Genomic DNA, 53,972 nt, shown 5'->3' on the forward strand with positions numbered 1-53,972 from the left:
GCACGGGGAGCCAAGGAGCTGCCTCCCCCTGTACCTCCCACCCATGCAGCCCCAGCTCCCTCCCACTCCCCACCAGTTCACCAGTTCAGCCATCTCAGACAAAAAATACCTTGTTATCCCTTCTCAGCTGTCTCCCTCGTGGACTAAACAAAGCCTGCTCTAGCCACAGTTTCTGATAAGGGTTGTGGGTTTTTTTAGAAAGCTTGAATTATTTTTGTTGGGTTTCTTCTGGAGTCCTTCCTCCCCCCTGCTGCACCCCCTCGTTCATGTTATGCAGCAAAACGGGACACATCTTTGCGTCTAAATCACTGCAGCGCCTGGACCGCTGCTCGCTGCTCTTTGTAAACAGCCTTTCAGTTTAAATACATCCACCTTGCCGCAAAATTATTAAACTGTATTTCCTCTCCTGCTTTAAAGGAATGTCGCAGGCACTGTGTCAAAAGTCCACTGAAGATAAAGGCAGATCAATGCATGCTGCAGCTCCATCTTAGAAATAAATTAGATTGGGTAAAAATTATTTGTTCTCAGAAATCTGTTTAGCAATGTATTTTTCCTGTAGACATTTACGTATTGCTCAATAAGGCTTTCCAGTAACATGTTTGGTACCAATGAGAGAGAAAGAAGGAATACATGGGATAAAAGTCGTGCAGGTGAACCAATGGAGCCAGGAGCTGAGGAGGAGGAAGATGAGGTGGACAACCTTCCATGGTTCCCTAGGTGGTTTCAATTGCATTCTGGAGTTCTTGTTTCACTCAGATGCAAGCAATGCTTTTATGCACCTTGGGTATATTTTTCTAGAGAGCTGACACGTGTTTTAACCTCTGACTCCAACAGGCAGGTGGGTGTACGCACATCCCCAAAATGCCATCCCGCAGCGCTCCACCTTTGGGCTCATTTTTACTTTCTGCACATTCAAACTTTCTCACACTACATTGGCGTTGCTAAATATTTACACGAGGCAGCAACGCTCCTGGCTGCGGTTAGCAGGGAGTTACGCATTTGCAGCATCTGTCAAGGTGGGTTTGTTCCTGCACTGCTGGCTGAGCGAGCGCCCACGCCACCTCCCACGCCCCTGGAGAAACAACCCTTTCCTCGCAGCCATCACCAAACAGTTTTTATAAGAAATTACCCCAAGAAAACAAAGGTGTTGAATTCTTATTGGGCTTCCCCTCCTTGGGGAAGCAAAATCAGCTCTTGGCTTTCACATCTCCATTGCAACCCTGCATGACCCTACTGCCGTGCAAACAACTCTGGTTGGCGTGGTGGTGACAAAGAGGGGTCTCGCTGGAGCGCAGGAGTTGTAGACATGAAATGCATTTGTCAACACTGCAGCAGTAACAGGAGGTTGTTACATCAAGATAAAAGTGTCCAAAATAGGTGGATCAAGCTGGCAGCGAGCAGCAAGGGAGGCTGCTGCAGCCGGCAGGAATGGTCACAGCCGTGCGGGATGCTGCCCCCGGCTCTCTGCGAATGGCACCGCTTCACAGGGCTTTTTTATATCCTTAGAAAACTCGAGTGAATGAGTGTTCACCTCCAACCAACTGCCAGGTAATAACAATCTGTTTACTACCAACCATCTGACACAGAGGTGCTTGGCAGCACCGTACAAGAATACCAGGGCTTTTCCTTCCGCCAGTCCCCAAGCTAAAACGAGACGATCTGCCTCAATCCACTTTGGCTACAGACGTGCTTGCGGGGCACTCGCAGCAGACAAGCCCGCGAGCAATTTGGCTCTGAAGACCCTCAACAGTGTTTCTGGCCACCTGATTTTCTGCAACTGGGATAAGATGACCGGCTGGTGGTCAAGGCAGGGAAAAGGCTGGAGAGGACTGAAGCAACTTCTGGGTGGCGATGCATCGTGTCTCAGTGAGCAGAACAAGGTGACCTCCATCCTCATAGCCCGAATGATCTTCTGACAGTAGTTGGCTGGGTTTATTTAAGGGATGATCTTTTATGATGCTGAAAGAGCCTTCCACCGAACCCTTAGGAAACATCTCCTGGTGACTGGATTCATGGCTCCATGAATCATTAGACATTCAATCAATCATCGATTTCTGGTTTTTTGTAAAATAGCTATTGATGTTGTACATTATTAGTTTCTTGGCACCTGATACTAGGCTTTCATCAAAGCAAAATGCTGATGCAATTAGCAAAGGATACCAATTTATGCAGCAATTCACATTATCCCTCAAAGCTTCATTAGCCTCAGAAGCTAAGGCACTGGAGGGAAAATTTGGGGAAGTGTTCTGCTACCTTTGGCAGCTCAGCCCATCTGTGCGGCGGCGGTGCTCCCGCGTTGGGCTGCCCTTCGCGGCCGGGGACAGGAGATCTGTGCGCAGCACAGGGAGAGGACGATGATGCCTCCAGCCACCCCAGTTCCGCCTGAGGACCTGCTCACATGTTTTGCACGGGTCAAAGCCATCACATGGGACTTACCATATTGCAACAGCCACAGTCAGAGCAGCCAGGGGCACTATTTGCAAGGAAAACCAAAAAATTAAATTCAGGTTCCCTGTCCTAGAGATACCCTGGAGATCCTGCCGGCGGGTGATGCTCTGCTGCTGTGGCAGCGTGCCCTGACAAACTCATGCTTCTTATTGTTCCCTACAAACACTCCTGAGGTCAACAAGGAGTAATTGCCCCATTATTCCATAGAAAAGACAGACATCAGCAGGAAGCAGCTGCTGGTGGGATGGAAACCTCACGTAGTGGCCCTTTCGCCAGGAAGGTAATTTCATCTTCACAAGCTCTGAACACAACCACCCCTTTATACCTGTTTCACTGCATTTACCAGCAAATATTTGGTCTCTGGGGTTTTGGTGTAGGTTTTTTTTTTCTTTTTCTTTCAGCTGAATAATCTTTATTATGTTGATCGCCGTTGTCATCTGCCTCTCCACAATTCTGAATACAAGCCTTGCCCTTGACTGCACAACACAATGAAAGCCTTCAGGTCACAGCTTTTAGAACACTCGATATTGTTTTTTCTTTCTGAAAAGAATAAATAATGTTAACCTCTCTGACAGCGTAGAAGGAAAATGAAAAGGAAAAAGCTATCAGAGGTATGTCAAACTGAGTGACGTTGGGCTTGGATGAGTCTAAATCCACCGACTAGTTCGTGTGGCCTGACACAAAAATTAACTCACCTCCCAGTTAGCTGAATAATTAAAGTGCATCATCAGATTTCCAGTTCCATCCCATTGCTGGGGCAGCCATGGCCAGATGAAACAGTGTTTTCCTTTCCCTGCACATCGTGGCTGGAGCTGGCTTGTACAAACCATGGGCGCTGCCCCAGTGCTGTACCTGGAAGCGAAGGCTCAGGGTGGGGGGACCCCAGCCAGGGGACCCTCGGGCTGCAGCTCACAGCAGCGGGCTCTGTCTCTGGATGTCTTCACATCAGGAGCAGTGAATATGTTTTAGTCACGGACAAATCATTTGGCTCAACAAAAAGGAACTGATGAATGCTGCTGCCAGCAGAACACATTACACTAATTAGTGATCTGTAGCAAGCCTAAGTATCTATGGATTTATGGAAAATTACAAAAAGTGACAGAATTTAACCAACTCATTCATGTCTGGTATAAATGTAGCACCAGAGCGGCATTTGGCTGAATGCACTCTTGTACAAATCCAGTCCCAAAGACCATCGGCAGCGTCCCTACCTCGCGAGGCTCCTGAGCCCAGCAGCAAAACATCTTTGCACCTTTTTACTGTTTTTTACCAGAACGCTTTCTGTAAGCACCCTTGTCCTTCTGAGTCAGAACCTCTGGCATTTTGTACCAACTGTACATCTGGGGGTAAGGTGGACTGGAAACATGGGGAACAGGTCGCAGCCCCCTTCTCCGGCTGCGCCCTGCTGGAGCCACCTGGCCAAAAGCAGCCGACGCTGCGCTGCTGAAGAGCCCCTTAGCGAAGCCATGGGGATGGCGAGCATGCTCCTTGGAGAGGCTGCTGTCTCCTTTCCTGGAGCTCATGTCATGGTTTGCAGGAGCAGGAGGAACTTCTCATGCCTTCCTGGGATGGCACACTCGATTCTCAGCCAGCAAAAGCTGTAACAGCCCTGAGCAAAGTAAATTCTACAGCTGAGAATAACTTTCTTTTCTTACCCCCTCTTTGCCGTGTGGCCTTCCCTTTCACCAGGTCCTAGACAAGCAAAAAGAGACTGATATATATGTTCAGGTAGCTGATACATCCATTAAAGCAATAAACATGTTCTGAGGGAAATCCTGCCTCTTATTATTCTTAATTATTTACTTACACATCCTTTCATCTAGATTTAAACTTTCTTGCAATTTTGAAAGATGAAAGAGGTCAAAAAATTAAAATGCAATTGATTTTGCTATTTTACTAGTCTACAACGACATAAATGACTGTCTTTTTAATTTTTTTAGCAGCTTGGAAAACAGCAGGAACTAGCAGAGGGTTTTTTAAGTGAACCAGCCCATTAAAACTGACTGCATTACCCAGTTGCCTTCTGGCTTTTTGCTTGAAAAATGAAGGCAGATCCAACCACCAAAAGAGCAGTGCTGCTGCCGTACAGGGGGTGAGAAGGGTCTGGCGGAAGAGGCATTCGCATGGGGCTCGGAATAACCGCACTGCAGCCCGCGTGGCAGGCGGGTGAGGAGCTCAGGTACACCTTGTCCGGGCCTGGTGATGCAGATCAGCACCCTGTGGGGCTCGTGGGAGGAACGGGGCATCTGCCCCAGTGCTGTACCGGGGGGTGTACCTCTCTCAGGAATGGAGTTGCAGGCTCCCAAGTCACATTAACATATTTCAAAATTTTGACATGCACAGACCTTTAAATTAATTCAATCTTAAATTTAATTAGAGAGACTGCTTTAGAAGAACAGGTAGAAAGAGCCCCGTGTGCCCCAGCACCGACTACGTGCCACGAAGCCTTAATGCCTGTGGCACAGTCCCTTCAGCTGCCTGGGATCTGAAGTCCCAGCAAGAAAACCAATCCCACGCTTGGCACCTCGCGGCGCTGGAGCTGCCGTTCCCTTTTCTGAACCCCACAGCTAGAACAGGGGACATTGCTCAGCTCTGCCAGGAATTCTAGAAGCTTTTCCATTTCTGGTTTTCCTAAGTAGGTGTTTCAGCAGCCTCTGCTGGCACCCAAATTTGACACCAAATACACTCTCCTGATGCAGCTGTGGATTTTCCTTTATCTCTGTGAGATAAAGGAAAGACACTTCCGCAAACCAGTGCCTCAGCTGGCTTCCCAGGAATGACTACACCTGATGAGATTATCGCGGTGCTGTCTTCAATTCTCCCTTGTCCTCCCATCCTGCCCATCCCATCCACGACAGCATCATGTACCTCCAGACAGGGAAAGGCTGAGCTTCTCCCGCTGCCATCTGGGGAGTAACTTCACAAAGAGCCGCATCACTCATTAGCACGCAGATGGCCAACCATCCATCGCTGACCTCCATATGGCCATCTTCACAGACAACCATCCCTTTTGGCCAACCACAACTTTACCTCCTTGAAGCCAAGTAGTATTTTTGCAGGACAAAGAGGACACCAGGCACTGCAAGATGCAATCATGCTGTAAATTCCACCCTTTCAGCTGTATTTTCATGACAGATGGCAGATTGCGACACAACTATAGCATCTTCTGCTTAACTGCAGAACAACTTGCCCTTCTGGCTGCATAAACTCCATCATCGTGCAAGCCCTTGGTGGCAGCTGCTGCGAAACCATGGAATATTAAGAGGCTGTCATTCATATTTCTCTGAATCTCTGCAGAATTGATCAAAATTGTATTTCTGGATAAGATTTGAAGGAATAAAAGTCAGTCATCTAATTAAGAAGCATGGCCAGGCAGTCACGTAGATAAAAAAGAAGCAAAAGAAGTTTCAAGGTGGAAAACTAAATCTGCCTAGAAATACGTGAGAGGGGTGTAAGGGCTCCGGAGAGAGAGAGAGAGGCACTTTAATTAATGCTGTCTGATGGGGACCTCTACCCAGATACAGCCTGAGGGCTGTATTACGGGCACAAGGAAAGAAACAAAAAGCCTGCTGCCAGGAAAGGATTAGGTGAGGAGGTGGAGGAGAAAGCTCTCTCCTGTTTAACCTTAGTATCAGTAAGCTGAGACAGCTTTTCTCATTTCTTCATGTGTTGTCTTGGTTTTGTTCGATGCATACCTGTGTTGTCTATTCAGACATAACGAACAGAGCGTTAAGTTCTGCCGACGGGTTGACGGTCTTCAGACCTTTTGTGCCTCCCAGGTGAACGTTACACGACCACGAGAAAAGAGGCTGCTAGTGCTGGGGCTCGGCTTCCTCACCTCTAAATGCTTTTTGATTAGAACAAACAAATGAGGAGCCCTGGCAAGAATCTCAACAGCCAGCTGTATGCCCGTGAAACTGCAGTGGTTCTCATGCCTGGGAATATTGCACAACTTCTTCTGAATTGTGCAGGAAATACAATTTCGTTTGAAGATTCAAGCCCTGTACTTTTCCCCTTGGCTTTTGTTGTTCACAAGGATACCGATTTTAATCAGAACGTCCTGTGAATCCCATTCTAAATCTTTCTGGCAGTAACTGTTTACTCAAGATGAGAATATTGGTTGCCTCAGCCCAACGAGTTTAGCTAAAGGAGGAGAGGCCGTGTGACTGCAAGGAGGTTGAACGGCTGGCACTTCTCTCTTTCCTTAGCCCAGAAAGCAAATTTGCAAAGTTAACTTCTGTTCAAACTAACTAAGGCTTTAAGGTCAGACAATGTGTACCATGTCCATAGCGCATTCAGATTAGTTTCCACTGGTTTTATCCGTAGGTTTATGCTCATAAAGTGCACAAAAATACATTTTGTTGAAAATAAAAAGAAGCTCAGACTTGCTTATTGCAAACAGCTTCCTATAGGCCCATGCAGACAGTGAGAATTACCTGCTGCAAGTCTAATGCTGTATATCAGCAACTGACATGTGTCCAGCCCCAAAAATGATGGCAACAGTGCTGGTTTTATAAAACCATAAAAACCTTTCTACAAAATGCATGGCTTCAAAGCTGCCAAGAGAGCTTGCCCTGCTTTCTAGGGCTGTGGATCATTGCACCAGTAAGAATAGCCTGGTCGGGGGGCTGGGGGCAGGTCGGTATTGCCAAGGTAAGCCTTTGGGACCGCCCTGCCCATGTGGGTCATGCTCACCGGGCCACAGCCCTTTCCTGGAACCTTGGCAAAGCAGTGTGAGGGTTGGTGGGAGATGTCCTGCAGCTAACTCTGAATTTACTGCGCCTGGTGCTAGGGATGCCTCATTAGCTCGCTCCTGCCAGCTCCTCGCAACGTGCCAAGATGCATTCCCTTGCTTCTCACCATTCACACCTCCGCCATTCAGAGGCAGGAACTATTTCACCTGTCCCTCTTGGCAGCGCACATCAAGGCGACACATCCTTAAACCACCGGTCTCCCCAGATGCAGCTCAGCCATGGAAATCCCTGCTTTTCTTCAAACTCTCCAGGTGGCTACCTCCACTCTGCTCCATTCCAGCCTGATTTTCCTCTTCATCTACCACTACAAAAGAAAAACAGCTAAATCATCTGCTTGCCTCCCTGTTAAATCTTAAAACAATTACATTATTGGAGTTAAAGGAACCATAACCCAACTGCAGATGTTGTGTAAAACCAGCGTGACTTTTAGGGATTCTTGGGATTATATTTTTTCAGTATGTTGGATCTTTTCCCCACAGCCCAAAACAGCTCTATATGCAAGGGGATTTGTTGCTAAAATTCAGGTGTAAATATGCTGTAAATATTTAGCAAAGTGTAGTAAACTGTCTAGTTAATATGCTGGCAGAGAACTGCTGGCTCTAATTGCTGTCTAAACAGAGTTATCAGCTGAGTGGCCCCAGCCGAGCTGGCAGCAGCGTGTTGGGCTGTCTGAAGGGGGATTTTTACTAACGAGTGTTGGCCAGCAAAGTCCTACACCCCCATGTCCCTGGGAGCACCAGCAACATTCCTCCAGAGAGTCCACACAACGGAAAGGTGGTGCCCCAGCAACACCTACTTTTCAGTTTTTACCACGGGTCGCAAGTCATACTGCGGTCTCTGAACAAATCACACTGGGGAGAAAGAGGAGCTTTGGCTGGTTTAGCTTGGAAGTGGGTAGAAAATTGCTCACAAGAAAAATTAGCAATGGGATCTGCTGCCTAAAGGGAATTGGATTGTCAAAGTCACCCTTGACAGGAGCCGAGAGCAAACAGGGGTCACAGGAGAAACAAACTGCTGTCACCACTGCTTCCCAAAATATACCAGCAGTATTTGTCACGGAGAGATTTCCATGATGCTGAAACAGCTTGTGTGACAACCCATGGGGAATCGCAGTTCATTAGAGCAAAAATTAAGACACTTGACTTAAATGCTCCAGTACAGAAAACCTAATGACTGCACCAGGAATTTGTTACATGTAGAAACAGCCATTAAGAACCAGGAACAGCCCAGGTTACAACAGGGTTTCAAAAGGTTGAAGAAACCAAGCCTGAAGAGCTTTCATTTCTCTCTGGAAAGATTTGCTTTATCTCCAGGGGCTCCTGCCGTAGCAGCATGCCTTGGATGCTGCCCTCGGCCATGCTGGTGCAGGTGCCCAGGGGACCCTGCAGGCGTTGCTGGTGCTCTGGCATCGCTCCTGCAAGCTGCGTGGTGCCAGTGACATACCAATGGACGTAATCTAACTGCCCGTTCCCTGTGTGAAAGCCAACATTTATCTTCACCCCCAGTGACTCCACTCCTAGAGATAAATATGCTCAGGAGCTGTCAGATGGAGGCAGCTGTAGCACAGCTCTGATGTGCAAGTGTTGTCCTGCTTGAGTAAACAGCAGTAATGTCACTCTGGAAAGAAAAAGTCCTGGGGAGGTATATCACGTGTCCAGGTAGGACCCTGCCAGGTACCTCACAGCTGTCACAAGCTGTAGCAGAGCCAGGATCGGTCTTACAGTGACTGTGCCTTCACGTTAGGCACAGCAATCCTGCCTGCAGTACATGCATCGCTGCACACCAAACAGCAAAGGAGCAAGGACTTTTCAAGACCAGCCTAAATTAAGAGCAAGCCGAGGTTCTGGGGAACCGGTTTCCAAGGAATATGAGACCACCAGACCTCAATAAAGAGGCAACCACAAGCAAACCCTATTTCATCAGCCCTGTTCTTCCCAGGTGAGGGAAATCCTTACCCAGACTCACACGCCGCCCGAACAGTGTCCTCTTGGGCTGATCAAGCACTATGAAATAACAAGAGAAAACCAAAAGCAATGCCTACTTTCAGCAGATACCAGGAGGTTGTGCAAATATTTACACAGAAGATTAACTCTTCCAGAGGCACCTGGCCCTTCTAAACCAATTCCCTCCAAACGGTTTGAACTGAGTTTTATCTGCAGGCTCTGGGTATTTTTATTTGCAGTAAGATACACAAAAGGTCACAAGAGGTGCCTCTCAGCCTACACAGCCAGGAAACATCCCCGTAATCTTTTCCTCATAGACAGAAAGCCTCACCTCTTGAATCATTAATCCCCTAAAAGACAGGCAGTGGGGTGCAGACACCATATATTGCAGTTAAAAGTCTCAGATAACTTTAGGATGAAAGCCCACATTTCCTCCCTTCCTCGCAGATGAAATCTCTGACACTTAGCAATGCTTTCAAGAGACTTCAAACCAACTAGACAAAGTGAAAAAAACATCCACTCCAGGCAACCCCCGGCCCCTCGATGCAGCACTCCCCACTGCTGGCGAGGACACCACCTCTCCCAGACCAGGAGCTCCCTTTACCTCCATTACACAAAGCCAGTTTGCTGGATTTTTAGCTTTAAGCTCTACCTGGAACACAGCACATCCATCATGTCACCCTCGGTCATGCTCAGGCACCCTTTGCTGCCTGATGCTCAAACCCAGCTGACACTGCTGGAGCCGGGATGCCGCGCCGCTCGCCGTGGATGCGGCCATCCATCATGGTGCACGTGGGTCTGTCACCACATCCCATTTCCTTCTCCACACTACATGCGAAACCAGTAGGCCGAGCAGAATAATTTATCTTCTTTTTTTTGACATCTATCCTTTTTTATTATTACTCTTTTTATCCTTAAGAACACTTGAAAAATGCAGAGGGAGCAATGGCATGGCCCAAAGCCGTGTTTTCGGGTCACTGCTGGTGAGTGGGTGCCTTTTGGGCGATGTTTTTGTATTTTGTCTTTTTTCTTTTAAGAACTTCCCACTCTAGCATCTAAGGCAACGCATTTGCAATCATAGCGGCAACATTTACGGTGAAAGGATATAAATAACCCTATATTACTGCATGAGCACGCAATTCATATGAGACCATGAAACAGTCAGCTCCCAACGAGAACTTTTAACACAATTCCACATGATAAAACATTTCCAAAAATGCTAAGTTTTTAAGCCCCTCGTTCCCTTAATTCATCTATGCCAAACATGCAACATGATTACATTGCTGTATATACATTAAAACATAATAATTGTATCATGTTCGCTCTGTTTTCCCCCATTCATCTTTTTAATTAAATTAGCTCCTCAGGATTTTGTACTTCAGGCAGCAAATTGAGTTTGTTTGAGAAATTAAAGGCAGCACGATGCTTCCTGAGATAGGCAGAAGCCATAACAGTGATTTCTAACCCTTTTTTCTGAAAAGGTAGGATTCACCCACACAGCAGGGGGATAAATCACCCTCGGGCTGCTCTCAGACGCGCATCTCCTTCTTCATCTGATTTGCTTTGTTCACTGAGTCATACACGCACCAGAGATTTCCACAGACGCTGGTGGATTGGTCCCAGTGCCTGTAGCTAACAGTGGATGCCCACAGGAAAGCCAGGACAGACGATGCCTGCTTTCACAGATTGCTGTTATGGAAATTACTATGGCTAAAGGGCAATATTTTTTTTTTTCCCCCATTGTGAAACAAAGTACAGTGTAATTTTCTCTCCCCCAAAGAAATCAACACTGCTAGACTTGTGCTGCTTATTATGGGAGCACTGATGTGCATCATCCCTCTGCCAACATCTTCTCCCCATTCCCAGGGATGTGGGACTAAGAGACCTGCTTCACCCATGTACCACCCAAAACCACTGCGAGTAGGTCAGGCTTGGAGCATCCAGCCCCTGCCCTGTCCTCACCACAACACCCCGTGTCAGAAGGGGTCACCCCCATCCCAGGGGGTTGCATGCTGGGATGCTACAAAACCAAATAACACAAGTAAGGCATCAACGTCAGTAATTTTACCACAGTTCACAGTGCCTCAAATAGTACTTTCTAAAGTCAGGTGTGGTAGGAGGTGGTGGAGGAGGTGTGGAAGGCAGCGGGTAGGTTAACACGACCAAGAGCAGGACATGCCAGCAGAGCTGAACCTGCTCCCACACATTTCCTGAGCAACACCATGCCTGCTTCCTTCCTTCGCCTCCTTCGCTCTCTGCCATTTATATCAATCGCTGTCGTTTTGTTTTCTTTAGATCTTTCATTCTCACACCTCTTCATCTGTGCTTCACCTTTCGGCTCCTATTGTGAAGCCTGAAACGTGTCATGTTATACCACAAGGGGAAAGTCCCAAATCCAGGTGGGCTGGGTGGAAACATGGCTGGAACGTGAAACTCAGAAATAAAACAGTCTGATTCACGGGTCACCTCTGCAGGGCTCTGCAGAAAGAGCTGTGCACTCTGCGCCTCCCAGAGCCCCCCTGATCTACCAGGCTGGTGGCAAAGGCAGAGCCAGCTCCGCCAGGATTTGGGAGCCATCCTCTGACCCCTGAGCTGTCCTTACTTTTCTTGCTCACGGCTGCTGGCAAGTTCCAAATGTTTAGCTCACAGGATTAGTTTCCAGCTTGCTCAGTGCTCTTTCCAAAGCTAAAGGCAACAAGATGAACGGGGATATAAACTTGGATTGTTTAACCTACATATTCCAGGCATTAAACCTGTGGAGACCGTTTATATCACCATAATTACTTTCATACAGGTTGGTAACACCAGATTCATTAGCTTAGGTTACAATGACCTATACAACGTGCCTAAAACCCATTTATCCTCCTAAAGAGATTTAAAACTCACCTGCTTTCATGAGATGTCAGTGATTCTTGATTTATGATTTGGTCATGCTTTAAAAATAAAAGCAATTACCTCCCTTACCAGGGTAAAGCCCACTGCCTCAAGGCTGCCACAGTACATCTATAATTGAACAGCAACAGCTCTAATGTTCGGCTCTGATGACAAAAGCGTTGGCTATTGAAATACTGCCTACGATGGTGTCTGCGTGCCAGGGAGCACTCCATCAGCTGACAAGTTTCAGCAGGAATGATTGCACCTCAGAGATCTCAGGATCCAACGTGCCGGGTGTTTCCTGGCTGTGGCAATACCTTCCATTCATGTATCCTAGCACTTTCAAGAAAGAAAGTGGAAAAAAACCCAACAACAACAAAAAAAAAAAACAAACAACAAACCGCAACATTCTCCTGTTAATTTCCTTGCAAGAGCCAAGATCCTTTGTTTCAAGGCTTTTCCTTTGAAGCCTGCATGAATTTTCTTTCAAAGGAATTTTCTTTTGACCATCCCTAGAAATATGATGACTCTGTCATGCACAATACACTTGGGTGTTGCATCATTTTGGGAACCCAGCTGGCTTGCACAACACAGCCATAAAAAGGCTAAACCAGGCAACGTTTTCTCCCAGGAAGGATCCCAGAACCAGTCTCTTTAGGAAAAGTGACCAAACTCATATATATGTCCCAAAGATGCTGTAAATATGATCAGTGCACAGATGCGTGTTGATGGCCCGGTGTGGACTCTGGTTCTAGTACATGAAATGTGACCCATTTTAGTTGTATCTGTGCAATGCCGTGCCCAGCCCAGATAATTTACAACAAAACCAGTGTGTTTTGACATCACTGAGATCTGAAATTTCCTCAGAAGCATCCGCTTGATGCAAAGAATAGATACAAAAATTACGACTTTTCTAATGCAACTATTAACACACAGGAAAAGCCCTCACGTACACCAGGGCATGCACTTGTAAGAACACGGAAGTTACTCCTTCTCGTCTCAGGATAGTAGGGACTCAAACTGGCAAAACCTAGAGATTCTCTAATATTCATGTGTATCTTAACAGTAAGAATGCATTGTAACAGTCACATAGTTGAATTTTAAATACTTTAGAAGTAACTACACTCCTGTTCATGCTCATTAAATTAGAAAAAGTGACTATTCCCTTTCTCCCCGTCCCTGTTGTTGGCCTCTCCTAGTGAAAAATGGGGTTTAAGGTTACTGTACGTATTTGATGCTACATTGATGGCTGTGGCTTGACTAACAGAGCTGTGCATAAACATTACCAAGGCAGTCAGCATAACAGGGGCTGAGGCAAGCGGGTCTGCTCAGCCTCCTACAGAGCCTGAAAGCAGTTTTCAGATTAATCCTTGTCCCCAACATAACTGTCAGCGACCCAGAGCTCCCCACTCTCCTACACCACCAGTTTCACCCAATCCAAAACTCGCTAACCGAGCTCTCATTTGAACGCCCTTGAAACTTTCACAGCCCTTTTCCTTACCTCCGGCCACACCGACAGTCCCACACATTAACACTTCTCGAAACGCAGAGATGGTCCCTCGGCAGGTGGCCACCAAGACCTCCCCACCATGGCTTCCTGCCATGGCCAGCCAACGACACAACCACAAAAACGCCTGACATTTTATCTCTCTTCCCCAGCTTGCGACGCTAGAAGCATGCATTAGATATGGCTGTCATCAGGGGCTCTGTGAACAGGGCAAATGGATCCAGAATTAAAAAAAAGTTATAAAAACGAATGACTCTAATTCACTTTTTGTCTCGCCAAAGCTACATATCTTAAAATCAGTTGCTCACATGAAATAAGACCATATGCCAGCCAGAGTAATAAAGGCAGAGTAGGAGAGTGGGAGCCCCAGGACACCAGCCAGGGATTTGCTTGGCAAAAAGCATCCGACAGCGTTTACTTCTTGGTCTCAACCTGCATTCCAGGGGCTGGAGCAGAGGGATGTGTATCAAACCCACTCTTTAATCATGACTTCTGCAGCTTATACCCCCTTTCAAACTATACACGCTTGATTAGTGTGGGACATTAAGTGACATTTTAGAGCATTACCTATTAGCCCTTTTTTAGGGCTACAGCCGATTTCCTACATTTCTCAGCTGCTTTTCTTCATGCCTTACACCTTTTGTTAGACACGTTATCTTTGAAAATAGGCCCAAATCGTGGTGGTTAGTTTTGGGGGTTTTACTACATCGGTTTCCACTGCTACAACTAAACCTCCTCTCTTCCCACCCCTAAAACAGCATTGCATTAGATCAGCCTTTATAGTCAGCAAGGAGCTGGTCCTTGAGAGCAAGAGCTAGCATCAGTGCTAACACCCACACAGGTGTGCTGGCCACAAACACCCACGATTTATTCTGCAGTTCTCCCAGCCTCACAGTTCAGATTATTTTCAATGCAAGCCATTAGCAAAAGAAATTCACCTCTAATACTACAGCCCATTAAATGACACATAATTCAATAACGTGTTACAACAGAATTGTCTTTAAAACACAAAGATCCCTGTAGGAACAAAAAAATAACAGTCTTTGACACCACAATTATTTGAGACTTGCTAAAATATCTTTGAGGTTAGGTGAAGAATAAAATGACTATTTAGACTGCAGATTTCCTGGGAGATAAAAGTTGAAAAAAATAAAATGAAACCAAATCTTCCACGTAGATGCTTAGTTTAATATGTCTGCAACGTGCAAGACAATATTCCTATTAAAAAAGCGAAGGGGAGGGATAAAAATACATTTTATAACCACAGCCAAATACCAAAGCAACAATTAAAGACTGGTATGAAGACTGGGACACAAAACAGCTAAGTGGCTGCTAAGAGGGATCTTGGTTGTATAATGCACCTAAGGGGAAAGTTCCAGCCCACCTAAGTTGCACCTAAACTGGGTGTTAAGTGCAAAACACCACCTGGGGATGGAGACAGGCTGGCTGACAGCAAGTTCCCTTGCCCCGAAGGCAGGCAAAATTCAAGGCTGCTGCCCAGTACGCCCCTGATTCTGCATTCCCATTGCACTCACCTTTCCTCTCAGCTCACAAGCTGCCTTTGAGCCATTTGAGATTGTCCCCTGCCCAAAACCTGGGCACCAACACCCACCTTGTCCCTTTTCCCTGGAAAAGGGTCCCCACCACCTTCCTCCTCAGTGTTCCCCTGCTGTGGGAACAAGGGCAGCCTGGGAAGGGAGAGGGGGTAGGACTGGTCCCCAAAAAGCAAAAAGGGTCAAACTGGACAGAAAGAGAGTCACAACAATCCAGTTACTAAATATTTTCTTTTCATTATGCACTTTTGCTGACAAATAAAAGATTTAGGAAATAGATAAAGGAAGAAATGGGCAGAGATAGAAATAGTCCCAGATTTCCTGAGCGAAAAACATTTTTGGTCACAATTCCTTAACAGAAAGCAAAAGTCTGTAATCAGGGGACTGATATAAACCTATGAGGAGATAAGCCTCAGCAGCAAAAGCAGAAATCATGGCAAAATGGGCAGGACAGGAGGATTTCCACAGAGGGGCACAAATGAAAATGGTGAGCCAGGTCTGCTGAGCGTCCTCTGTGCATTCACAGGAGTCTTGCATTGACGTGTAAAAGTTGCAGGAAGGAGGTGGAAAAAATACTACAGATGTAAATTAAATTGTGATTTTGTTCAGTTGACTGCAAGATACATCACATGAGTAGGATTATGACAGAAGACTGGAGGTTGCTCATCTAGGAAAGGAAAGAAGTGCATCTACATTTAAAGCCAAGAAGGTAATGACTTTTAATTTTTCATCATCGGAAAAGAAATGCATCTCGTCAAAGCAAGGCACAGGACAGATTGCCAAACCAGGGAACTCGGAGGGATGAGGCTTTGTTTCAAAATACCACAGCTTTCCAAAGCCCGAGGATGTGATGGGCAATGCAAAAAGGGAGCAGGATAGGAAAAATACAGGTGAGCTGCCCAGTTCTTGGCATTGGTGAGGGGTTTATGGGATAAAGAGCAGGGACAGCCAGCAGCAGGGAGGGCACCTGGTGCTCCTAGAATGAATTTAGGGGAGTAACCAAAATCTATCAGAAGATGGACACTGGACTCCAGTAAAGCCAGCCTAAGGACTGACTGATCTTAGAGGAGCGAGCACACTCTCCCCAAAGCGGAGGGAGACACAGGAAGGTGTGAGGAGAAACGAGCAAAACTACAAGCTCGACATAAACCCAGAACGAGTAAGGAATCGTACAAAAAACAGAAGTGAAATCAGAGTTTACTAGTATTTAAAGAAGGACAGGCATATACAGGCAACGCACAGAATGACCAAGACAGTCATACCAAATTAGCAGCTGATGTACTTACTATTACTTTGTCTAATACCATAGGAAGGAGATTGTTTGCTTCTTCATGAAGGTCTTGATCTGCCTTTGTTCATTTTGCCCCCAACTAATTTACGTTGCTCAGTCTAGCAAAGAGGACACATTATAAGCATCACAACTATATTTCACAAAATTTGGGGGGAAAAAGGTCAATCATTTCTCAGGTACACCAGCAACAGAACCAAAACAACCCCAAACATATTAGGCTGAAGCTGCAGTGAGGAAGTTTTGCGTTAGACACTCCTAAATCTCTCCAATGATAGGAATACATGCAACTCCTTTAACTCTTAACAAGGTTGTTGACTCTCAAGATTTTTTTGTTTGTTTGTTTTAAAAAACAGGTCATACATCTGTCTGTGTGTTGGTGGTGCTTTTTGAAGCAGACAGAAACTATATAACCTCATAAAATACCATAACACAGAAGGCAGGATACAAAGACATCAGAAAAACATGGGAATTCCTCCAAAAATGCCCACCTGGGGATAGCTTTCTATTTATCCACTGCTTTTCCTGAACATTAATCTTCACACAAAGATTCACCTCTGTTTGCAAGACAGTGTAAATGCAGTTGAACAAAGACAGTACAATAAATAGCAGCGCCTTAAAATAGAGTTTTTCCCAGTTATCTCATCAAGTAAGATAAAAGCTGCTGGACACCTTAGAGATTCTTGCTTTCAGCTTCTGGTGTTCTCAGTGCCCTTGGGACAGAGTCAGTACTCAGCATCTTCCTAATGAAAAAGTCATAGAACCAGAGGGGAAAGTAGCAGAAGATGCAGAGGGGCATGTAAGCCCCCTTGCCAGGCGTGTACAAGCCGCGTGGTCTCTTGGCCAGCAGAGCGTGCAGGATAGCGCTCAGCACCGGGGAGAGGTTGGCGTCACAGTACGTGGGCATCCGCGGGAGGTAGCTCTTCAGCCCCAGGAGGTAGTCCTCTCCGTAGGCTTGCCTTGTGTCCGCTGGCAGGTTCTCCAGCAGCTCCTTTTCTTGCTTATCCCACAGGTCAGACGTGCCTTGTATACCTGCAGTAGCAACACCACAGGATAGCAAGTGGGTTTGGGGCTGAATTAAAAAAAAAAAATTAATCTATAATTAATAGTCAATAAGTCATTCTCCACCACCACCCTGATTCACAGTTCTTCCAGCCTGGGCCAGTGAAGAACAGACGAAACAGCTGGTTATCTGCGAGTGCTTTTACCTGGAAGAGATGGGAAAGCACAACAAGCATGGGGTCCATGCACTATTTGTTTACCGGCTCTGCCTAAAAATGTCCCCTCACAGCCAAGTCAGCATTTTGTCCTTCCCCCTGCTCCCTGCCATTCTGTCCTTAACCATTTTGTAGGTGTTTCTAACCAGTATTTGTTAACTGATGCTAGGTGTGAGTGACTGAGGAAAGCAAGCTCAGACGGGTTGGCCAAGTGCTATGCCTCTCATCCACAAGTGACATTGGTATTTCAATAACTAGTTTTGTGAGGGATAAGGCTTGTATTAGGCCAGATTAAACAAACAAACAAAACAAACAAAAAAAAACCAAAAAACCAAAACACACAAACACAAAAAGAACTGTTTTCCCCCCATCTGCATCATGTAGGAACGAAAGCAGAGCCTTTTCCAATGCATGTATTGCCCATCATGAATTAAGCATTGCAAATAAAGAATAATCTTTAAATAAATATTCAAACCTCCAATACCAGGACTTGTCTTGACACATGAAGTTTTCATCCAGAGTTTGCCAACAGCTAAGCGGGACCCTGAAGGTAAAGCCTCAGACAGCTACTGCAGACCACACAGGCACTGTCAGAGCTCCCAGGGGGCAGGCATTCAAGGGGATGGGGTTTAATGAAACAGACCACTTTGCTTTTCATCAGCATAGAAATTGTCTCCATGAAGTCACCAGGACTTGCTGAGTAGGCAGCAGTGGGATGTGACCTTGTCCCCAGGTAGGTGCCAGGCATGCCCAGGGAGCGGGGACCTGCGTGACAGCCACCCTGCTGCTGGGTGGGAGCAGGGGCAGCCGGAGGGGAGCCCGTGACCCAGGTGGGCTCTGCAGAAAGTGCTCAGAGCGCTGGCAGGGGGAGGAAGACTGGGAATGGAAAGCAGCAGGAGCACAGTGGAGGGAAGGGGAGGAAAGATCAGAGACGAGATGGAGTCACGCTGACAGCGGGTACGCAGGACGGCGGGTACTGCTGCAGATACTTCGATGCAAGACTGAGCAGCTCAAAGACAGCTCTGATACTGAGAAAGGTAGGAGTGACGAGTCCTGAAGCTCTCGGGCAGGACAAGCAAGCCGTGATACTCCAATCAATCACACCGTGATGCTCTGTTTGTTAATTTGCACAAAGCTGGAGCAAAGGGAGGCACCGACTGCCTGAACCCTGCCCTGCCTCAAAGCAACAAGAGCTCTGCCCAGGAGACAGGCTGCGCTCAGAGGCAGCGGCAGGCAGCGTGCAGAACCGGAGGGAACATCTCTCACAAAAACCGTGGATCTTAACTTCCATAACCAGTACGAAGAAAGGGAGGGAAAAAGTCCTACTGCAGGGAATCACTCAGGGCTCTGTGTGAGGATGCTGAACTACAGGAAAAGAGGCGAGGCAGAAAGAACTACCCAAATGTGGAACACCAACCTGTTCGGAAGCCTGACGGATGAATTGCAGCAACTTTAATTCCCCATTTGGAAAGCTCTTGCCTCATTACTCCAGAAAACATGGACAGAGCTGCTTTTGATGCACCGTATGCAGCATATCTCGGTAGTGGAATGCCTCCTGCAGGAGCAATGTAAACATGATAAAGCTCGACGGTGGCTCTTTCCAGCCTTTATTGCTGTGATTTAGAAGGAAGATTATAGCACAACCAAAATTATGCAGCTCTCACTGAGGTTAAAGACAAGTTAGTGAGAGAATCATTTCTTTCTAGAGGTTAAAAAGAAAAAAACTGAGAGTTGTAAATCAACAGTTACTTATAGCAGTTATGCTCAGTAACACCTGATAAGACACCTTGTATGGAAGAAAAAAATAAACTGTATTGTATTTAAGGGTAAAAACTGCTGAAGATTATGATTGTTGGTTTCAGAAACACAGATAATGTTTTAGTTCATATAAATAGTGAAGCAATAGTTTAGTGCCGCTGTTCTTGTTGTCACTGTAACACAAATTCCAAGCTCCTACTATAAAGTACATTTACAACAGGGTAAGCAATCTCAATTCTAGCTTTATAAAGCCAACTTATCTTCCAGTTCTTTCCAGCTCACTTCAGAAAGACCAGAGACAACAGCACAAAAGTGGGGGAGATCTCTGTAGACAAACCAAAGCTGGAATCACATCCCGTGGGGGACGGGACTCCTCGAGACCCATCATAGAAGTTATGCCTATAGTTATAACCCATCTTTTCCAACCCCAGCAGCATTTGTTCAGATGGAAAGATAGAAAATTGCCAGCATTTTAGGTGAATATAAAATAAACCTATACATTCACTAAACAAAAGCTTCCAGAAAGGAATATCTTCCAAATGCAGATATTTCTTCTGTTCCAAAAACTGACAGACTGTCACTTCTTCAGCTTCAGAAAAATCCAAAGATGCTTTGATGATTGAGCATCTTCCCCGTCTTCAGCCCCTTCTCTTTCTCTACAGGTTGGTGTTATCACCGCACAGAATATCGCTGCCAGATTTAGGGGTCATCCCAGCCACCACGGGCTGTGTTTGCAGGGAGGAGGGAACAGGACGGGTGACCCTTCTCCTTGAGGCATGTCACACCTTCTCCCGCCTGCATCCTCCGGCACAGCCTCCCTTTCAAACATTACACAGTTATCTCAATGTATTTGAATCTTAGTACTTCGAGATACAGGGGAATTTTCAGGTAAGCCACTGGTGCCGTTTACTGGGTTTCGTACTGCAGTGGCCAAGGTACCATGGGGGCTTCTTACACGGAGTCATTCCTTAGAAGAAGTCAGGCCAATTATATGTTAATTATTCTTCTGCATGCATCTGAATAAGTCTAGTTTCAATTGGTTAGAGCCAATTGAATCACATATTTTATCCCTCTGAGGTCAGGCTAACCTGAGCCCAGCTGAATTGGCTCTACACAGACAGGAATAGACTCAGCACAATGAGACCTCACTAACTTTTCTGCTAATGTTTTACCAAAGGACCCTCAGACCCTGCGTTAAGAGGACGCTCTTTACCCAAACCAGCCCGCGTGCAAGAACATCTGCGTGAACAGCTATGGCTTAAGCAGGGTCATTATCAACTCCTGTAAGGGCAAATTATTCAGCACAGGGAAGCTCTCCATATATCTCTGCACAGCAGCTCAGGGATTCATGCCAAAAATGAAGACATCTGCCCCAAAACACCAAAAGTGCAAACTTCACTCGGGTGCTCAGGGAGGACAGAGGTCTGTCCTCTGGCTCTGGGATTGCAAGGTTTCGTGGGCAGAGCAGAACCAGGAAGGTCCTTCTGATAATTCCAAACCGGTTACTCAAAGTATCAGCAATGAACCATAAACACAGACGTGCTGATACAAAACATACATGAGATTATAAAAAGAAAACAGAAGACAACAGTGTCAGAGCTGGGCTGTGGCCACACCCTCAACGTAAGCTGTGAACACAAGGTAGGGCCTTCACAAGCCACCCTGGCAATACAGCAGGATTTGGGTGGACACCAGCTGCGCAGAAGTTAGGGTCCAAGCCCGCAGGGCAAAGGAAAATTTGGGAAGCAGAAAACACGGTAAATCCTGAGGAGGTCTTAAGCCAAAATATTTTCCAGCATCAGGACATCCTGCTCCTAGCAGGTCTCATTTTCAACAAAGCATTCTTGCTCCTCAGCTGTCAGCTACCAGATACTGTATTGCTTCAGTTCCTACATCTTAGCATCTCACCCGTCCTAGATTTGAAGGTCATGTTGTAAAGGTATATATGGAGAGAGCAAGTATAATTTATGGAACAAAACTGAAAAGCATGTGATATGCCATTAATAATTTTTAAAAAACTGTTTTATTCATGAAAAAATACCACTTTCCTAATAAGTTATGCTAAAGTATTTTTAACATGATAACCAAAACCTTTTTACAGAAATACAAGCACACACTCTCTTTAGGTCCCAGGTTATTAGCAGACTGTGCACTCTGGAAAGAACTGTAGGATGCAGCAAAAAAAAAACCCTAGCTTCTGCCCTTGAAGAATTAAATGTTTCTCTTCAGCAGGTGTTATATCATCACGCTCTCTCACTCTAACTATAGTACTTGAGCCCTAGAAGGGCAGAAAGGTGGAGCTGCCCAAGTGAAATACCTTAACATTTATTACAGAGTGTTGCAAATGTCATGAACTTACCCAAAAGTTATTTACGCTCAAATTTTAACCTCAAGTATTAAATAAAGGTTGAAAGTTTAGGTGTAACCAGCCTAAATTGAAGACAGCCCATCTCTGCAAAAGGCAGACAGCTTTTGGGCATCTCCACAGCGTGGTTCAAAGCCCCACCGATGGAGGTCACCACAGACAGCTGCTGGAACGTGTTCTAGAAACATCTGCAACTTACCACCTTTCTGGACGCTCACAAAGCTATCCCTCATAGCATCTATAACACAAGATCCAAATTTTACTGTCTTCTATATAACAGCGTTATTTTTAGCTATATTAAACTCTTCTTCTTTAAGGGCTGTTTACTGGAAATACTCACCCAAACAAAAGAAAAACCTGCACTTACTACCTACGTACTAATTCCCTAGGTGTATGGACAAGCAAGACTGACCGACACATTCCTCAGCATTTTTGCCAGGGAAGTTAGTTGTTTTTTCTGTTCACCAGAAATGTATTTGGTGCTTTAGCGCAGCTCACCTGCCATGCTGGACATGTTAACCAGCCTCCCCTGGGATTTCCGAAGTAAAGGTAGGAAGGTCTTGGACACCTCTACAGCCCCAAAGAAATTCACCTCCATGCACTGCCTGTAGGTGTTCATGGGGAGCAGCTCGCCATCAGCAGGGAAACCCAGGATGCCTGCATTGTTCACGACTCCCCAGAGTCCTGGGAAGAGGAGAAAGAACAGAGCTGTTATACAGCTGGAAATGGACTCCATAAAAGATTAAATCGATAAGCTACATGGTGCCTCCAGATCAAAGCAGAGACGATCTATAGCTACGGATACACACTACCCACTCATGAAGAGTCATGACCATGTTTCGTACGTTGCAGAAAGCAACGATCATCAATATAAACGCCCTGGCTGCCCACAGGCTGTGTGTGGTGTGGGAGTGACCTACACACCTAAGCCATGATGCAGCCAACAGTTAAGAGATGCACCTTCTGAAAAGTTACATTAGTACTCCTATTATAAAGGAGGTGGGCTGGGAACTGTACCTGTATTTTGCACCTTTTTTGAGACTTTTAGATAGGCTTCCTGGACTTGAGTGGCATTGGTTATATCCAGCTGCAGGAGAGAAAGTCTCCGAGAACAGGTCCGTCTCAGTTCCTCAGCTCCAGGTCCATCCTTATTCAAAACCCCAGCAAACACAACGAAACCCAGGTTATCCAGGTATTTAGCCAGTGCATGTCCAATCCCAGTATCGCTTCCTGAAAGCATCAAAGAGACACTTGAGAAGTGGGTCTGTCCTAAACCATCATTTAAAAAAACCAAAAAATATGCATACATTGGAAATACATGCAAATGTAACCAAAAAGATGACAAATAAAGTCACTCAGATACATGTTACAGTAGGAAGAAAGGTTCAGATCTGAAGGTTTGAGGAGCTGGACCTTTGCATGTCCCACAAAGACCACCAGACCATGCCCTCTTCACTCAGAGCTGATAGCATTGGCTCAGGCTCTACCACAGACCGATTCTAAGACTTATTTCATCCATACAGAGGAAATAAAGCCCTAGATTGGATTTATATGGATATACAGACTGAAACCTGGTAACAAAAGTAATTAGAAAGGAAACAAAGCAAGAAAAAACACAAATATTTTAATTTGATATCTCAGATGGACAAAGCAATTTACAGGGCATTGGAATTCAAATTGTTGGGTTCTATTTCTTAAATCAAAGAAGTAGCATTATTTTATTCAAACATCTACCATCCAGATCCTTCTGATAAACACATATTTTGTTTTGGTCACAGGCTGCAACCAAGCCAAAGCTAAGCAACTGCTTACCTGCAAAGGAGCACAAAGCTATCAAACCCAAAGAAAGCTTCAGAATGGCATTTTTAGGCCAAACCAAACAGAAACAGCTATTTAATTCCTGCAAATTTGCATCAGAATTTCTCTCACCTTCTTCCAAGCTTATTCCCAAAGTTTATCCATATAAAGCAATGACCTGCCAAATGCAGGAAGCGCTATTAGAGCAAACACACAATGATCTTTGCCATCGTGACTGTGCAATTCCTCCCACCAGGTAACAACGATGAATATTTAACAAACAATTCCACTGATTCACAGGTCTCTCCCTCTGACACAGTATTTTGCCGCTGCTTTCTTAAGATATTTTTAAAAGGTTTTTTTCTCCCAGTGTCTTTTTTTATTCCAGTTTCCATTCATCCCATCTACAGATAAACTTCTTAGCAAGGGAACAAACATCTCACCCATCTGCCCACGAAGGCTCCCAGTGAAACAGGGATGGGGAAGGAGGTTATAGGGACTGCGCTGCAGGAGTTTTGTAAAGAACATCAGGAGGGAAACGAGGCGTTTAAGAAATGAATGCAGTTTTTAACACCGTAAAGCAGACACACATCGGCATGTCCCAGCATACCGCACCCTCTGCGGTACCTGCGGCAAAGCCAGCCCCGGGATGCTGATGTGCACCCAGATCCACGGCGCTAGCCCAGGGCTTGGCTGTTTCCTGCAGCAGCCACGTACCGCGTAAAGGCTCGGCTTCCAAAGCCACGTGCATGGCTGGAAACCTGAATGTGAGACAAAGGGCTGGGACTCCTGCCAGCTTTTTTACTATTTCCTCGTTTGTGAAGGAGCTGCAACACACCCTACTTAACCCTACCATAAATTTATAAGGGTTAATCGGTGATTTCACCCAGGCAGATAGTCACATGCCCACTCCTGCACTCAAAATCCGTATCAATAGAATCTGACTGCCAAAAAGACTCGTCTTAATCACGCTAGATCTTCATTTCTGGATTCTGTCTTTTAATTGGGACTTTAGTCCTGAAAAATTAATTCCAGGTGACTTGAAAGAAACATGTACTAAATGCCTGGATCAATCAGTGCCAGATGTTGAATGTATGAAAATAATTACTCATGCTCTACTTAACTCCTTCCTTTAAAAAAAAAGATTTTTAGCATTTTTGAAATCTGCAGTTTGTTGAAGATGCACTGGAGCCCCACATATATCATAGTTATCTCCTTGCAGCCCTGACCCGAAGGAGAGCAAACCTGCATTCTTGGAATTGCCTGAGCAGACACAGACGTGAAGAGGCTTGCAAATACCCCAAAGGCATGATGGGTTTCTGGGTTTGGGGGTGCGGTGCCTTTCCTTCTTTTTCTTTTAGTGAAAAAAACTATTTCTGGATCAAATCCTTCCCCTTTCAACCTTCCCAGCAGGTACACGGCCACAGAGCTGCATATTACTGAAGTTTTACAACATAACTTTAATTTGGGAAGGGGAGAGCGCTCAGCAACTGCAGATGGGTGTAGCAAACCCAAGACGGAAATAAAAGGCAGCGTTTATCTCTGCTCGCCACTGGGTTTGTCCCCAGCTTTTATCAAAACAAGTCTAATTTGAGTTTCAGACCTGTTAGTGAAGTCCAGAGAAACTCAACCCTTCAACTCATAAAATTGGAACAGCAGTTAGGTCACTGTAGGGAAAAAATGGAGAATTCTCCCCCCACCTTGCTTTTACGTCAAAAATAACAATTTGTGAATTATTAGAAGATTTATCATAAGAAAGGTGGTCACCACTGACTGTAGCTGAATTGTCACTGAGAACTTCTCGTCAACTCACACCCAGCACCTGAAATGTCAAGTCACATGTCAAGAATGAAAAGACCAAATTAACTGGAGAAATTCATCCCAACACACACAGAATAACCAAGACAAGAATTTTATAATTCCTGCTACTTCCGCTCTTCGCAGCAATTTAATTTTTAGGGAAGTTGACCATTGGGTCTACCAAACTACACTAAAGTGTTCGCATGCCCAGAAGCTTCTGTTTGAGGCCACTGAAGCACTCGCTGTCAGCAAGAGGATCCATAGAAATGTTTCACCAATGACTCTAAGACCTCTCACATGCCCACGGCTATTCACGTGAGAAAGCATTTTGACAAGCAGGCACAGTTTTTCCTTATCGTGGTACTCTGTGAACTGCTGGCTTAAATAAATAATGCACAGCAGCACCCATACAAGGGACATCCAAAGAGGACCAGAGCAGTACGTGATGAGAAGCAGATGGATTACTCCATCATCTGACCAGAGGCAGCCGTCTCACAAGCGGTACGTGGCAGCTGCCCCCAACACAACAGCATTCCTCAGCCCTGCCGGGCTGGAAGGGGAGGGGGGAAAGAAAGGGAAAAAAATGTAAATAAATAAATCACCATTTCCCACGAAGTGCCTACCTCAGGCTATGTCTACATTGGAGAAAATGACACTCTTTTCGTTTTCTGCATGCAGACACACACCCTACAGTTGGTATGGGGAAGAGTACTACAGTCGGAGCGATTTAACCAAGAAATGTGTTGAGCAAACCTTCCATCTCGGTTGACGGAGGGTTTGATCGGTTGCATACCAGTCTGGATTCAAAGAAAGACCAAAAGGAGCCTCCTCAGACATGTCAGCTGTCAAAGGTGTCTGAACTCGCATTTCTGCAGGACAGCTACAGCACAGGTACAAAAAAAAAAAAAGCACGTTCACTTGCTGGAATATACCCAAATGTTCTTTGCTTCCCTATATTGCACTCCAGTGCAAATTCTCTAGAGCCTGTAAGCTCTGGGAGGGTGCTTTCTCCTGAAGAACTGCAGTCTTACAAAAAGCAAGGAGATGCCTAAGTGCAAGTGCAACCCCTGTGTCTGGAGGGGTGGGAAAGCAGGGCTCCCAGTCCCCCCCTGCCCGATATCCATCTTCATCTAATACACCTGTGGGGAGGAACCCAGGGGGAGATAAAGCAGGAGAGGAGAACTTGCTGCTTATCCCGTCCTCTTCTCGCTTTTGTGTTTGATTCCTGTATAAAAGCCTGCTAGGCAAATCTATTTCCAGGTGTCCCTATAAAACAAAATTAAATTCTGCAAGAAATAGTCACATAAATAAAAGCAACTTAATTCAGCTTTCCAGAGGGGAAAAATAGAAAATAAAACTAAAAAAAGCACAAGTTAACAGTGCAAGAAGCAGTTGGCAGCACTCAGGTTTAAAGGTTTGATTAACACAAATAAACAACATTTAAAGTTTTAGAAGAAACAGGAGAAAAGCCATAAAACTACAAAAATGCCATCCCTGCAAAACTGAAGTGGGTTTTGAGTAGATCAGAGCATTAACAGAAATTGAATTAATTAGCCCTGAACTTTCCCTGCTAGTGAAGGAAATTACTCACTCCCGACTGATTTCATACATCGTTTCAAAGAGATGGCACCAAAACAGTGTCCTGAAACACATGTATGATATACACAAAAGATAACCGTACAGCCATAACCAGCGCAATAAATTCAAGTAAACAAGAGTGATGTATGAATGTAGTGTTCGGAGGGCTTCCAGAAATTAATGTCTCTCCTAAAAAATTAGACCACCGTAAGTATTCTTATGCTTTTTCCACCAGCTAATTTCACAAGTATGTCTAAAAAGCTACTTGTAAAGATTAAATGAGACAGTAAAAAATAATAGCATCTATTAAGATGCTTTTCTACTTAATTTCAGAACACTTATTTACCTGGAAGAAACATCTCTGGCAAAGCAAATAAAATGAGAAAGAAAGAAAAAAAAAAAAAAAAAAAAAAGAAAAGGAAACCTTATGAGCATGCATTTCATAGATATCTAACCCAAGGACAAAAAGTTTTCCAGCTCGCTTGTGAGAAAAGCCAGTTTTTGCTTCTCGGAGCGCACCGCAGCACCTTACCTGTGATGAGCACGGTTTTGTCGCCCACGGGCAGCAGCTCCCTGCTGCCCAGGTACATGGAGGAGATGAGGCACGCGGCGCACGCCACCAGCCCCCTGCCAGCCCCCAGCGTGGCCATGCACAGCAGCCCCAGCAAGACGGGCAGGAGGCTCCACGCCAGCACATTTGCTTTCTCTGCCAGGCTCCTCTTGGCCCTGCAGAGGATGGTCACCCCAAAAAGCGCGGTGATGCCCATGCAGAGCCATCCAAGGGGGCTGCCGGCAAGAGCATCCATGGCAGGGGCAAGGAGCAGACACGCACACCCCACCACCGACTGGGTAAGAGCAGGTATGGCTAATGCAGCATGTGTTATATAGGAGCAGGGGGTGGGGCAGAGAACAGGGACTCTGTTTAAAGCTTTGACATAATCTCACTTACCCTTGGCATCAGCAAGAAGCAGAAGCCTTCCTTTTCTTACCTTTTATTCCTTCTGCCTGACAGCTCCACCTTCTGAAAAATATGCTGGCTGGATAATGATTGACAGCACTGGGAATGGACATGATGTAGCAAGCACTGGCTTCAGGAAAAAATTAACTGCTCTGTGTTTTCTATGTTTAAAGCACATTTTCCTGGAGAGTGAAAAAAGGAGAGTTTCCTTTATCGGAAACAGTTGGAATTTCCTGCCTAAAAACTTAGGGTATCATTTCAGCGGAACTGATTTCTGATGGGCAGTGACAAAAGTGAAGCAGGACAGTTATTTACTTGCTGTAGTGCAAACTGTGTGGTTAGCGGCAGGGTTTATCACACACAGGGGCCACCCTCCTCTTTCAACAAAAAGCCCCAGCCGACCCCCCTGCCTCAGTGCACACCTTTGGCTATTTACCCACTCCCCATTCAGCAAATACCGGCGGCTCATTGATAGTCTGGGGGGCTGGGAAGGGCTGATTGCTCATTTGCCATTAAGGGCACTTTGTTAAGTGAACACATGTAACACCTGAGATTAAGTCTTGAGTTTACCTCCAGTGACAACATTCACCCTAGTTTTGGGAGGGATTACTGGTTTGATACCCACAGAAAGTTGGGGGGGGATGAAACCACTTAAATATATTTGAGAGATTTAACATCTAGTGTAGTGTACTCTGAAAGTTACTTAAAACAAGAAGAAAATTGTAAAAACCATCTGGCTCAAAGGATTGAAACAGAAGTTAGGCATGTTCAACCCTGTTTAAAAATCCCTGCTAGTTGGTTTAAGAGATGAACCTAAGTTATCACACAACCAGCTAAGAAAACGTAGTGATGACCTATTTTATTTTAGACAGATGCCAGAAGACTGAAGTGCAGGGTGCAAACCTAACGTGAGACACCAGCATATTTCCGTTCCATTATTCCTTTGGGATTTTATGAGATGATAAATCTGTTTAATAGCAATTTTTACAGCCAGTGAAAATGTTTACATACCTCTATAGGTAGTTTACATTACAAATGAGGTCACTTTCTTAAAGGAACATTACCCTCGAGGTCTGCTGGTCATTCATGACTAGTGTGAACACACATTCATCCTTCCTCCACCAGAGCACAAAGTGTAAACTATTCTCACTCTTCTTTGCCATTTGCTGCTTCTGCTTTCAGTAGCGCACAGGTGTTGAGGTTAGTTATACCCTGCCCTCCATTAAGGCGTCTTCTTACAGATTTCCTTGGAGAATTTTGCTTTCTCTCCCTCATTGGTCTTTATCACTACATTTAGATGATCACGAATATGCCGGCATTTAAAGCATCCGCTCTCACACTTGAGGGCACAGCGAGGTGGGGGTTTTGCACAGTGGGATGAAGGGCAGAAGTGACCACCTCCCCGAGCCTGATGTCTGCCCTGGGTCCCCTCAGCCTGTGGGGAGGGGACGGAGGTGGGCAAGGGCCCAAGCTGTGGTGGCCACCATGCCTGGTTCCTGCAGAGCAATCTCCATTTGAGTCGTCCCCTCTGCTCCATGCTCCCCTGCCACGTCCCCCACTGAAATGCATACATGCCCACGCACACCCTCTGCCTCACACACTGGATGGGAGGGTGCGGGGATATATGGGGATATATGGGTTGCAGGGGATGCTATATGCACACACTGCACGCACGCCTGCTGCTGTGTGCCGACACAACACCCGTCTGCACCCACAACACTGCAGAACAACTGTGGGGAAGGGCTGGTGGGGACCGATCTCTGCCTAAATTGATGCTGGATTTATATTTTCAATATGAAATATAATCATTGAAAGCTTCTTTTAAATGAGAAGCTGACCATGTGTTCACCCTGCTATGTGAACACAATTACATGTAAGTGCACAGACCGTACACACCGTGAGACAAGCTGCTATCAGAAAGGAGGGTATGATCTAAAACTGCCTGAGAAACGTAACCTTGGAGTGCCCACCTCGTGAACCCTCTGCACTTTCTGTGACACCAGCAGAGACAGATCGCTGCTCGAGGATTTTTCAGCACAATTTTGCAACAACGTAAGTTTTATCATCTCATGCCCACTATGCATCTTAAGAAAGCATCTACTTTCTTCTTTACTACTTTGGGAGGTCTCCAGTTCTCACAGCTGTACATTAACACAAGTTTGCAATGGAGTTTGCATTATTTCCTACTTCTTTACACCATGCCCACTCATGCTATGTATATTCACCCTTATCACACCTCCTTCCTGATAGTTTTGCTGGAGAAGATGTGGTACCTCCAAATTATCACTCCAAATTATCAGGATGTTGCATCAACAAGACATCTGTGCTACGAGGAGGATGGATTTGAGCTAACATTTTGAGCTAGGCTTGACCGACCTTTGGCACATTTGTCTTTCTTCCCAGCTTTTCAGAGCTGTTGCAAAATAACTCGGTGCCCTGTCCCTCTACACCCCAGCAACCTACACATTCTATACCGAAGCGTGAACACTGCTTCCACAGTCAGCCCATGCCAATGCCACGTGAACGATTCAGACTGGCCTCCTGGCTGAACCGTTCTGTTGCGCCGTTACTTCCCCTCCCTGAGCCCTTCGATCTATGCGCATGTTTCTGCCGCTTTGCAGATCTCAAGTGTACCCCACCACGTAAGTCTCTTCATGCTAACTGATGACTTTTGAAGGTCAATTAAAGCAATGGCAAAAGAAGGTGGCTTTCACGGAGAATGATCCTGCCATGGTAACCTGGAACGTGAACGGCCAGGCTCCACAGAATCTCTTGAGACTCCAAACCCGGCTTGTATTTCTCAGAATTCTACAGTCACAGCATCTTTCACCCTGTGTAGTACCACTGCAGAAGACCTTCCCCAGAACAAAGGAAGGACACCTCTACAGTCTGTGGGATCTTTATCATAGGCATCCACTCATTGACTCCACATTCTCATCCTTTAGGCACAATCACTTCTTTCCAGATATTACTTTATTTCATTCCCATTTCTTTAAGTTTTTCTCCAGTTATCCTTTGCTGGCTCTATACTTTTCAGCATGATGGCTGCAGCCTGTGCTTTCAATTTCTGTTCTTAACACAAAAAAGGGCGAGATGTTCAGGTTCTCCTGATCCTTTAAAATGGGGTGAAGCTGAGCCTTTTCACAACTTCTTTGAAATGCACCACCAACATATTTCTACCTTGGCAATGGCCACTCTTCTGTCTTTGCTTTTCATGGCTCCATTTCTGGTTCAGAAATCTTCCTGCTGTTCATTTTTTTAAAGCCTCTGTGACTTTCCAGCATAGTAGAAGCTTCCCGTTCAACCACAAGACCTTCAGCATACCTCTGTTACCTTTCCCTGCATCGTTTTTCACTTCTATGGCCACGTTTCTCAGGTACTTTCTTTGAACTCTCCAGTAATTCACTAGTCAACATTTTTCTTTTCAGCGCTCCCCCTTCGTGCAGAAGTACCACGTGCCATATCCAACAGTTGCTGCCTGTTGATATTCTTCTGGCCCAGCTGCAACATGAATTACATTGTCTAGAAGGACGAACCATTCCTTCTAGATGTCCAATCTCCATCTCAGCTTCCTCTGCCTTTGCCAGTCACAGATTTGGTTTTCAGTTCAGGCTAGAATTTCTCACAGAACTCTTTGGTTTCCTATTTTGCCCTATTTTGTTTGCTAATTCAGGCATTTTCAGCCGTGCAACACAATGACTATCGCTCCTGAGAGCCCCTGCTCTGTCTGGTTTGTGTGCTTTTGTGGCTTGGGTAAGGGATCTGCACTTCATGTTCTGCAGGGAGGTTCTTGGCTACGAGGCTTTTCTCGGAAAATAATTTCAGCAGAAAATAGGTTGGAACCAGTTTCACCAAATGTGTCATTACCCAAGCTAGAACAATGATTCTCATGAGTAAATACATATATGAGCAGAAAAAATATGAAATCATTTACTTTGGTTGACTACAGCTTCTAAGTGTACACAAAGACCTTCATATGTTCAGATTTTGGTGGACTTAATGGCTGCACGAGCCCTTGTCAGGCTGTACGTCCTGGATACAGAAGCTATTGAACTTGCATACGCAAAACTCATTCGGGCAAACAGACTTTGCCCTTCCAAATACTACAGAATTCCTATACAAAGGTTGAGATAATCCTCTGCCTTCAGCCAGTTATCTATTCGTGCACTCAACCTGAAGCACATGAATCGTCCCAGTGAAGACAACAAAACTATTATTCTGGCTAAAGCTAGGAATGTAGGCAAGTACCTTTGTGAATTAAGATCTCTGAATTCACAGGAATGTACTGAATAAGGGCAAGAAAAAATTATGTGCAACTGAAAATAAGGCTGTATAATTTCTCTTTTGTCTTCAAACTATTTCTTTAAGGGACCCTTAGGGAAAATAATTCCTGTCCAATAAAGTATGTATCCATTAAAGAAAGAAATAGATTTTACCTCTAAGTTACTGCAGACTTTGATTTTAGAAATACAGTAATTGTAAAGATTGCAAGTTCAGAGATAGACAGGAATTCCTGAAGATCACTTGGCAGTGCAGAAACAGCCGTAGCTCACCATTTATCAATATTCAATTCTAATAAACGCTAATTATAATAACAATATAAATATCCTGTTACTCTCTCAAGAGTAAGAACCTTAGAATGAGGAACTTCTGTACTGATGGCCAAACTGGACCTGTAAATCCTTTTGGCAGGTACCGATGCAACACGCACCTTAGCATTATACAATCTTCAAAAGAAATAATTGCAGCCTGCATTCCCCGTGTGAACCCAGTGCCTGCAGCAGCTCTATCTTTGCTTTGAGGCAGTAGGTCTCGTAATAACGTACCGTATGAAATGAAGCCATGGGCAGTTAAGTTCTGCCTTGGTATTTACATGAACTCTAATCACCCTTTGTAAATTTTCTGCAATAGACAAAACATCTTAAATCAGAGAAACCTTTAAGAATAGGAGCACTCCTTTGTACTTGCAAGGGAGGTTTTCTTTAACTCTCCAGACATCTATGGATCTCTAGGCTTTCAGGAACAGCTAGAAATGGACTGCACTTTTTCCAAAATAAGTCATTATTTTATCAACCCAATTGTCATTATTTTCCAAAAGGAGGATAGAATCCGAAAACTTAGAGGCAATTAGGTATTCTTTAGGAAGTTAGCCAGGAATCAGCTCTAGGTTATCCTCATGAGAAATTACACATGCCTGCCTTTCTTCTGTCACGCGGTAACATGAAACGGCTTTCACAGAACCATCACTGTTAGAAAAGAAAACGTATCAGTTTACTTTAGTCCACTTCTCTGACAGTAAATTCCCTAAAATTTCCTCTGGTATTCAGAGTAAAATTCCAGCCCTGCCTAGGACAGAGCACAGCACAGCAGTGCCTCAATACATGAGAAATAAAGAAGCTAGCTATATTCTGAACTGAAAGATTAGTTTGTTTTACCAACTAGATTTTTATTATATCTCTCTGTTCCCTTCCCTTTCCTACAGCTTTGCCTCTCCAAAGTTAATGGTAGCATCTAAATGCTCAGGACACAAAGGATTTACACATTTTCCTAGCCCACAGTCTGCTCACTTCTTTGCGGGTGCTTCCTGAAATGAAGCTGCAGTTTTGCCTGCCTTACTTCTAGATGGTTTCTCCTAACCACAAGTCATATAGACCATATCTAGAGCAGAAAAAAATACACTTCTGCATCTTCTTTCTGTAACTTTTCCTCTTGCATGTCTCCAAACAATGGCAGGCTGAAGAAACATCTGGTTTACATCCGACCTTTTCCACACATTACTAGCAGACCACAAAACATTTTCAAATATTTAGGTATCTTCTATGCAAAAGTCACATAATTTTTATCATAGTTAAGTTCATAAATAGCAATGTGAATATGGAGGCAAACAGAAAATTGGGCATACATGGTAAAAAGCATGATTAAAGCACAGGCAGACAAACTGAGTAGCTAAGACAGGGAACTGTAGTGATGGAGATGCCAACTTCAGCAATCCCAGCTCACCAGGGACTCCAGGTACACGTGGTAGATTATTAGTTCCCATTGAAATCTGAGCCCTATAGCACCCTTATAAATATTTAACCAAGCAGTGCTAACTTGCAGCTAGCATGAATGCATACTTTTAATCAGACCATTAAGTGCAATTTAGACATGTACCAATATTGTCCAAAGCCAGATTTTGACCAAAAAAATCCCCAACTCGAAGCCTATCTGCACCTCTCTCTTTTGCCCCCAGAGAAGAGTCCCTTCAAAGCAGTGGGATTTACTACATTGCCAGCATGACTGGTCATTCATGGTAGATAGCGAGAATATTTGAAAAATCACATGTAACCTGGAGCCCCAGAACATGTATCTGAGCTTTGAGCATGGATTCTGCAAAGGGGATGAAAGAAAATGGGTGGTAGCATCTCCAGATCATCACTTGGGTTATTAACCATGCACATCTGCAATGTGCCTTCCCTCCCATCTGCAAACTCTTAAAAAAAAAAACGTTCTGCTGCTCATAAATGCAATTCACTTATTTTTAGACTTTCCATGCAGTTATATCAGCTAGTCTTTGAAATGAAAGCCGAAGCAAAATGAGATGAAAAATGAGTGGTGATTCAAAAAGCATTAAGCGATCAACCATGACAAAGTGTCACCTGCCCTAAACACATTCTGTTTTTTGTCACTTGAAGGACAAGCCCCTCACTTCCAAATGGTGAAGCCATGTATTTTTCCTGTTGAGGAATCATGACCTCACTCTGTGTGTAATCAATGACTTACATTATTATTTTGATTGAATGTGTGTTTGCTACATACCGAATGTCACCAATTTCTCCTTTTAATGCAGCTGATCCGAAGGGCATTCCTGTCGCTTTCCAGCAACGTTTGTGCTGCTTGTAAACCACCACGACGACATTCAGGCACCAGCAGCCAGAGCAGCTCGCCGGCAGGAGTGAGTCCGTGATAGATGATCCTCCCATGGAGCAGGGGGACGAACGAGGTGACCTCTCAAGGTCCCTTTCAGGATCGGTGCGGGGTTTTGATGGTTCTTTGGCAGGTAGCATTTTAGTTAAATGGTATTTTTCCTTTAGGCAATCCACCAACTATAGAAAAATCTGTATAGTCAGTGTCATTTTTTGTTGTTTTTTTCCTTTTATTATATCATCCATCTTAGACGTTTTATATCATGCAGTAACCTTAACCCTGACTCAAAAATTGTTTAGATGCAAGCATATCTAATCCCATTAAAATCACTATGACTATCCACACCTAAAACTAGACAGATGATTCTGTAGGTCGCTGAACGACGGTCCCAATACCCATTAGGTCTAAATGTTCCCCAAGAGCCCAAATCCACAGGCAGTTTCATAAATTCTTAGAAATAAACACAGATATTCATACACAAGTAAAGGACAGAAACAGCCATACCCATGTATTGAAACATGTGCATATGTGCAGAATTAGACCCTGCGTTAAAGACCTCCTCCACCTGGATCTGAGACATAGTAATAGCTTCATGCAAATGAACCTACACCATAAAACTATTTATTTCTCTTTCCAGGTGACACAACCATCGAGTCAACTACCAAGTGCAATTTTAATGAACTTCTCCAAGTTTTAAAGTCAGTATTAAAATATTGTCAAGCCCCAGGTGGTCTTACCTGAACAGGCACAGATTCTATGAGGATAAGTCTGCACAGGCACTTCACTCTAACCGTCCCTTGCAGGGAACTCCTTCCTGAGCTGTGCATAGTTTGTAACTTGTTTTATTAATACTGTAAACTATCACTTGACTTTTAGTTTTCATTTCAAAACTGCTTTTTAACAACATATACGACAGCCTTAGGGCAAACCTCTCTCTTGGATGCATGCAAACTTTGCTAGAATCACTAAGGGCTATGCAGGCATAGCTTCAAAGGCAGATTTGGGACCTATAACTTTAATTCATCCACCAAATGGAGCTCCAAAATCCATTAAGGAAAAATAACTGGTAACCATCTGTCTTTATTCATCAGGCTGAAAGCAGTTAATCAAACCTAGTGGACATTTTTACTTTCTTCTTTCTCTCTCAACAGCTTTGAACACAGATGCAGCCTTTCCATAATTAAGCTGAGCACAGTAGCTCCCAGACAGATTAATTCTGGAGAGCTTGTCAAAAATGTCAGATGGCATACAGGTTCTGTGTCTTGTCCCTGGCATTTCTGTGGTTTGTTGGGGGTTTTTTTGGGGGGGTGGTGGTGCAGATTCAGGACACGATTTTTAAAATTAACAGCTACCTATAGCCCACGCTCCTAACCCATCACAATGACAGCGGTGTTAGGAGAACCCGATCTCTCTGCTAAGGTATATTTTTAGTCTCTCTGTTAGGGGTGCAAGTCAGGATACCCCCTCCGCCATGAACTAACGTCTCTGGGAACTGAACTGAAACCCAGGATGCGAATGGCCACCAGAAGGCAGCTACTTTTACTCACTGCCGAACCACATTTTTACTAATAACTGAAGGGCAAACATTTTTGTAAACTCACTGAGAGTGTTTTGAATCAACCTAAAGATGTTCCAAGTTACAGGAGTTATATTCTAACAAGCTGGAATATAATTAGATAGTTCATGCCTAACAACTATTCCAGACATGTCTTTTTAGGAAAGTTCTCAGGTATATGATAAAGTTTCTATTAACTTTAAAGGGATATACACAAGTATCTAAGGTGGCTTTTACATCTTGGTTACTATTAATAATGAGCTCATATGTGTTTCCAATTTCCCTTTTTCTTAGTTCAAACATTTTAGAGCAGACAGTGTCTCCAATTCGTAGGGATTTTATGTTACTTGTTAAATATTCTGGGTTTTCAGTTTAACTCTACAATCAAATTTATGGACTGAAACTAGGATTTAAAAGTACCAGCCTAGGAGCAATTTTTGCTTCCTTTAAACTGGGGTTTTATTTTATTTTTAAATGAAGTAAAAGCTCATGTCAAATATATCTTTGTGCTGTTAGAATTTCAATGTCATATGTAAGTTTTAAAGTTCTTACCTTTATAAATGGCTACAAAGAAGAGTTGATTACTATTACTTCCGATTTCACAATGCAGTTTGAGAATGAGTTGGGCTAAATAAGGAGAGACCGTCCCAGGGAAAGCCGTTCAATTGCTCTAAAAAATTCTAGAAAAGAGACAGGCAGTGGCCTTCAAAGTAGTCATGAAAACTGGAGCACAGAGAGTACCGATACAAACCAGCAGGTACTGGCCAAACTTCACAAGTTGAATTCAAATGAGATTTTTAAAAGTACAGGAGTCTCAGACATGGAACCTGTTTGTATACTTAGGAGTATAGTTTTGCCTCCCTGTGTTTAATTGCTGATAACTGGTTCATCAATCAGTATTCTATCCCCACAGAGATATTCAAAATGTTAAATAGAACTGAGGCACCCAACTATACTTGGAAAAGTGGGCAAGAATTAAGTAGCTTTAGCACCTCTTAGTACCTGGGACTCGACAGCAGAAAACGGAGAGGGAAGAGGTATTTTGAAGAAAAAACTGTGCTGGCATGCTCTCTCTTTAAATGGTGCTCCTTTCCCTCAGGAATATTTAAGCACTTACCTATTATAATTGGCCTAAAAGGCAAGACAGAATTACTGTTCCCACAGTACACATGAATGAACTGAAGCAAAGAGAGGTCATCTTCTAATTATTCAAAAAATCAAATATGAGAACTCCTGTACCATGGCACTCGGTCCAGACCCTGCTGCTTGAATCTGCTGTCAGTAGCAAGCACCTTGGTAGGAAGCGCTCTTGGAGTACAAGTGAGCTAAAGACCATCAAATAACGTGTTATAGACACCGCAACACAGTTTAAAGGTCAGCAGAGAATCACGCTGTAGATACTTCTACAGAATTCCTCTGGAGAATGAGAGAAACATGAGAAAAAGAAGGAAGATGCCTAGCTGAAAAAATAAGCAGGCAGCGGGGACTGGAATTGTGGGCTCGTCAGAAGAGAGTGTGTCCTGGTTTCGGCTGAGAAAAGCGTTGCTTTCCTCTTAGTAGCTGGCACATGCTGTGTTTTGGATTTAGTATGAGAATAATGTTGATTACACACTGATTTTTCAGTTGTTGCTAAGTAGTGCTTACTCTAAATCAAGGACTTTTCAAGTTTCCTTTGCTCCGCCAGTGAGCAGGTGCACAAGAAGCTGGGAGGGAGCAGAGCCAGGACAGCTGGCCTGAACTAGCCAAAGGCATGTTCCATACCACAGAGCATCATGCTCGGTATATAAGCTGGGGGGAGTCAGCCAGGGCTTGCCGATCGCTGCTGGGAGACTGGCTGGGCATCGTCAGCGGGTGGTGAGCAACTGTATTGTGCATCACTTGGAGTTTCTCCCTTTGAGTTTTAATCCTCTCTCCCTCTCTCTCCTTTCCATTACAACTGTTGTTGTTATTATTGTCACCACCATATTTTATTTTAATTATTAAATCGTTCCTATCTCAACCCACAAGTTCTACCTTTTTCCAAAATCTCCTCCTCATCCCACTGGGGGCAGAGAGGGAGCTCGTGGCTGCATGGTACTTAGTTGCTGGCTGGGGTTAAACCACACGGGGTGTTAGCATCCCTGCTGGATCAGAGATAAGTACAGAAGATAAAGACATACATATGTAAATGGAAAACCACAACTAAAAATAATTGCTTTTACAAAAGTGGCCAAGGAAAAAAGATATTACTAATCCAAGGGAACTATGCCAAAAACCTGAATACAAATGTTATTGTATGAAGTATGGGCAACTGCTACCAGTGACACACCTGGCCTCACTGGTGTGATTCACAGAAAGCTTTTCCACACACAAGATATTCCTCTTCTCCTATTTACCTTTTCTGATGTTATCATCCCCACTTGGTTCACACTTACTACCATAAACTGTTTTTCAGTATTGCTAAAACCAAGCATAATTACTCAAAATAAATATTTTTTTTAAATGGTAGGAGTCTAAAAAATTCTAAATGTGAGGCTCTTCCTACCTACTTTTTTGGCGTGTTCAGACCTGAACCAACTTGCCAGAAGAACAAGTCTCAAATCCCAGATCTTCCCTCAAGCACAAACTGCATCTGCATTGCAGCAGAGCCACGTTCAGCTAGAATTTGTGGCAAAAGTAGCAGTGAGATGCTAAGCCAGGTGAGGTTCTTTACAGGATCCTGTTTTGCAGAACTGCGACACATTCCACCCTGAGCACTGCCTCAGTTTCACAGCTCTGGCAGGAATTGTTTGCACCCTGCTCTTATTTTCTATTCATCTTTCATCCATCTGCCTTGAACATAAACCCAGTTAGAAGAAGCTGAGTGCGACTTGCCACCCGCTGTGTCCCTTTTGAGAAAGAATGTTCCATGCAAAACTCTTTGGATTTAACCAACAGAGGTCAGAGAGAATGTATCTCACAGAATGGAAAAAATACAAAGCTGAGCCTCAGCTCAAGCAGGTGAGCATGTTTAAGGGTTAAGAATCATGGAATCATTTAGGATGGAAAAAGACCCTTGAGATGATCAGATACGTGACAGAAATTAGTAACACTGGGATCTTTAAAACTGAAACCTTAGATCTGTGAAACTTTGTCAGCATGTTAAACAGCTACTGCAACCTCAGGAGGCTAAACCACAGCCCCGCATTGTGCAGTAACACACCTGCACAAATGGGGATACGTCCAACAAATTATCCATTAAAATGAAAGTTCAGGTTTACAGCAATGCAAGCCAGAATATTAAGAGGAAAATACAAAGACATTTAACGAAAAGATGAGAAGTGGCAACAACTGTTTTCATCCGTTCTTTTGAATGCCACCACATATCTGCACATTGCGCTGTTACAAAGAAGTCTCTTTGTAATCTCTGAAGTCTAAAATGCCAGAGGACACACAAAGCTTTACTAAACTCAGTGTCTATAGTAAAGGAACATGAAGACCTAGCTGAATGGTATTCAAAGTTTACATTTGGTACCCCACCTGCAAGGGTACAGTTCAACTACTAAGAGTCAAAATCAAACAGCTCCACTGCCCAGAGATTTCAGAAAGTGCAACTGAAAGACAACAGGCATAACTCAAATGCAAATGCAGCCACAGAACACATGCACCAGAAGAAAAGGAACTCTGACAACCTTTGAGTGCTGTTGTGCAGCCCTCCTGTACTATGCATTAAACAAGCTATAGCCACTACAGTATATTCTGTAGTATTTACCTTCCTATGTTTAGTTTAGCCTTTATTTTTGTACTAAATATTCCTCTTCTTAGTCCATAAAAGGAGAAAATAAATTAAAGGTCCATAACCCACAGCCCCTTCACCCTAAGATATCAGGCCATGATATTAACTGCAGCTACTATGGCCAGAAGCACCCGGTGGTCAACGTGTTTCAGAAATTTAATAACTCAATCTATTAATTCTAATTTTAAGAAGTCTAAATTATGGAACACATTAATGATGTAATATTGCACCAAGATTATCTATAAAAGCTGCATTCAGTGGAGCAGATTTTAACCGAGACCCCTTCCTAAAGTATAATCTAGAGAAATTGGAGGCCTGCCTCCTTACTCAGCGCTGGCTGGACTGCTCCATTTCTCACCAGAGATAATACGGGGAATAGGCTTCCTACCGAAACGGGAGGAATGCTTGTGGTCTATTTTCACAAGGGTCTTCCGTACTTCGAAATTCTCTCCAAGTTAATAAACTTCAAGACACAATGGGAAGTCCATCACTGACAAAAACCTTACCGAAAAGGCAAAAGCAGCGTGACCCCCTTTGCAACCCAGACACAAGGAGAGTTCTGCTGCATAATATATTCTTATTAACACTTACAAACTGTGGGTCATTTTGGTTTTTTCAGTTACAATTATGGAAGGCATTTTCTTCATAAACAGAAAAAAACATCACGGGAGGTGTGATGATTCTGCCTGATAAGCTAATTTGCATGTTGCTTAAATGTGATTAACTGCCTGCTTTAGTTGATGCCTGCTCCTAGCTGAGCCAGGACCAAATGATGAAATCTGTTTGGCTTTACTATTACAATATGGCACTCAAGGGATTCTCACTGGCCACTCAGACTGCCTTCCCAGAGTGTTTTTTAAAAGGGCAAAGGAACTCAGGCAATGTCAGTGACAGACTTGGGGAAAGAATTGTACTAGAAAACGCTTTCTCTTGGGAAGTGTTAAAATGACAACCACTAAAACAGGCATTCTTGTGATAATAACGATTATAAATTGTTAAAGCTGATTATCTAAATCGATTAAGCAAGTGATTTTCATCTATATAATTTTATTCAGCTAGTGTATAAAGAACTTTAGGTACCTTTTTTTTTAAGATTACATATTAGACTTAAGAAACTTTCATTATACAAGAAATCCAGTTACTAGAACATGTCATTCTTCTAAGCCATTTAGAAGAACATTTCAGCTTATACAGCTTGTCCATAATGCATTTGATGTTTGATTCTTCCATATTCCTAGGAAGAATGAAGAATTGAGCTGATGTATGTCCTGGAATTAAGCCAGCTTTTTCTGCTGGCACAAATTCTGTTCCAATGGGTTGGATACTCTCTGAAAGGTAAAGCAGCAGCACTTTAAATGCGAAGCTCAGTCAGAATTCTTTCACTGCAAGAATCGAACAAAAAATCATATATTTGCATCCCCCAGTTATTCAGGTCTTGCTTCTCCCTCAAAAGTACCAAAAATTCAAAATTAGTTATAACCAGATGCCGCATCCACAACTTCTGTTAAGCGGAATGAAAATTAAGAGCTAGAATACATTGCAGTAAATCAAGCTACAGCACACTCACACTCCCAGTTGAAAAGATCCCACTATGAACATGTTCTTTGTGTTACCATTCCAGGACAAAACATGTCCAAATAAGGCTTTCGAACAGCAGATAAATTCATAGCAATCTCATCTTTGCAACTTAGTAACTTTGCCCCTTTGTAGAGTATTAAGGGATTTGTTTTGTTTTGACCAAGTGCCTTCAACCTTCAAAATGTTTGGCTCTAAACAAATCCATTTCAAAGGAAAACTCAGGTTTGTGCCAGAACCACTTGATTTGATTAAGCTCAAAATTAAGCCACACATCAGACCACGATAACAAGCTTATGAATTCTGAATTCTGCAGTCATTAGTTTCATGGAACAGAACAAACAGCATCACAGATAAATAAGAACGTTTTGCTACTGTAAATACCAAGATGCCATTAAGTAAGCCTTATAGAAGTTATCTAATTTAAACACACCTGAAGCAAGAAAGAGACCGCATCCTTTTTTTTTTTTTTTTTTTTTTTTTTGAGGTAGTATTCCTCTACTTACATCTTCAAACTCTTACCTAATCCTTCCTGTGCAAAATTATGTAATTTTTGCAATGTTTTCAAGGTAATTACAGAACTAAAATGGGTAGTACCATATTTAGGCCAGTGTCTGTTCTGTTTTCTTGCTTCTAAGTGCCTGAAAATAGGAGACCACTGCCTAGACCCTGAACACAGTATCATTAATATGAAAGCACCAGATGTAAGTGCGAAGATGGGGAACATTTCCTCAGCAAATATATTTCCTTTCCCCCTCAGCAAATACAGCTTCTTGAGAAACCAACAGAAATGCTACAACAAATTCAGGCTTTGGTGTCCTTGCTGACACATCTCTTCCTCACCACCAGTACCTACAGCTTTCTTATTCAGACAGAAAATTAACAGTACAAAATACAGATTAAAGAACACATTTTGCCTCGAGTCTGTTCTACATATGGTATAATAGATGATTAGCTGCCTGTGAAGATGGAAGATCCTTTAGATCCTTCCAAAAGATCAAAGTAGTACATCTCCAACCATCAACTGGATGTTCAATTACTAGTGTCAATGATTCATAGCAGACTGACCTCATCTTGGTTTTGCTAGCTAAGAGGGTAAGATTTCTGTAAACCTATGGATAACTGAAGGAAACTATAAATTACTACAGCAGAAAAGCCATTCCTCATTATCAGTATGGTAAATAATGGCAGATGGGTGCAAATCAATCTCACTTGAAATCGAATCAGACAATTACTGAAATGTAAGTATATAATCACCTTCTGACATAGTTGCCTATTTCAATTTACAAGAAGACACGCTTTAAGTAACTGAATCAAAGGCATTCAGCATTGCATTCCAAAACCTGTCCTCCCTCACTCTGAGAGCAAAAACATTTGTGAAAGTCTTAGTTCAAGAATATTTTACGTGTCTTTTCATAATACGTTTCTTAATGTACTAATTTTTAAAGTATATAATCCGTTCAGGTACAAAGAGGCTCAATCCTTTAGCCCCTGCAGTTCTGTGTGCCTCCTCTGCATTATTGAAATTACTCATGAAGTTACAGGATGGACTAAAATTTGGCTTTTTACCTCTAAGGTGCTGCAATTTTATTGGATAACATCCTTTTATACCGTTAAGTACTAACATGTTTGCAATGTGTTTTGCAAACAGATATTAGCACCTCAGAACATCAGGTAATAAATACATCAGGTCAAATTACAACTTTAAAAAAAAACCCACTAGGCTTAAGGGAGCTTAAGATCAATATTGCTGGAGCAACCACTTACTTCAGACACCTAGGCTGAAACGCTTAGGAGTGGCTGTTAAGAGTCCCTTGAGACTGTTCAGCTCCGTGGAGGTTATGAAGATTAATATCCACTCATTCTGAAAACTGAGTTATTGATAAGCTCTGCAGAGTGCCCAAAGAGACACACAGACCATAAACAAGCAAAAAGGCAGAACACAGGTTCTCAGTCCTGTGCTCTAACCATTCGCTTATCCTAAAATACATAAACTTTCTTCCTTCCCTTCCTTTTCGGATAAATAAGTAAATGTTACTTTTGAAAACATGAAAATTACATTTTTGAAGCATTACAGAATGGAAAAGTAGTTCATTTTTGATGACTTCACAGAAGGTGTTCATCACTTCATATTGCTGAAGACACCTCAGAATCAAGCTTGTTCTTTAAGAATCCTTGCAAAAACAACTCAAAGCATTTTCAGTTTCTTTGTTAGTAATGATTTCTCATAACTAATGCACTAAAGATGACTGCAGTGAAACCCACCCACAAAATCCAAGATAGTCAAAGCATGACTATTGAGCTTAGGCTGTTCCAACCTGTGAACAGCTATCTGGAAAGAAAGCTGACTTGTGTAATCCCGTTGTTTACAAGGTAAGTGCCCATATGTTGCATGAAATACCTAGTGAGCAATTAAAACGTAAGCTCTGGTACCATGACATCAAATATAACGCTGATGTTAATGACGTCAGGTATCTGTGCTACATCAGCACTACGGTACAACAGCACCCTCTCTCAGGTCACCCTGAAAAATACATACCTGCAAAGGGAATTATCTAGATGCTTTAAGTTGTTTCAGCTGGCAACTGCTCAGTATTCCTACTCAACCTGATCTTTTGGGGTGAAACTAGCCAAAATGTGAGCAGTTTGTACCTTCTGAAGAGCGGACCACAGTCTTCTACGCCAGCATCACAGGCCGGAGCGGTTGCCATCACCCGGTGAAAGAAAGGGGGCTACGGAAGGCTCCTGGCTGCGGACAGCTTTGAGCAGAGCAGCCTTGACGGAACAAGGTGGTACAGAAATGCAAGCAGGGCCCTGCACTGCTGCTGCCAACATCACATCCGAGCCCCTCTGTGTTCTCTGTTGGATGTTGCTTCGGGGCGTGTATGAAAAGGAACTTGCTAGCGACAGGTTAACATTCCCCCAAAAATCTGCATTCGCATTCAAGATGCTCTTAAAACTGAAATAAAACAGAGATTTTTTTTTTTTTTTTTGACATTATAGGAAGAATCATATAACAGAGACCACATATCTTCAGCACAACATATACCAAACTTCTTCCTTCACCCAAGGACCTCATACTCTGCAGACAGTCTGACCCTTTGCAAGAGCTCTGTTGAGTGGAAACTACCTTCCATTTTGTGAACACTCATTTCGGTAAGGAATCCACTGCTGCCCGCACCTCGTTCTAGTCGGGGCTACAAATGTTTACAAAGTCCTATCTCCTAAAGTGAGAGAACAACAGAAGAATCAAATCAGGAAAATTATATAAAGCAACTGTTCGAATGAACAATTTTAATCGGCTTTACTGAATGGTGTTCACTAAACAGGGAATACAATTAATGGTGAAATTCTTCTCCTTTCTCAATGTGGAAGAGAGAGGCTAAGTTTTTCCACTACTGGAACTCACAGGAAAAGAAACTTACATACTTTGGGGTTTTGTCTCCACATCCCCAAATGTATGACACTTCCCACAAGCAATATTGTACAGTGGACAGGTCTCCTAAAAAGAAGTCAATGTTAACGTTCTCAGAGGATCTAACTTGCATACCTGCCTAAACTCTTTAAGCCCCATACAATTTATTTCCTGGTTTATTAATATTTGTACAGCACCTCCAATCTGAGCGTCAGAAACACAAATGAAACAAAGACCACCACAACTTCAGGGGCACTGAAGAAGTGCAATGCTACCTTTGTTACAGAAGAGAAATCAACTTTCTGAAGGTCACAGAGGAAACCTCTCCTAGAGCCAAGAATAAAACTCAGAGTAGTGTTTTTATCCATAACCCTGTCTCCTTTAAAAATATTCCAGTCTAATCTAGACTGAATGTTTTATTCTAATTTTGAACATTACAGTTCTCTCTACTACCATTCACAATGTAGATGCTGGTTTTACCTTTTTAGTACTATTCTAAAAAAATTGGTTTTACATGTTTTAGTAAGACCATTTATGTGGTTGGTTCTGACCTAGTTTCAAGTCTTGTTCTCTTCTCTCAACCCATTGTTCAATGAAAAAAACCCACAATTCAGTAATACCAAAAAGAAATCAATCAAATAATACAAAACTAGTAGACTAAGGTTTATTTCCCCAGATGAAATACTGCCCTGCTTCCTGAGACAGCACTGGTGGCACGGGTTGTATTTTGATGACAAAAATAATTTTACTAGCTAAGTATTTCAAACCGCAAAGGGAACCAGATGAACTACTGTACTATGAAAGAATAATTAATGATTTCATTGCTCGTTCTTTGTAACTTGCATTGTTCGCTACAGCTGCTTATTTAGCTCTGTTTAGTTGCTGATTTAAGGATTTCTTTGCAGCCTATTTCAGGTTCATTTCAACTCAGGTTGTGCCAGACAACCCCCCAGTTACACTGCAAATGCTTCCATCCTGACACATCTTGCCCTAGTGTGCAATTCCATGTATCAATACGATCTCTTCAAGTGACTGTAACCCAGTCTGATTCTCTGCACACCGAGATATATGCAATGTGTGCTCTGAAATGCCGGGTTCTTTAAAGTGCAAATCGGTAGCGGAGACCAGGTTTACACGTTGTTTTTTTTAAAAGACAAAAAAAGAAACAATCCCAGGACAAACACTCCATTGTGTATAAGGTAAAACTGGAAGTCGATCTATTTGATGGCAATACAAAATTTATGACACGTTCAGAAAGTCCATAAAGTCTTAGGAAAAGCAGAGTCTCAGAAAATGAAAGAGCATGAAAAAATGGGTTGTGCAAAACGATCAGAGAGTCAAGTCTTAACATCAAATCAATGTAAAATGAGGACAATATTTACCCACAGCTTTCACAGATGTCACCCTTGTGAAGGAATGAACGTTCCTTACTATTCTCTGAAGCCAAAAAGGACTATTTACTATAATGAGAAATAAAACTGATAGTGGTTTAAGAGCAAAAGCTCCACAGTATCTTAACTACAGCTTTATTATATTCATAACATTTACTCTAATTATGAGACAATCTGACACAATTCACTTACCATAGATAACATACCAGGCAGAAAGCACAAAAAAAGCAGAACGCGTAAGGAGAGAGCGGTCTCAATCCTGCAAACTGTCCTGCAAGGACATACCACAAAGCCCAGAGGACAAACCGTCATCCTGAGGTTAACAGCTGCCTCTTCAAATACAAACATTTACCTACACAACATGGAGTGCAAGGTCAGAGCCACCATTCAGACTGTACAAAGCTCTACAAGCTCTCCGGAGAACGGTGAAGTTTCCGTTCTTGGAGATACACAAAAGCAACGGTCCCCAGTAACCCCTCTGGCTGAACCCGCTTTGTGCACGGGGTGCAGCTGGGCAATACCCCGCGTCTCCTTCTGGCCTCAGCTACTCCGCCGTTCCGTGACGCTCCACTCAAACACAATCCGATCCATCACAAGACAGACATCAGCTGTGTATCACCATAATCTGCTTGAGAGTCCTTAAAGATAAACCACTTTGTGTTAGCAGGTCTCAAGAGAAAAATCAGGACTCTTTTGTACTTTGCCAGCGATAAAACACTCGGGAAAATTTTCTAAAAATCTTCATCGAGTAGGTTGAGGTATTATGCATAAATCCAGAAGACGTACGCAGCACTACATAATTCATATACTTAATATTTAGGAATGCCCAAACAATTTTTCTGCTTCTGAGCTACAAATGTTACACTTCTGTGAACGCACCATTGATTATATGTCTCCATAGTATTTTCAGGAATGCTTCAGGGCTGCTTGAAACCCACTCTTCTGCCCGTACAGACGACAGACGGGGAAATCAGCTGTGACTGAAGGATGCCCTCCACACCAACACCGCAGCCACACGGATGCAGCAGCTCTGCGCGGTCAGGTGGCACAGCACAAGTTCCACACTCGAAATTACTATTTAAGTCACAGAGATTCACCGACCAGAAATCACAGCTAAAATAAAATAACCTTTCATTCTCTCAGAATTATTTTTAGAAACTGCTTAGTTTTAATTCTTGCTAGCCGTCAATGTAAATAAAACCGCAGTATAACGCGGCTACTTCTGTCGAGGGTTTGCAAAACAAAAACTTGTGTATTTTAGGTGGTTTTGACACCGAATCCACTCTGTGAGCTCTTTCTAACACGCCCCAAGCGACTCACGCTTCTGTAAAAGAGAAAGGGAAAACACAGCAGAGCAGACTTTGCCCGTGCCGCCGTTTCCCCGTCACAGCCCTGTCACACAGCTCGCAGCGGCTCCGGCGCTTAGCTCGGCGGCCATCCTGCTCGCTCACCCATCCCACCGCCCAGAGCACGTCAGCCCCTGCTCGAGGCGCAGGGTGTTCGTCACGTGCCACTGGCTGCACCGGGACGCGGGGCAGCTGCATTTACGGCGCCGAGACAGCTGCGAGGACACGGCGCAACACCTGAAGGCTGCTGCAGCACCTGCACGCCAGCGTGTCCGACAGGAGGGCCGCCAAAACACCCCGGGCTCGAGGGCTCTGTAGCCACCAGGCCCCTCTCAAGCGTCCCGGCGCCCTGCTGAGCCTCGCAGCCCTGGGCCGATGCGCGCAGGCACCCGCCGAGGGACAGCAGAGCCGCGGGCTGTGACACGCCAGGAAGGCTCGGCTGTAACAGCCGGCCAGGGGCTCCCTGTTTGGAAGTAGATCAGGCTCAGAACCAAGCGAGGCTGAGCATCCTCAGGCCCGCGAAGGGGAGAAGGAGCATCTTCCTGCCACACCAACGGACACAACTCGGCCAGCCCCAACTACCGGCCATGTTTTTAACGTCATCCGACGCCTCCCGAGCGACTGCCCGCTACACCGCCCCCGCCGCGCCGCCGCCATCTCGTGGCGCCGCCGCCCCCCGCGCCATTTCCCGAGCAGCCCGGCGGCCGCGCAGGTAGGGCCGGCAGGGCCCCCGGGGTCCCCTCCCGCCGCCGGGCCGCCTCTGGGGGGGGGCAGGGGCCCGATCCCGCCCGTAGGGCCCCGCCTGCAGCCGGGGTACGCGGCGTAGCCGCTGAACGAGGCCGGGAAGGGGAGCGGGATTTGCCTCTTCCTGCAAGTTACAGCCTCTGCCTCGGGGAGTACCCGGGCAGAGCGCACGGCTGCCTCGCCCGGCGGTGGTGAAAGGAATGGCTTCAGCCAGCCCGTGCAAGGGATCGGTGAATAACGGGATGCATAGCGACACGAAGACTCCAGCTGATTGTAACATGTATATTCACCGTGTGTTTTGTAGGTCAGTTTCCTTACCTAGTGCCGCAGGAAAGAGGATGGAACCAGAAAGTACTGCCAAGGAGACGGTGCTTATTACTGGAGGAGGTGGTTATTTTGGCTGCCGGTTAGTGCATTCAATATTACTGCATACAAGAACAAACATAAAAGACGGCTGCTAGCAAGGCCACAAAATCCACCTGTAAAAGGGAAAACTGTGGGCCCGGGATGCCAGATCCAGTTCATCCCATCTTGGGTCTCAGGTCTAAGCAAACATGTTATTCTGTTTCTCATGTGGGTGCGTTGCTCCATTTCCACACGCTGAGCAGCAAGTGACTTACAGATATTTACCTGTCTGGTCACCTTTGGGGATTTAGGTCATCAGCTTGCAGTCTATGCTGAAGAGCAAGCCTACACTTGCACGCGGATCTTCCTTCTGGCAGTAGGCTGTGGCCTGCAAATAGTTACGCACATGCTTAGCCATATAGATAAATACTCCAGCTGCCCTCTGCTCTTAAGGATATATTTATTTTTATGGACAGTGATGTTTTAGGATTAGAGTTGTTAGAAAGATACGTATTTAAGTGAAATCCATTTCACCTTGCTGTATGTAGATGGCTCTGCAGGCCGCGTAAAGAAAAAAATACTATTTTGTGCCCTAGACTATCTTCTGGAGTACCTGCAGAGTGACAACTGTTTACATAAGTAAGAGAGATTACAGTCATGACCAAAAAGTAAATTTCGTGGTGGGGGGTGCAGGGAGCACTCTCAAAAGAGCAGACTTCTGCTCAGCTTTTTCCTCCACTATCTCCCCTTTTAAGCATTATAGAAATATAACAGTTGTAGGAAAAGGGGAAAGGAATACCAGATTTATACTTTGTATCAATACCTGTGTTTACAGTGACTTGGGAGTAAAATGTAGACATGCAGCAAAGTATTTATACCAGCTTAGAAGCATCTTGCTCGTTCATCTTCTCCATAAATTTCAAACACAACAGCAAAGACCAACCTGTTTTTCTAAGAGAATCAGGATGGCACAACAGCAATAAGATAAAACCAGTAAAAAATACTTGGCTGCAGGTTTACATCTGAAAGGTTTGCTATTGCTGATCTCTAGAGGACAGAAGCAGAGAAATAGCTGGGTTCTTCCAAAAGGCTGCTGAAAGCACTTTGGTTACCTCTATTCTGAATTTTCCTTTAGAGCAGTTCTGCTGCTTTTTTTTTTTTTCTCCAAAGTATTGATGGAGTGTGACAGAGACTCCCATGAGAAAAAGAAAGGGGAAAAAAAAATCAGTGTTAAAATAGTTAATAGTCTTATCTTACCTCCAGCTGAAATGTTACATGCGTTGTTATTCTATGTATACTAACATATGGTTTCTATCATGTTTTAGATTAGGTTGTGCTATATACCAAAAGGGAGTTGATGTGATTCTCTTTGATGTCGCGAAGCCACTTCAGACCGTGCCAGAGGGAATAAAGTTCATGCAGGGGGATGTCTGTCACCTGTCTGAAGTGGAAGAGGCTCTCAGAGATGTAATCTGCGTATTCCATATCGCTTCCTATGGAATGTCTGGCAGGGAGCAGCTGAACCAAAAACTTATAGAGGATGTTAATGTGAAAGGAACAGAAAATGTCATTCAAGCCTGCAGGAGCACAGGAGTGTCGAGTCTGGTTTATACAAGCACATACAACGTGATATTTGGAGGCCAGATTATAGAAAATGGGGATGAATCTCTGCCTTATCTACCTCTTCACCTTCATCCAGACCACTACTCCCGGACCAAATCTTTAGCTGAAATGAAGGTGCTGGAAGCAAATGGTGCCAAGCTTGGAAACGGGAAAGGTGTATTAAGGACTTGTGCTCTTCGACCAGCGGGCATCTATGGGCCTGGAGAACAAAGACATCTTCCAAGAATAGTCAGTTACATTGAAAGGGGGTTGTTTAAATTTGTATATGGAGATCCTCTTAGTTTAGTAGAATTTGTGCATGTAGACAATCTAGTTCAGGCTCATATCCTTGCCTCTGAGGCCCTCAAAGCCAACAAAAAGCACATAGCTGCAGGCCAAGCCTATTTTATCTCAGATGGCAGGCCTGTAAATAACTTTGAATTTTTCCGACCATTAGTGGAAGGTTTGGGTTACAAGTTCCCAACTTGTCGTCTTCCTCTCTCCCTTGTCTATTTTTTTGCATTCCTTACTGAAATAGTTCATTTTCTTGTAGGACACGTTTATAACTTTCAGCCTCTCCTCACTCGCACAGAAGTTTACAAAACTGGCGTCACACATTATTTTAGTATGGAGAAGGCCAGAAAGGAGCTGGGGTATGAGCCTCAGCAATATAACCTGAATGAAGTGGTTGAGTGGTTTAGGTCTCGGGGATGTGGACTGAAGCCGAGGAAGTATACTGTTGTGCATCTTATCAGGGATGGCGGACTGCTTTTGCTGCTGGTTGCTGTGATGGTCTCATGGTTTCCATCTGCAGTCGCATTTTCACTCTGAAAGATGAAACGCTGAGTATGGAGGACAGAATTTAGTTACGCTGTCTGAGTAGTCTTGGTTTTGACAGACAACAGGTAACAAAAAAAAAAAAAACAAAAAACACCACCACACATTTGTACCATTCAGTTTTGTCCCCAAGAAACTGAACTGCTGACTAAAAAGGTGTAATTTTTATACATAGTTTCTCCTCAAAGTAAAATTCATCAGATCACTAACAAGATGAAGCTCAGTATTACTGCAAACAGCATTTTATTTTCAGGTACAACAGCACACTACAGTGAATGGAACAAATGTTTTTAAACTGACCATTCTTCCTCTTTGATGGGATTATACTCTTGATCCCTGCCCTTTATTCCTAAAGAGCTTGTGCTACATGATCCAGAGGAGAATAAAGTTATTCTTTGATTACATTCCAAAACCAAATTCTGCTTTCCAGGTTGGGTGTATATATGCCTAACCAAGATTAACGATAAACTGCTAGACTATAAATAAATGTGTGCATTTTTAAATGAATACATTCTGGTGTGCTTTTCTGAGTTAGCTCTGTAATAATGACATTTCTGGAAAATGCACAATGGTTAATCAAAGTTATAGCAAAGTGCTTGAAGCAGCACAGATTTGTAGATTTTTCTAACAGTAAAATATGCCTGTTTAAAATGAATGAGCTAGCTAAAGTGCATTCATAAATAAGACCTATGATTTTTTCCCCAGCATTATTGAATGGTTAAACAAATAATCCAAAGACATTTGGTAAGTGATTACATTCATGTTCCACTATTTATAAAAACATTTTTAGCCTTTAACAATATTTCTTTAACAGCTGACACCATTTGAATAGAACTTCAACTCTGTAGTAATGATAAACACTTGATACAATGGAACTCATAATTTTGTGGAGTTTTTTAAGAATAGAAAATAAGACCTTGTTAAGTACAGGTCACTACTGTCTCTAACTTCTCCCTCATCTCTGTCAGTTTTATACAGGAAGAGATACTGAGAAACTTCACCTCAAAACATGAAATCATGAAGTTGTTTTCCTTTAACCCATCAGCATTACAGTTTCAGTACTTCTTGATGAAAGGACAGTCCAAGAAGTTCACACTTCTCTTTAAACTTCCATAAACTACTCCCTTTTAGTAGTTGAAACTACACAATTTTGTGTAAGTTCCAGTTACTTCAGTTGTTAAACACTACTGCAATTTGAATAGGGAAGTGAGGAAGAGCCAGTCTGCTGTACTACTGCTAAAGGATTCTCAGAAAACAAAAATGCCTCAATAGAGAAACCAAGCTGAAAGTCCACTGCTACCCATGTTCAGAAGACGATTTTTGTAGTTAATAATGAGCACTATTTTTTCATGTAAAGTTCTTTTCCCAAGAAGTTTAGCTTTAAAAATATTTTAAAAAAAAAATCACTATTGATAACTACATCTTTTCTTTTGCTTGAAATCTGACTTTTCTCCTCTTCATTCCCCTACCAGTTTGTACACCATGAAAGAAACTTAAGTGTAATAGTTCAAGAAAGAACTCAGTTTGTTGGTTTTTTTCCCCCCTTGTAATAGCAGATAAACTGAGGGGGCCTGTGGCAGTGGTGTTTATGTAGCAGGAGCCTGGCACTTCTTTATAAGGAGCTTATGTGCCTCCAACCGAGTGCTGATGGCAGAAGGGCCACTTTCCAGAAGTCATTAATATACATCATCATAGTCTGCAGAAAGAAGCAGCCTTCTTTTTAATAAAACAGCAAAAAGACAGTCGTGACCTCATGAAAGCATTGACCCGATGTTCTCTTTCCAACCAGCCCTGTTTTTTCAAGTGAAAACCACTTGGTTTTTTTCCCCTTTAAATTCTCTGGTTTTGACTCAGCGTTATCAGAAAAAGATTAAGAAATTTTAATGCCAGCAGAAGCAACCAACAAAACCAAAATGTGCAAGAAATTGCACAAGCCTGTTGCACACAACCATAGCATCGTATTTCGTACTAAGTCTTGTAAAAGTATCTTTTTAAGATATGGAACATAACTCCTGTGCCCAAAGAGGAATTCCTTCTGCTATTTGTGATCTTTTTATTGGCAAAACTCAGCTACCGCCATTCATAATTATCTCAATGGTGAGGTCGGGCGGGGGGTATCTGTGAAAGGGTCCTAAACTCATGAAACCTAAATCCACACTGTTAGTAGTGGCTGAGATTAAAGCCCCGGATAGCTTTTGGGGTACAACAACAGAAGGGAAAGCTCCTGAGAAGACAAAAAACCCAAACAAAACACAACAACAACCACCAACCCCCCCCCCAAAAGCCAACCCAACCAACCCATGAGGACCAGAACTCCTGCCAAGCTCAGCACACAAACCTTTTCATTTCTCTGGAGCCAAGGACGGAAGTTTTCACTGATAACAGACTAGGAAGCGCTATTCCGTCCTAACAGCCCATGACTTCTGCTTCAGCACGGGACACTAAATCGGGTACTTGGTAGGAGAAACAGGCAGCAGCTTGGCAATGGCTACCCCGGATGCCATCAACAGTGTACTGTATATATTCATTAATTCCCTGTCTCATTCAGCTCTATCTAGTAAAAAAAAAGCAGAAAGTCTATAGAATTTAGACTATGTGACTATATGTCATATAGAATATATGACTACAGAATAGGTGAAGGATACTTTTCCTCTTTCCAAAA

General features: G+C 43.7%; 2 protein-coding genes across 2 annotated transcripts; one reads left to right on the top strand and one right to left on the bottom strand.

Annotated features, from left to right (window-relative positions):
* Positions 1 to 3,143: 3,143 nt before the first annotated feature.
* Positions 3,144 to 50,190, bottom strand: HSD17B2 (hydroxysteroid 17-beta dehydrogenase 2). Its single transcript, XM_080410754.1, has 10 exons — positions 49,157 to 50,190; positions 27,415 to 28,022; positions 22,725 to 22,937; positions 22,206 to 22,391; positions 19,002 to 19,139; positions 13,521 to 17,399; positions 12,032 to 12,358; positions 9,158 to 9,205; positions 5,317 to 7,506; positions 3,144 to 4,057 (listed from the first exon to the last, which is right to left on the bottom strand). Exons 2-6 carry the CDS (start codon positions 27,686 to 27,688, stop codon positions 17,041 to 17,043), a joined length of 1,170 nt encoding a protein of 389 aa, XP_080266880.1. The 5' UTR covers positions 27,689 to 28,022; positions 49,157 to 50,190; the 3' UTR covers positions 3,144 to 4,057; positions 5,317 to 7,506; positions 9,158 to 9,205; positions 12,032 to 12,358; positions 13,521 to 17,040.
* On the top strand, positions 48,437 to 51,817 carry SDR42E1 (short chain dehydrogenase/reductase family 42E, member 1). Its single transcript, XM_080410753.1, has 3 exons — positions 48,437 to 48,494; positions 48,831 to 48,932; positions 50,197 to 51,817. Exons 2-3 carry the CDS (start codon positions 48,865 to 48,867, stop codon positions 51,302 to 51,304), a joined length of 1,176 nt encoding a protein of 391 aa, XP_080266879.1. The 5' UTR covers positions 48,437 to 48,494; positions 48,831 to 48,864; the 3' UTR covers positions 51,305 to 51,817.
* The last annotated feature ends 2,155 nt before the right edge of the window (positions 51,818 to 53,972 follow it).

Source organism: Falco punctatus (genome assembly GCF_963210335.1).
Source record: "Falco punctatus genome assembly, chromosome: 14".
Lineage (NCBI taxonomy): Eukaryota > Metazoa > Chordata > Aves > Falconiformes > Falconidae > Falco > Falco punctatus.

Excerpts from the sequence above, each read along its gene's own strand:
- HSD17B2 (XM_080410754.1), bottom strand. The coding sequence starts at position 27,688 with ATGGATGCTCTTGCCGGCAGCCCCCTTGGATGGCTCTGCATGGGCATC. Across the intron at positions 22,938-27,414 it reads CAAAACCGTGCTCATCACAG|GAAGCGATACTGGGATTGGA; the intron begins GTAAGGTGCTGC and ends TGATGCTTTCAG. Across the intron at positions 19,140-22,205 it reads TAACATGTCCAGCATGGCAG|GAGGCATTCCACTACCGAGA; the intron begins GTGAGCTGCGCT and ends TTGCTCCTGCAG.
- SDR42E1 (XM_080410753.1), top strand. The coding sequence starts at position 48,865 with ATGGAACCAGAAAGTACTGCCAAGGAGACGGTGCTTATTACTGGAGGA. Across the intron at positions 48,933-50,196 it reads GGTGGTTATTTTGGCTGCCG|ATTAGGTTGTGCTATATACC; the intron begins GTTAGTGCATTC and ends ATCATGTTTTAG.